This window comes from Aegilops tauschii, chromosome 7 (assembly GCF_002575655.3).
Source record: "Aegilops tauschii subsp. strangulata cultivar AL8/78 chromosome 7, Aet v6.0, whole genome shotgun sequence".
Lineage (NCBI taxonomy): Eukaryota > Viridiplantae > Streptophyta > Magnoliopsida > Poales > Poaceae > Aegilops > Aegilops tauschii.
The window spans coordinates 393,656,859-393,728,947 of NC_053041.3; the positions used below are offsets into that span (position 1 = coordinate 393,656,859).

At 42.8% G+C, this 72,089-nt stretch overlaps 5 protein-coding genes across 5 annotated transcripts; 1 reads left to right on the forward strand and 4 right to left on the reverse strand.

Moving 5' to 3' along the window:
- Positions 1-16,376: 16,376 nt before the first annotated feature.
- LOC109743242 (hydroxyproline O-galactosyltransferase GALT2) lies at positions 16,377-21,377 on the reverse strand. The gene is made up of 7 exons (XM_020302328.4): positions 20,365-21,377; positions 19,145-19,377; positions 18,774-19,064; positions 18,145-18,273; positions 17,537-17,710; positions 17,029-17,136; positions 16,377-16,940 (listed from the first exon to the last, which is right to left on the reverse strand). Exons 1-7 carry the CDS (start codon positions 21,119-21,121, stop codon positions 16,734-16,736), a joined length of 1,899 nt encoding a protein of 632 aa, XP_020157917.1. The 5' UTR covers positions 21,122-21,377; the 3' UTR covers positions 16,377-16,733.
- A 19,546-nt stretch (positions 21,378-40,923) lies between these two features.
- On the reverse strand, positions 40,924-41,844 carry LOC120968930 (uncharacterized). The gene has a single exon (XM_040395952.2). It carries the CDS (start codon positions 41,842-41,844, stop codon positions 40,924-40,926), a length of 921 nt encoding a protein of 306 aa, XP_040251886.1.
- Positions 41,845-41,865: 21 nt separating this feature from the next.
- LOC120968931 (uncharacterized) lies at positions 41,866-44,127 on the reverse strand. Its single transcript, XM_040395953.2, has one exon. It carries the CDS (start codon positions 44,125-44,127, stop codon positions 41,866-41,868), a length of 2,262 nt encoding a protein of 753 aa, XP_040251887.2.
- Positions 44,128-44,239: 112 nt separating this feature from the next.
- LOC120968932 (uncharacterized) lies at positions 44,240-45,572 on the reverse strand. The gene is made up of 3 exons (XM_040395954.3): positions 45,545-45,572; positions 45,355-45,447; positions 44,240-45,255 (listed from the first exon to the last, which is right to left on the reverse strand). Exons 1-3 carry the CDS (start codon positions 45,570-45,572, stop codon positions 44,240-44,242), a joined length of 1,137 nt encoding a protein of 378 aa, XP_040251888.3.
- Positions 45,573-49,337: 3,765 nt separating this feature from the next.
- Positions 49,338-50,774, forward strand: LOC109743241 (ribonuclease TUDOR 1-like). Its single transcript, XM_073505920.1, has 5 exons — positions 49,338-49,502; positions 49,995-50,069; positions 50,192-50,305; positions 50,387-50,491; positions 50,604-50,774. The coding sequence occupies exons 1-5, from the start codon at positions 49,353-49,355 to the stop codon at positions 50,700-50,702; spliced, it is 543 nt and encodes a 180-aa protein (XP_073362021.1). The 5' UTR covers positions 49,338-49,352; the 3' UTR covers positions 50,703-50,774.
- The last annotated feature ends 21,315 nt before the right edge of the window (positions 50,775-72,089 follow it).

Here is a 72,089-nt window from a genome sequence, read left to right on the forward strand (position 1 = left end):
TTCGCGCACCAGGGCGCGGGGGCTGGAGCAGTACTCATCTCGCCCACTCAAGACAAGCTCTACTACGCCGTGCAGCTCTGCTTTCAGCGGGGCGAGAAGGTCTCCAACAACATCGCAGAGTACGAAGGCCTCATAGCTAGCCTGAAAGCTGCGGCAGCTCTGGGGGTGAAGCGCCTCACTGTTAGGGGCGACTCGCAGCTTCTCGTCAACTTCTCCAACAAGGTATACGAGCCGAAGGACGAGCACATTGAGGCATACCTCGCGGAGGTGCGCAAGATGGAGAAGCAGTTCCTGGGCCTAGAGTTGCAGCACGTGCCTCGTGGCACCAACAAGGAGGCTGACGATATTGCCAGGAGGGCGTCCAAGCGACAGCCCCAAGAGCCCGGCATCTTCGAGGAGCGGCTCTTCAAGCCATCAGCGACACCGCCACTTTCAAGGATAGCCCAGCCTCGGGAGGAACTCCCGCAGCCGCCTGCCACAGGGGCCCCAGCCTATGGCCCGACTTCGGGAGCGCGCCTACTCTTGGCACTCGAGCCCCAGGAGGGATGCTGGACCAAGGAGTTCAAGGAATACCTGATGCAAGGGATGCTGCCGGAGAAGGAGGAGGACGCGGAGCGTGTGGCCCGGCAAGCCACGGCATACTGCATCCGGGACGGTGAGTTATACAGGAAGCGACCAAATGACGTTTCATTGCATTGCATCTCCAGAGACCAGGGGAAGGAGTTGCTATCTGACATACACGATGGGGACTGTGAGCACCACTCGTCATCATGGACCCTCGTCGGTAAGGCATTCTACAGCGGATTCTACTGGCCCACGGTGCTCAACGACGCAGCAGAGCTGGTGAAGTCCTGTGAAGCCTGCCAGTTCCACGCCAAGCAGATCCATCAGCCGGCTCAGGGCCTCCAGACCATCCCACTCACATGGCTGTTCGCGGTCTGGGGGCTGGATATCTTGGGCCCGTTCCCTCGAGCGCCTGGGGGCTACCGCTACCTCTACGTCGCCATTGACAAGTTCACCAAGTGGGCGGAAGTGGAAGCCGTCCGCACCATCCCAGCTGGCTCCGCAGTCAAGTTCATCAAGGGTCTTGTGAGCCGCTTCGGGGTCCCCAACCGCATCATCACTAATAATGGCTCGCAGTTCACTAGTAATCTCTTCAAGGCATACTGTGCTAACCTTGGAACGCAGATCTGCTACGCTTCGGTGGCGCACCCCAGGAGCAATGGTCAGGCCGAACGAGCCAACACAGAGGTCCTGAGGGGCCTCAAGACCAGGACCTTCAAGAAGAAGATCGAGGCCTGCGGCAGGGGCTGGTACGACGAGCTCCAGTCCGTGCTATGGTCCATCCGCACCACCGCCACCAAGCCAACGGGCGGGACCCCGTTCTTCCTCGTCTACGGAGCAGAAGCGGTCCTCCCTCACGAGGTCAAGCATCGCTCCGCACGGGTCTTGGCATTTGATGAAGCGCAACAGGACGCCACACGGGGGATGGACCTCGTGCTGGGGGAGGAACGCCGCCGCGAAGCCGCACTGCGGGCGGCAAGGTATCAGCAGGCGCTGCGGCGATACCGCTGCCGCAACATCTGCTCTAGGACGCTCGAGGCGGGTGACCTCGTCCTGAGGCGGGTCCTCTCCAGGGAAGGGCTGCATAAGCTCTCACTGCTACCTCTTGAGCACTGCGTTGGTTTTCCCTTGAAGAGGAAAGGGTGATGCAGCAAAGTAGCGTAAGTATTTCCCTCAGTTTTTGAGAACCAAGGTATCAATTCAGTAGGAGGCCACGCACGAGTCCCTCGCACCTACACAAACAAATAAATCCTCGCAACCAATGCAATAAAGGGGTTGTCAATCCCTTCACGGTCACTTACGAGAGTGAGATCTGATAGATATGATAAGATAATATTTTTGGTATTTTTATGATAAAGATGCAAAGTAAAGAAAGAAAAATAAAAACGGCGCCAGAAATAGCTTGTTGACGGGAGATTAATATGATGGAAAATAGACCCCGGGGCCATAGGTTTCACTAGTGGCTTCTCTCGAGAGCATAAGTATTACGGTGGGTAAACAAATTACTGTTGAGAAATTGATAGAATTGAGCATAGTTATGAGAATATCTAGGTATGATCATGTATATAGGCATCACGTCCGCGACAAGTAGACCGACTCCTGCCTGCATCTACTACTATTACTCCACACATCGACCGCTATCCAGCATGCATCTAGAGTATTAAGTTCAAAAGAACAGAGTAACGCTTTAAGTAAGATGACATGATGTAGAGGGATAAACTCATGCAATATGATATAAACCCCATCTTGTTATCCTCGATGGCAACAATACAATACGTGCCTTGCTGCCCCTACTGTCACTGGGAAAGGACACCGCAAGATTGAACCCAAAGCTAAGCACTTCTCCCATTGCAAGAAAGATCAATCTAGTAGGCCAAACCAAACTGATAATTCGAAGAGACTTGCAAATATAACCAATCATACATAAAAGAATTCAGAGAAGATTCAAATATTGTTCATAGATAAACTTGATCATAAACCCACAATTCATCGGTCTCAACAAACACACCGCAAAAGAAGATTACATCGAATAGATCTCCACAAGAGAGGGGGAGAACATTGTATTGAGATCCAAAAAGAGAGAAGAAGCCATCTAGCTAATAACTATGGACCCGAAGGTCTGAGGTAAACTACTCACACATCATCGGAGAGGCTATGGTGTTGATGTAGAAGCCCTCCGTGATCAATGCCCCTGCGGCGGAGCTCCGGAAAAGGCCCCAAGATGGGATCTCACGTGTACAGAAGGTTACGGCGGTGGAATTAGGTTTTTGGCTCCGTATCTGGTAGTTTGGGGTACGTAGGTATATATAGGAGGAAGAAGTACGTCGGTGGAGCAACATGGGGCCCACGAGGGTGGAGGGCGCGCCCCCCTACCTCGTGCCTTCCTGGTTGATGTCTTGACGTAGGGTCCAAGTCCTCTGGATCACGTTCGTTCCGAAAATCACGTTCCCGAAGGTTTCATTCCGTTTGGACTCCGTTTGATATTCTTTTTCTGCGAAACTCCGAAATAGGCAAAAAACAGCAATTCTGGGCTGGGCCTCCGGTTAATAGGTTAGTCCCAAAAATAATATAAAAGTGTATAATAAAGCCCATTAATGTCCAAAACAGAATATAATATAGCATGGAACAATAAAAAATTATAGATACGTTGGAGACGTATCAAGCATCCCCAAGCTTAATTCCTGCTCGTCCTCGAGTAGGTAAATGATAAAAACAGAATTTTTGATGTGGAATGCTACTTGGCATAATTTCAATGTAATTCTCTTAATTGTGGTATGAATATTCAGATCCGAAAGATTCAAGATAAAAGTTTAATATTGACATAAAAGTAATAATACTTCAAGCATACTAACTAAGCAATTATGTCCTCTCAAAATAACATGGCCAAAGAAAGTTCATCCCTACAAAATCATATAGTTTAGTCATGCTCCATTTTCATCACACAAGAATGCTCTCATCATGCACAACCCCGATGACAAGCCAAGCAATTGTTTCATACTTTAGTAATCGCAAACCTTTTCAACCTTCACGCAATACATGAGCGTGAGCCATGGATATAGCACTATGGGTGGAATAGAATATAATGATGGGGGTTATGTGGAGAAGACAAAAAAAGAAAGTCTCACATCAACGCGGCTATTCAATGAGCTATGGAGATGCCCATCGATTGATGTTAATGCAAGGAATAGGGATTGCCATGCAACGGATGCACTAGAGCTATAAATGCATGAAAGCTCAACAAAAGAAACTAAGTGGGTGTGCATCCAACTTGCTTGCTCACGAAGACCTAGGGCATTTGAGTAAGCCCATTGTTGGAATATACAAGCCAAGTTTTATAATGAAAAATTCCCACTAGTATATGAAAGTGACAAAACAAGAGACTCTCTATAATGAAGATCATGGTGCTAGTTTGAAGCACAAGTGTGGAAAAAGGATAGTAGCATTGTCCCCCTTATCTTTTTTTGGGCCTTTTTTTGGCCTTTATCTTTCTCTTTTTTTATATTGGGACAATGCTCTATGAATGATGATCATCACACTTCTATTTATTTACAACTCAATGATTACAACTCGATACTAGAACAAAGTATGACTCTATATGAATGCCTCCGGCGGTATACCGGGATAGCAATGAATCAAGAGTGACATGTATGAAAAAATTATGAACGGTGGCTTTGCCACAAATACGATGTCAACTACATGATCATGCAAAGCAATATGACAATGATGAACGTGTCATGATAAACGGAATGGTGGAAAGTTGCATGGCAATATATCTCGGAATGGCTATGGAAATGCCATAATAGGTAGGTATGGTGGCTGTTTTGAGGAGGATATAAGGAGGTTTATGTGTGAAAGAGCGTATCATATCACGGGGTTTGGATGCACTGGTGAAGTTTGCACCAACTCTCAATGTGAGAAAGGGCAATGCACGGTACCGAAGAGGCTAGCAATGATGGAAGGGTAAGAGTGCGTATAATCCATGGACTCAACATTAGTCATAAAGAACTCACATACTTATTGCAAAAATCTACAAGTCATCAAAAACCAAGCACTACGCGCATGCTCCTAGGGGGATAGATTGGTAGGAAAAGACCATTGCTCGTCCCCGACCGCCACTCATAAGGAGGACAATCAAAGAACACCTCATGTTTCAAATTTGTTACATAACGTTTACCATACGTGCATGCTATGGGACTTGAAAACTTCAACACAAGTATTTCTCAAATTCACAACTACTCAACTAGCACAACTTTAATATCACTACCTCCATATCTCAAAACAATCATCAAGCATCAAACTTCTCTTAGTATTCAACACACTCATAAGAAAGTTTTTTACTAGTCTTGAATACCTGACCTATTAGGATTAATTTCCCAATTTAAGCAAATTACCATCCTGTTTAAGACTCTCAAAATAATATAAGTCAAGCATGAGGGAATAATAGTTTCTATAAAACAAAACCACCGCCGTGCTCTAAAAGATATAAGTGAAGCACTAGAGCAAAAACTATATAGCTCAAAAGATATAAGTGAAGCGCATAGAGTATTCTAATAAATTCCGAATCATGTGTGTCTCTCTCAAAAGGTGTGTACAGCAAAGATGATTGTGGTAAACTAAAAAGCAAAGACTCAAATCATACAAGACGCTCCAAGCAAAACACATATCATGTGGTGAATAAAAATATAGCTCCAAGTAAAGTTACCGATGGAAGTAGACAAAAGAGGGGATGCCTTCCGGGGCATCCCCAAGCTTTGGCTTTTGGTGTCCTTAGATTATCTTGGGGTGCCATGGGAATCCCCAAGCTTAGGCTCTTGCCACTCCTTGTTCCATAATCCATCAAATCTTTTACCCAAAACTTGAAAACTTCACAACACAAAACTTAACAGAAAATCTCGTGAGCTCCGTTAGCGAAAGAAAAGAAAACACCACTTCAAGGTACTGTAATGAACTCATTATTTATTTATATTGGTGTTAAACCTACTTTATTACAACTTCTATATGGTTTATAAACTATTTTACTAGCCATAGATTCATCAAAATAAGCAAACAACACACGAAAAACAGAATCTGTCAAAAACAGAATAGTCTGTAGTAATCTGTAACTAACGCAAACTTCTGGAACTCAAAAAATGCAGCCAAAATAGGAAGACCTAGATAATTTGTTTATTTATCAGCAGCAGTTGAAATCAATATTTTATCACGTTCTGGTGATTTTTAACAATTATTTTCGTGAACAGAAAGTTTCTGGAATTTTCAGCAAGATCAAATAACTATCATCCAAGAAGATCCTATAGGTTTAACTTGGCACAAACACTAATTAAAACATAAAAACACATCTAACCAGAGGCTAGATCAAAAATTTATTCCTAAACAGAAGAAAAAAGCAAAAAAAGTAAAAAAATAAAATTGGGTTGGCTCCCAACAAGCGCTATCGTTTAACGCCCCTAGCTAGGCATAAAAACAAGGATAGATCTAGGTATTGCCATCTTTGGTAGGAAATCCATAAGTGGCTCTCATAATAGATTCATCAGGTAATTCTGTTTTCTTTCTAGGGAAGTGTTCCATGCCTTTCCTTAACGGAAATTGGAATCTAATATTCCCTTCCTTCATATCAATAATTGCACCAATCGTTCTAAGGAAAGGTCTACCAAGAATAATAGGACATGAAGGATTGCAATCTATATCAAGAACAATAAAATCTACGGGCACATAATTCCTATTTGCAATAATAAGAACATCATTAATTCTTCCCATAGGTTTCTTAATGGTGGAATCCGCAAGGTGCAAGTTTAGAGAGCAATCATCAAAATCACGGAAACCTAGCAAATCACACAAAGTTTTTGGAATCGTGGAAACACTAGCACCCAAATCACACAAAGCATAGCATTCATGATCTTTAATTTTAATTTTAATAGTAGGTTCCCACTCATCATAAAGTTTTCTAGGGATAGAAACTTCCAACTCAAGTTTTTCTTCATAAGATTGCATCAAAGCATCAACGATATGTTTAGTAAAAGCTTTATTTTGACTATAAGCATGTGGAGAATTTAGCACGGATTGCAACAAGGAAATACAATCTATCAGAGAGCAATTATCATAATTAAATTCCTTGAAATCCAAAATAGTGGGTTCATTAATATCTAGAGTTTTGATCTCTTCAATCCCACTTTTACCAATTTTAGCATCAAGATCTAAAGACTCCAAATTTTTGGAACGCCTTCTAGGTAAAGGTGGTTCATATTCAGTCCCATCATTATCAAGATTCATATTGCAAAACAAATATTTAATAGGGGACACATCAATAACTTTTAGATCTTCATCTTTATTTTCACAAAAAAATTCCGGCTTAGCGGCCATCTTATTAACTAAGGTGGCCTGCTTATCCGAAACTTCAGCTATTAACTTCTCAAGATGAGCAATCTGAGATTTCAAACCATCAAATTCTTTAGACATATCATCGAGCTCTTTATTCATATAACCCATAAAGCTTTTTTGTTCCTTAAGTTTGTTTCTAAAAAAATTATTATGCTCAAATTGTAAGACCATAAAACTCCTGACGTTGCTTTCGATCTCCTCTAACCTTTTAAGGTGAAGATCACCAAATCTAGGTAGAGCCATCGTGACAAGCAAGCAATCCAACACACGAGCAAACAAGAAGCGAGCGAAAAAGAGGCGAACGGAAAAGAGAGGGCGAATAAAACGGCAAGGGTGAAGTGGGGGAGAGGAAAACGAGAGGCAAATGGCATATAATGTAATGCGGGAGATAAGGGTTTGTGATGGGTACTTGGTATGTTGACTTTTGCGTAGACTCCCCGACAACGGCGCCAGAAATCCTTCTTGCTACCTCTTGAGCACTGCGTTGGTTTTCCCTTGAAGAGGAAAGGGTGATGCAGCAAAGTAGCGTAAGTAGCGTAAGTATTTTCCTCAGTTTTTGAGAACCAAGGTATCAATCCAGTAGGAGGCCACGCACGAGTCCCTCGCACCTACACAAACAAATAAATCCTCACAACCAACGCAATAAAGGGGTTGTCAATCCCTTCACGGTCACTTACGAGAGTGAGATCTGATAGATATGATAAGATAATATTTTTGGTATTTTTATGACAAAGATGCAAAGTAAAGAAAGAAAAATAAAAACGGCGCCAGAAATAGCTTGTTGACGGGAGATTGATATGATGGAAAATAGACCCGGGGGCCATAGGTTTCACTAGTGGCTTCTCTCGAGAGCATAAGTATTACGATGGGTAAACAAATTACTGTTGAGCAATTGATAGAATTGAGCATAGTTATGAGAATATCTAGGTATGATCATGTATATAGGCATCACGTCCGCGACAAGTAGACCGACTCCTGCCTGCATCTACTACTATTACTCCACACATCGACCGCTATCCAGCATGCATCTAGAGTATTAAGTTCAAAAGAACAGAGTAACACTTTAAGTAAGATGACATGATGTAGAGGGATAAACTCATGGAATATGATATAAACCCCATCTTGTTATCCTCGATGGCAACAATAGAATACGTGCCTTGCTGCCCCTACTGTCACTGGGAAAGGACACCACAAGATTGAACCCAAAGCTAAGCACTTCTCCCATTGCAAGAAAGATCAATCTAGTAGGCCAAACCAAACTGATAATTCGAAGAGACTTGCAAAGATAACCAATCATACATAAAACAATTCAGAGAAGATTCAAATCATGTTCATAGATAAACTTGATCATAAACCCACAATTCATCGGTCTCAACAAACACACCGCAAAAGAAGATTACATCGAATAGATCTCCACAAGAGAGGGGGAGAACATTGTATTGAGATCCAAAAAGAGAGAAGAGGCCATCTAGCTAATAACTATGGACCCGAAGGTCTGAGGTAAACTACTCACACATCATCGGAGAGGCTATGGTGTTGATGTAGAAGCCCTCCGTGATCAATGCCCCCTCCGGCGGAGCTCCGGAAAAGGCCCCAAGATGGGATCTCATGGGTACAGAAGGTTGCGGTGGTGGAATTAGGTTTTTGGCTCCGTATCTGGTAGTTTGGGGGTACGTAGGTATATATAGGAGGAAGAAGTACGTCGGTGGAGCAACGTGGGGCCCACAAGGGTGGAGGGCTACTGTCGGTGTTCTGGGAACGGGGGTCCCCAGACTTGCCTGCCTGCGGCCCACGGCGTGGCTCTGCAAGCGGGCCCGTACGGCCCATCTTCACCAACAGGCATTCAAGACCCTCGCGAGGGGCCAAGCCTCGCGAGGCGGACGGCACAAGATCTCCTCGGGAGCGGCCTCACCAAGTTGGCTCGCGAGGGGCGGAGAGATCAAGGCGAGGCAAACCTCATGAGGTTCTCGTGACGTGAGCCATGACAATCGAGACCAGGCAGGCGCCAGCACGCGCAGTGTCCTTGTTTCCTCTTTGGTGCTAAGGAGGCAAGCACAGGCGCGGAGTACCGAGGCGTCAAGCAAAGGTTTCCATATCGGTGCAACGAGACCAAGACCAGCAGGACAGCAAGACGGAGGTCATCGTGGAGCCCAAGGCGGCGTCACCACCAGAGCCTTTGGCAGGCGAAGACTGCTTTTGTCAGGATAAGCCGTACTAGCTGTCCCCTTTCAAATTGGTCGTTGTTAGCTCCCTTCCCGCTCAATATTTGGGGAGAGGACCAGGGCCTCTATAAATAGGACTAGCCACCACAGTAGGAGGCAACTGGAATTGAGCCTCAGGCATCGAATAGGACCTCGAGCCAACCCTTAGCCACACACCGAGCACAAGAACACCTCAACCTCATGAGGCTGTTCTTCCCCTTGTAACTGTTCATCCTCAGCCCGCGAGGCAATCCACCACCACCACACTGGAGTAGGGTAGTACACCACAACGGTGGCCCGAACCAGTATAAATCTTGTGTTCTTTGTGTTGAGAGTTCGTTGAGTTAGTCCGTGAGATCTTAGCAAAACTAGGACGTGGATCGGTAGGGGGAGATCTTCGTGCGCACCCCAGTGTTCGAACCTTGAGGGTTTTGCCGGAACCCGTGATCCGACAGTATCAACCCCAGAATGGCTACCAAGCAAAAGAAGAAGTCTGCTGACACCCAACCTGAAGCTCAACGGCAGGAACGACCAAGCATAGTCTTCCTTGCCAGTATGACTGGCTCGAAGCCAAAGGTCACATCAGCAACTTCAGAGTTGAAGAAAACCAGACATGCTGAAGCCGAAGCCAGTAAGTGTAAGCTCAAAGATACATCTCATGATGCTCTCTCCAAGAAGAAGTTGAAGACGAAGGCTTCAAAGTCTTCGAAGAAAGAGCGAGCTGCCGCCCCAGAACCCCTCATAGGTGAACCCATCTCTGTTGCTCTCCCTGCCTCAACCAACCAAGATCGTCGCCTTGTGATTCATGAGCCTGCTTCCACAGAGGCTCCAGAAAATGAAGAAGTTCCAGCTGTTGACACCAACGCAGCTGAAGACATTGGTCGTGAAGACAATGTGCATGATGATGAAGTCCTTCCTCAGCTCAAGCCCCAGTCGGTATCATCGCCTGCTCCCACGAGCAGTGAACTCATTAGCATTGGTCGTCCATTGACGCCAATTGCTCAAGATGACTCATGGGCTGAGCGCCAACAACAAGACACCCCAGTGCAAGATGAAACACCACGTACTCCACCTGCTCAAGTCACCTCTTCGGTGCTTGATGATGAATACTACATGGAACAAACCACCCCTTCTTCAAAGGCGTCGCCAGCGTTTCGCAGGCTTCGCAAGGGCCTCAGGCCACAGGTCTCCATGTCGAGCATTCCAGAACAAGAAGAGCAGCACACTAGCTCAATAGCACGTCAAGTGTTTCCTGAAGCCACTCCTTCTGTGTCTGCCTCTGAGTCTGAAGCCAAGACTGCTGAAGACATTTCGGCTGCATCAGCCAAAGACGAAAGAGAAGAAGAAAGAGAAGCCACACCCCGTTCCAGTGATGCAATCATTCTTGAAGAGAATGTGATTGTGCCCGACCCTCCAGTCGTTGAACAGATGGAGGTTGAAAACACTGAGGCTGCCACCAACAACGCCACTGAAGCCAATGACTCCGTCATGGCCGAAGATAATGTGGAGCCCGAAGCCAATGTGAATGCTGACACCACTGTGACGCCAATCACCTCTGATGGCGCCGTTCCTCCTCCAAGGCCACATACTATGGAACGTGTGTTCAATCATGGCGAATTGGTGACTGTCAGATGGCCAATTATGGTTCCACCCACTGCTCCCGGGCCACAGTATGATTATCATGTGGAGCAGAGGCCTCAAGTTCAGAAGCCAAAGCCGCATCTGCCAAGGCTTCCAAGTGCTGTCACAACACAGGGTTCATTCAGCGTGCTCAGCTTCAGAGAGCACAATACTTTCTTCGACAGCGCCAAGAACCCATACAAGAAGCCCAAGATCACCTCTGACATATTTTGGAGCCATCAGCAGCGAAGTTATTACTCTTGCATCCTGTACAACCAAGACCGTATTTTTCCGCACAAGCGTTTGGATTGTGATGCTATGGCTGGGCTGCCATGTCTTTAAGAGGCCCTTGACTACTTTAGGGATGTTGGTCTTCTGCCTTTGTGACTGACAAGGAACATTGGAACGAAGAGCTTCTACTGCAGTTCTATGCTACTCTCCATATTCGAGGCTACAACAGGGATTCAAAGACTTGGATCCTTGAGTGGATGACAGGCGATGTACATCACGAAGCCAAAGCTCAAGATATCATCGAGCTTACTTACCTGCTCACTCCAGGTTAGTTATACGAACCTGGTTGTCAGCTTCATCAGAATGAGCTGCAGAGCATTTTTCAGAAGCCCGAGCCAAATATGAGCCAAATGCTTAGCATGATGAAGCCATTGCCACAAGACGCTGAATACCCAAAGGAGTTATTTGTCAAGGACCTACTTGCCACGCACAGTGCACCACATTCTGAGCGTACTCTCTGGCCCATCAAAGGAAATTCTTTTGAAGCTAAACTTGAAGGCGCCATGAAGACTTTGGTATTCTATGGCATCAGACTCAACACTCAGGATTTCTTTATTCGACAGCTTGCTGCTTCTGGGATTGATCTGTTTGGCCTGAAATATTATGCTCCATGGGTGATGCACTTGATTAAGCTTCATTCAACCATTGACTATCAACCCTCAGCGCGCAACCACATTGTCTTTCTGCCTGATGTTGATATGTCTATTGAAGCCATCTACCCCGAGCCAGCAAAGAAGCCAATCCACCTTCAGAATGCAGAGTTCCAGAGCTTCACGCAACCTATTGAAGGGATTCATGTGCCCAATGATGCAACTCCTACATACCCTCTGGCTGGCAACATGCGCATACCGCACCGAGCCAACACTGAAGCCACTGCAAGCACAATTGCTCAAAGGCCTCAGAAGCATCCTCGTGTACTCAATGACCGAGAGCTTCTGGTGGCTTTGCATCAGAAGCAGGATAAGCATCATGACTGGCTGAAGCACTAGATGTAGAGTCTCTTGGTGGATGTCAATCGTATTCGTAACTTGGCCACCAAGAACACCTTTGTTACACATGAAGCCTGTCGGCGATCCTGGAAGAGCCTCACATTGCTCTGTTCTGAAGATGATCTGCGAGCAGATGGCTTCACAGAGAACTTCAAGTTTGACTCCAGGCCTCCTCAAAATGCAAGTTGGCGTCGCACTCCCTCTATTGAAGATTCTGAGCATTCATCTTCGGCTGCAACTGTTGTTGCGAGAGTCGTCGATGAAGAAGACGACGCCACTTCACCAACCTTGGCTGCACTACATCACGATTTTGCGTCAGGCCCATCAGCACCACCAAACTCCAACGACGACCCTGCTCCATCCTCTACTCCAACTGGGAACGAGTAGATCCTCTATGTCTTCAAACCTTTTTTGGTCATTACTGACAAAAGGGGGAGAAGCATATGAGGTTGATAGTCTTCAAGCGGGTCCCTATGGGTGGTTGCATTATTTTTGCTAAGTTCTTACAACTCTCGTTTTGAAACTATTTAGCTTTTGAGTTGCAACACTTAAACTCGATGGTCGTCTGCTACCTTTTACTGCTACTTTGTGATGCGATGATAAATTCTGCATGAAGTCATTCTGCAGACGCCCATTTTTCATTGTGCATGTCATTACCTTCGTTATTCTTATATATGCATGATGAATTGTCTTCGTAAGTTGAAGAGGATCTCCACAAAGTAAAACCTGCCATGTGCATTTGCATTCAAAACCAAACTATTTATATGCACATCTTCAGTGGGAGCCTTTTGCAACTTATGAAGACAATGCCTCTGTCCTTAACTCTCACATACTTTTATCCCCGTTGAAAACTTCAACCAGTTTGTCATCAATCACCAAAAAGGGGGAGATTGTAAGTGCATCCAGTGCCACCCCTAGTTGGTTTTGGAGTATTGACGGCAAACTTGGTTAAGGGACTAATGTGTTTGTGAGAATTGCAGGATAACACAGGTAGTAGTCCCTTATTGATTCGGTTTACCTACCAGAGATGACCCCTAAAAATGTGTGAAGACATTGAAGACAATGGTGGTTCGTGAAGACATTCACGGTGAAGATTATGACATGAGAAGACATTCATGTGAAGACTAGCTATGGAGTGCGAAGACATAGTTGTTTCGTAGTTTCCTTTTCTTCTTTGTTGAGTCATAGGAACCACCATACTGTTAAGTGAGGTCCAAGTGAACAAAGTCAGAGTGACTGATGTGATGCTCAACCAAAATCATATGTCTTCGAGTGAAGACAATGAGAGTAAATCTTATCCAGAGCTGGATGAGTCGGCTTTACTTGTAGCCCAAGTCAAGCTGTCGCGTGTGTTTGAAATCCGACCGTTGGACAAGTGTCGGTTCCTTAGTGGCCCAGGATCATTTCGGACAAATCAGGTCGGGTTGCCTCCTGGCTATAAATAGCCACCCCCTACACCATAAGTTGGCGGCTGCTCAGAGTTAGTGCACGGCTTTTGTCGTTTGAGAGCAACCCACCTTCGAAGCATTTGAGAGAGAGATCCTTGCGAGGACAAAGCCCAAAACACCCAAATCCAAAGAGTGTTAGGCATCACTGAAGTCTTTCTGTCTGTGTGACCTGAAGACTTGTTACACTTGAGGATTGTGAATCCTCCAGCCGGTTAGGCGTCGCGCTCTGAGCATCCAAGAGCCATTGTGGATCGCCAGTGAACGAAGTCTGTGAAGGTTTGGAAGTCTACCTTGAAGACTTACTAGAGTGATTGGGCGAGGACTGGGTGTCCTTAGCTCAAGGGGAATAAGGTGAAGACGCGGTCTTCTGAGTTAAATCTCAGCCACTCTAACCAGACGTACAGTTGTCACAACAACTGGAACTGGTCTACCAAATCTTTGTCTTCACCAAGCAACTGGTTCTATCCTTCACTTCCCTTTACTTTACAGTTTGTCTTCGTAAAGTCATTGCCTGGTTGTCTGATCTGATTGACTTCACTGAGTGAAGACTATTTACTGTTGGCTTCATACTGTCTTCCATCCTGATCCATACTACCTAGCTGCCAATAGTCTTCATGCTTTCACTTTATTGATTACTTGACTATGGTTTGTCTAGTGTAGTCTACCTTCTGCTGCATATCAATAGGTTCATTTCTACAGTTTGTCTTCAAAGACCTCGTGTTTTGAAGACTCATAAAAATCGCCTATTCACCCCCCCCCCCTCCTCTAGTCGATAACTAGCACTTTCACACAGTTTCTCTATCTTTAGATTGCTTGTACCACTGCTAGGTTGTTAGCTGTTTTGGCATCCTGTATTTTGTCGTTTCGTTATTATTTTCTTTGTATTTGATGTTAGGTGTAATCCTGGTTAGTTGATGGTTTTGTTAATTCAAAACCATGTAGGTTCGAGAATTTTCTCAAGCTCAGCCTTGCCCTTTCTCTAAAAACAAATGTACGAGAATTCTGACATGTTTCCACTAGAACAAAAAACCAGTGATTAAGTGTATCAGTCCTTTCAGGATTGAAGAAACTTGTTATATGAAATAGCTCAGTTTTAGGGGAAGACCCTCGAAATACGAGGGAGATGGGCATTTGTAAAAACATACATTTTCATTGCCTTTTTCCCAATTTTTTGGTAACTTTTTAAAGGAAGAGAACTACTTTTGCCTCTAAACCGAAGAAAGATACCGACAATAAACAAATCAGTGAGTTGAAACCTTCCTTTCGGCCAGGAGATGTAGTGGATCTTAGAATGCCTCAAGTTTCACGTAAGAAAATTTGTAGTGCTCACTTGGAATTGTTGCCATGTTCACTGTAAACAGTAGTTAAAAATTTCGCCAGAAACAACGTGGGAGGGTCGGTTTGGAAAAAGAAGTGGGTTATCTCGTAGTTTGGAAAAAAAGGTGGGAGGGGTCATGTATCGATGGGAGGGGTGGAAGCAATGAAATGGAAACCAACAACCTTTTCTTTAATAGTAGAGACTAGCCAATCAAAAGAGTAGTATAACATAACTAAATCTCCTAAATTTGATAGAGCCTAAACAACCCACTTTGCACATAACCCCCAAATTCAATTTTACATGGCATGTCAGTGACTGTGTACTCCTTAATTTATACATAGCATGGCAGTGATTTGTTTCCCCAAATTGCTTTAGAACCCTAAGCTTAAATCGAAGCAGAAGGGCACATAGGCAGTGGCGGAGCTTCATGGGGGCCAAAGGAGGCCATTGCCCCCTCTACTCTAAGAAAACTCTTTAGTGTATCTCTAATATTATTAGGTTTAATATCAAAGATTTCTCATAGTTCATGCATAACTTATCTCCTTCGCCCCCTCAACTCTGATTAGCCCCCTCGACAATCTTCATCAAGCTTCGCCACTTCATAGAGGGGAAGAACTTACTCAAAACCGCCAAGCGACGAGGCCCAACAGTGGCCCCCTGTCGGAGTTGCCTTGACCGCTCAAGCGGAAGCATGCTACGCCGCATATTCCAACGACGGTGGCGGCCTCCGGGTCTCAGTCAGTTGGCTAGGGTTTGAGCTCCCGCACACCTCCGCCGGCTCATGGTCTACAACGCACCCATTGCTACCTACGTCGTCACGACCTCCACCAAGTTTCATTGTCACCATCACCGGGTGTGAAAGAGAGGGGAGCGGGGAGGGAAAAAGAGAAAAACAAACACGAAAGGGAATGGTCGTCTCCACGACCGCCGTCAAAACACCCTACTCCGTCGATCAGTGATTTATGCAAACCTGGCCCTTAATGCGTGTTTCTGCAAACCTGGCCCTTATTGCGGTGGTTTTTTGTATTTAACTCTGGTCGCAATCCCATTTAACGCCAGACAAGACAATCAAGCGTTGCACCCACATTTAGACCTCCGCACACAATCCGTGAAATCGGAAACTATGGCTTTACCGAAGCGTGTGGCAGAAAAGTAAATTGAGCTATGAAGAGAAACTACCAAACATATTGCTCCCTACATTTCAGAATATAAGATGCATTAGTTTTTTCAAAAGTCAAAAATGGTAATGTATGACCATATTTTTAGAAAAATATCAATATCTACAGTATCAAATTTTATCATTAGATCTATCACAAAAAGTATTTTTCATATTTTATTTTATTTTGTATTGTAGATGTCGATATTTTATTCTATAATCTTGGTCAAACATACACAAGTTTGACTTGCGCGAAAACCGATACACCTTATATTCTGGACTGAAGGGAATAGCATTCCACAAATTTGGAGCCACAACTTGTAAAGGTGACAAGATTGGCACAAATATACAATATACACCGTGAATGGAAAGAAACCACGATGACTTTAACACCATGGGGAGACAAGAGAGACAAGTTGTGATCATTTTCTCTACCATAAGAAGAGGCATACATCTGAACATTTTGATCACATGTTCTACATCAAAATTGGGATTAATCTCCCTGGAAGAAAACTGGCATCAATTACAAGGGCACATGTGGATGCTAAGTAGATGAGAAACGCAAATCAGGCTAATGTATGAAACCAGATGGTTGTAGCTTTCTACCTAATCTTCAAGCTTCAACCTCAGCAATGTAAGCTCAATCAAGCCAATGGAGCAGCAGCCTCTAAGCTAGGTGATTCATGTCAAAAAAGAGAACACCAGCCAGCCAAACTCACCCGCTGGGATAGAAGGAATGCTGACTGCGAGTGAATGAAAGATCGCATTTCACTATCTATAATTGCAGCAGGATGGGCGACCACGAACCAACTTGTCCCACAAGCATAGCATTTGCCTTGGCGACTGATAGTGCGCAGTGTAGTAGTTCTCGAGGCAACCATACTGGCAGAACTTCCAGCTATGAGAATACCTGACAGGCATGGTATAATTGAATTTTTCAACCCATAGCCCCATACTTACATCCTCCATCTTGAATAGCTGCAAGCCAAATAGCCAGAGAAGTACAGTGATTGACATAACATGATTCAAGTTATCAAAATAGAGTGTTGCATCAATGGAGGCTCACCCTTAAACTCTGATTGGCATGCTGAGACACAACGAATTTTGCTATGCTACCAGAAATTACATAACCGGGTCCATTAGCATAAGGCGGATAGATATCTTCAGGCCACTCCTGCATTCATTATGAGCAGGGATTAAGGCGAGCAATGAAGATGGTGGCATGCATATGTTGGCAACACAAAAAAGGGCTGTGATTTCTATAGACAAAAATACAAATTAATGGTGGGCTTTTAGCAAGAACAGTCATTTCCTATGTTTGAATTACCACCCTAAAGTTGGCCGTTCAGCCTTCCTATGTTTGAGTTACCACCCTAAAGTTGGCCATTCAGCCTTTAAGGCCGTAAAACACAGCTCGCAAACTTGTGAGATTAGCTTTCTTGGTTAGAAGAAAGAAGATTCAGATACACGGTGTAACAAAGACTAACTCATGGGATTGCATGGCCTCCAAAATATGGACATTGAATAATCAGCTGCTTAACTTGAGGAATATTGCTTTGTTTTAAGGATAATACCTCCTCTGTAACTGCCCATTTCCCAGTTCTCAGTGGTCTATGCAAGAGGTTAAGGTTCCCCATGTATAATGGTTTGCCAAGGGAGTTCATCTTGATATGTCTGAGAACCACATCTACCCTCACAAATGTATCGTCGTCACATTTCATGACATGGGCCGCTGTCAAGTTCTGGACCTGCAAGGTGACATGACAAACAGGTGTTAGGTTCATTATTTAGTCCACACTGCAAAGTGACTACTACTCCTGTAAATTTCATGATCCCCATAGACTTCAATCCATGTTTGAGGGAGTAACTTCTCCCAGAACCGACTCTCGAAGAGTTACATGAAAGATAATTAAGCCACTCACCCCAAAGTGCATTCCATGCAGTTGTAAAGAATTATTCTAGCAACGACTCTCTTGGTAGGGCTTAAGTTCAAACAGCTCTATCACCTCTGTGGAGATACGCAGTAAGGGCATTGCTAGGACATAAATGCCCAATGATGGACAAAGATTATAAGTGCACGCTTACAACTTCTAGTTGATATTGGCGAACCATAACAAATTACCAATAGGCAAAAAAATTAGCAGAAGTTTAATAGAAGATAGTGACGGCAAGAGTGTCTCACCCCATACTCGCAAATAGCGATTGTCTTAAGAACTACCAGTTCATAACGATCTATAAATGGCAAAATGACAATATCTCCAAAGTATTCAGCTTCTTTCTTCAGCATCACATTGACCTCTTTCCTCGAATTCTGCAACCACAATTTGTAATGAACAACATTATGACATGCATTCGTTTCCTAAAAAACATTTGTTTTTCCTTCCTTTATGAGATGATAAACATGCAAATGATATTTCCCATCGTTGGGTGCATCTGGTTAATGAGTTAATAAGTAGACTCGGTGCTAATAGTGATTTTCACTATTATATACTGTATGTAAGAAAGTATGCAAACAATATAAGTTTGGTGGAGCTATGTCAAATAATTCAAGATACTAGCACTCAAAAAGCATGAAGGTAAACAGTAGATAGCCAACAGAATCCGCTGCATACAAGAAATTTCAGAGACCAAGTTTCTGTTCTTGCATGTGACCCACATAGTACAACTTACATCTTATACTTCCATTATCCCAAACTACACAATGATCATGCATACATATCTACAATACCAGTAAAAGATATAAAGATTCATTTAAGGACAAAGACACATTTGACGAAAATGTCATTTATTTTGGATGCATAATTTGCTTACCAGTGCTACAAAGAATCGTGCGACTACTTTAGAAGACTTAATTTCTGAAGTTTGCATCCAAGTTTTTCTCACAGCCATGCGTTCAGCAAAATGATTTGATGCGGAAAGTATTCCGATAAAAAGGTAAACTGGATCTCTTGGCAGTGGTTGGGACCTCCATTTGTCTGACATTTCAAGGACTTGTTGAAGGGAAAAACTGGGATGAGACATAGGAAGAGCAGTGGCATAAACTGAATGGACATCCACATCACCCTTAACATATAATCCTGTTGCATCTTCAAGAGTGAAACCCTAGAATTGATCACATCAACCCATTAGTGTTTCTTCTAAATATCATTAAAAAAAGCGAGCTGGACATGTCTAGAACATACTGGTCGATAAGGGAAAGATGTCACATGTCGACCACCAACATATATGTGGAAACCTTCAACGCCAGCTTGTATAGTAAGAACAAATAGCCTGTCTTCCACAAAAGGGAATGGCCATGTCATTGCCGGTTTCTTTGCACGCCCTATGAACCTCTTTAGCCATGAAGTTGTCTTGGACTCTTTCGTGTCAACAATATCATCACGTATCCATTTCTCACATTTGGTGAACCCATCGACTGTCCAAAAATATGAAATGATAGGTTTTAGCCAAATATGCTAGCCTGGGGATAAAAGGACATAGTGTTACCATAGAAGAGCTAACACCTTGTGGTTTTCATTTTGCAATAAAAAGTAGATGTTAAAATGAATACTAAAAAAGGCAATTTGAATAAACTTGCATATTAATTCGACATATTAGTCAATAAGATATGATAGGAGTAGCACCTCCAGTGCATATAAGAATATAGCTTGTGATAAAATAAAATAGCAATGTCAATATAAGCTTCAACAATAATCTCACAAATTAGCATTAAACAAATATTACATCAGGTAGAATTCTGACTGATGTGGAAAAAGAACACTTGCCGGAACATGAAACTCACCAATAAAGACAATTGCTATGTGATTCAAGAAATTGTCCATAGAGCTATTCATATATTTTTTTAATTCTGTCATGCAGTTACATATGGTAGACATCAAAGTGTTGATGAACAATCACACAAAATGATAATTATATATGGAAGTGTAATATATTAATTGTACTAATTGAAATGGATATTATCCAGAAGAGTCACACACTGGACAACGTTAAAGCTCTAACAGCACCATGGAACCTACCGTAGCAAAAGGGCCGTGGCATTAATATTATGAAGTCCCCAGGAGCAAATGTATGTATCATGTGTCCGGCACTTGATAGTTTAATCAGCTTTTATGTTGTAAATAGGAAATTCCATGGGTTAGATTTTATAAGGAGTTGTAAACTTGTGATTGTCAGTTGGTAGTGGTACATTATAGCAGCTGTAATGGTTAACTAGTAAGTTGTGAATAGAAACATTGCAATATGGCATCAGGCTGGCAATGCAATCGATTTACCTCTGCACTAATTTGACAATGCAATATAAATTAATCTTAACCACATTACTAGTAACAAATAACAAGAGCTGCTCACTCAGGAAAGAACATAAGGTCCAAGCTAGGATTGCTGAAGAAGGAAAAGGATGTACCCTTGTCGTCGTTGTCCTCGGGCTGCAAGCCGTCACAGCGCTGTGCGGAGCCCCACTGCATCCGGTAGCAGGTATTGTGCTCGATGATGGGGCGCTGGCTCCAGTCCCCCCTCAGCCTGGGGTTAAGGTGCAATATCCTGGGCGGGTCCTCGCCGTCAACGGCGCGCAGGCCCTGCAGCTCGACCATGAACTGCGAGACGTGCACGGTCCCGTCCCCCTGGCGCATCCTGGCGAGCTGCGGCACGTATTCCTTGTGCGCTGGCCTAGGCGTGCCGATGACGGTGACAGCGGAGCCAGCGGCGAGGCCGCAGGGCAGGAAGACGACCCTCCCCCGCGAGCGCACGGAGACGGCGGCGGGGCACTTGTCGGTGGAGGCGGCATCGACGGCGGCGAGCTCCCAGGGGTCCCCGGCGAAGGCTGCGGCGTCCTCCCAGGCGGTGAGCCCGAGCGACCAGGCGTCGTCGGCCATGCGGTCGAGCGCGGAGCGGTTGCGAGCGGCGATGTCGGGGAGGGAGACGCGGTCGTAGCGGTGCCAGAAGGGCTGGACCTGGAACATGGTGGCATTGGAGGAGGACGAGCTGCCTGGGAGGAGAGGGGGCAGGTGGTCGGTGGAGGATGGGGAGGAGAAGGCGGAGTCAACGGCGGCGAGGTCGGCGGTGGCAAGGTCGAGGACGCGGCGGAACTTGAGGGAGATGAGGATGAGATAGGCCACCCCCGCGACGAACACAAGGTGCGACGGCCGCCACCGCCGCGCCATTGCCCTCGCTCAGCGGCCCGTAGCCAACCCCACCTTCGCGCGCTCGGGCCCCGCAGTGGACGGCGACAGCGATCTCTCTGTGGTCAAGCGCGGCGCGAGAGCAGGCCCGCCGCGTCACGCCTGCGCTGGCCGGATCTGGCGCGCGCAGAGGAGGCGTGGAATCGGAGGCGGGGGCGGGGGCGGAGTTGGAGATGCTCGCGCGTGCGTGCGGGGAGGTCGGGCAGTGGGGAGAAATGGAGGGGCGTCGTGGCTGGCTGGCTGGCCGCCCGTGATGTGGACATGTTTTCCTTCTTGTTTGGTTTGGTTCCGGCCGGCCGAGTGGGACTCGACGAGGCGCGTGAGTGGCTGCCCGGTTTAGTCCGGTCGAGCCGTGTTTGCCACGTCGGGTTACAGCATCTACAGCTGCAAATGTGACCCCGCGGACGCGTCCATCCATAGTCATGCCCCTCGTTTCGAAACCACAATATCCATGCAACGTTAAAAACAGCGTAGGTAGTTCATCGACGCACGTGACATGAGAGTTCTTGGAGCAACTCCAACAGGGGATTCAAACGGACGGTCATTTTATCTTTTTTGTTCGTTTGGGTCGGCCGGCCGCCCGGCATCCGTTCTGTTTTGTATTTGGGTCGGTAGTGTGTCTAACACGAGGCCACCCTATTTCAAGAAATAGTCATTTTTGTATTGTTTCACACACAACTTTTGCATTGAAACATATAGTCAAATAACATAGTTTCAACAGAATAAAATAGCATAGTTTTACAAACCGAATAAAAGTAAAAATGTCTCACATAGTTTTGCAAGCCGAATAAAGAAGATGCATCTGTTGGTTGCCAACATGAGCCCACATATGCTCAACCAAATCATTTTGCAGTTGCCGCTCCTCCATGCTCAGGCACAACATTCTCACCTTGAAACTGAAACCCTTGATCGTACAGACGTTCCGGGCGTTCCTCTTCTACGATGACTAGTAGAGTGCCCGTGCGTTGCCACGGGCTCTTGAAAAAGTTTGCAGGAGTTACATGTTAAATTCCACACGTACAAACAATATAACAGAAACATAATTATTTAATAACTGAAGTCCATTTTTGCAATGTAAATTGATAATATAAAAAAATTAACGACATGTCCATACAAAAACTGAGGGATGTTCTAACTAAACATCTATTACAAAACTATTAATATCTAGATGATGCGCTTAAGAAATTCTTTCACAATATCCGGTAAGTTTCCTTTAGCTTCATTCCCACGATGTTTTAGCAAGTATAACAAAAACTGATTCCTCAATTCATACCCATCCTGCATAAACGCATACATGTAGTTAGTATGAAAGTTTCACGCTGAAGGTCTTAAAACATGTAACGGACAATACTCACCGCGCAAATCGGCTTGACCAAATCTTCACCGTTCCACCAGAGCATAAAATGAAAAACAAAATAGCCAGACAAATTCCTGTAAAACTTTAAATTAACAATGTAAAGAATATAGTAATAACAAAAGTAAATGTTTTTGTTATGAATTCATTACCCATCTATACTCGTTGGAACACCGGATGAAAATAAACGTTGCCATTTAGATATATCATAATTCCAACCAGGCAGCTTTATTTCGAGTGCTTCTTTGAAATCCCTTGCAAAACTTTTTAATTTCAGTGCATGCCTCAATTTTTTCTCCTCTAACGATTGTGATGTTTGAATAGGATCCATAATATATAGACGACGTGCCTCTTTGTCGATGACGTACAAGATGTATCGGCCGATGGATGCATAGGGAAGATAAATCTACAAGTGGAGGTATTAGAAACAACAATAAACCATGATAACAATGGACAAAATACTTTACTTACCTTGTTGCACGATGAGATGTCGTTGTCCATCTCAGGCCAGCTATCAAATAATGTTGCCAACCTCTGGATAGTTTCCTTCTCGCAAAACTTCTGACCTCGTGTTGACTCTAGCATCATGAACTAAGTAAAAAAAACAAATATTTTTTCAACATGTTGATAGTAATGACACATAGAATTAAGAGTTAAGATGATTTACACAAAATCGTAGATCCATGTAGTGCACAGGAGGGTCTGTGAACAATACTCCCTCGTCACATGCCAGCATACGCACGGCTGTGTTGAAGCAGTCATTGTCCATGGTCTGCTCCATGTTAAGTATGCACTGAAGTTTCTTAAGACTTAAGCCCATTGGATCGGGTGTCGAGCTCCGGACCCATACCTTCCTATAAATTGGATGATAAGAAGAATACTATTATAAATCCGCACATTAAATATTGATACATGATACTTACTCCAAACACCCGGCATCATCGATAGACATGATGTAGTTGCAGAGGCCGGCAAGTAATTCACGTTGGTCCGTGGGTATTGTAGTGATTGGGGCAGGACGTTTGTCTTTGACTACGTCAGATGGATTCTCCAGGATCTCGATATCAGAATTAGCTAAAGTTTCTTCATCGTCAGGTTGATGGTATATGGGATCTCCTTTTAGCTTATTCAGCTCTGAATCGAGCAAAATGACAGCTAATTTTTTTCGAAAATGTTTCATATCCTCCTACAATATATATATATAATCAATTTATATAATATTTTGAGATAAATTAACGAGATAATGTATAAAAATGGAATACCTGGGTGAACGTGTCTGACAGTCCATGTGATGTCCAGTATTCCATATAATTTAGCATAAACAGTCCACATGATACGCTATAATATTATAAAATAATCATTTACAATACCACACAGATAAATCAAATAAACAAACCATTGTAACAAGTGCTTACCCATCGGTTTGCATTGCCTCATGAAACTGCTCTACAACCGTCCATTTTGTAACATTCAGATCGGGCCACTTATGACCTCTGATAAACTCCGGACTGTGCTCTACAAGTTTTATTCGCTTCTCGAGTCCTAGTAACTATTTTATATATGAGAAATATTAGGGAACAAGGCAAACAAAACATATGTTAAGATGAGTAAAAATATATAGTTACCGTAGTAGCAAGGTCATTGCGTTTGACACGAGAACCAAGTGAGTCCAATACTTGAATCTCACGTTTTTTGGCATTGGCGACTGCTAGATACCAATGGTAGCCCGGCATGTTAATCGGAATGAATAACTGGTGTAAATATCATACAAGTCACGATCGCAATTAGATATAAATATTAATAAATCTTTATAATTATGAATTAAATAAAAACAATCCATAATTATATGCATGGATAACGAGACAAAAAAACTAACCATATCTTGCTGTAGATAAGTATTGACATGATGCACGATGCGGTGATATTTTGATGGGTCTATGTCTCTTTCCCCGTCTTCTTTTATCTGGCCAGATACAAACGTGCTAATAATGTGTACCCTTTCACCCGCCCTGTCTTGTAGATGCTTGTGAGCAAGCATGCAATATATGTAAGCATTTATCACCTGTAAACAACATTTAGATTATATTTATATTTTATGATATTATATATTGTTCATATTATTAATTACAAAGTTTGTGCAATTGGTCTTACACCGTCATGTAAGAACATATCATTTTTTATAAGGCATCTCAAATCGTCGGTTGCTAACAAGGCATCTCCAATGTCCACGAACTGGGTATTCTTGGGGGCAGACTTGATTGATTCGATGACTGTAATATCTCTAGGGGTACAAACATAGTCTGTCAAATTCATAAAAAAGTGAGCCAACTTAGTAAACAAAATGAGGAAAATAAGTTGAATACAAAAGGCAATATCACAAAAATAATATTGATAATAGTATTAAAAATTACCTTGTGGGATAACATGTAAATTAGCATCCTTTTTTGGTTTGTTATGAGATATAACCTCTTCGACGTTATTATGTTGTGAATTTCCGGCCCCTTCCAGCGACATTGCATCTGAACCCTCAATGGATTCTTTCTGTGCATCTCCAAAGTCCATATCCATGTCTCGTATATTCTGAAAAAACAAAAATATAAATACACCTTTCATATTATCATATATAATATACATACAGAGTAAGGTTAGCTATATGCACCTCTTCTCGTGGTGTTTCAGTGCGGTCTGTCATCGTTACATCAGTGCGTATGTCGGAACCCATCACTTTATATATATGCTGAAATATAAATAGTATTTTTTGCTGCATCATATAACGTGAAACTAACACAACTATTTTATCTGTGATAAAAAATGCTTTTGATTATATTAGAAAAATATGCAGCTTAAATCATTTTACTAATACAACAATTCGGGGAAACAACAAACTATAATGTTCATATATAAGTAAGTAGTCATCTGAAATTGCTTAAATGATTTTAAATTAATTATATATGCTATTGAAATTTGACAAACAAAAATAAACATGCTAACTAACCAACATTAACCAAGTATATGTGTTTTTATTTTTATTTTTTGTGATTCCCTTAGTATATGTAATAAGCATAACCGCAGCCCGGCCAGGTTAACATGCGCTAAGCAAAACACAGGAGCCTTCGCTGAAGGCAGGGGGCGACTGGGCCGGCCCATTTGGATGTAACGAACTCCAGCAATGTAGAAAAATGGCCAAAAACTAACAACATGTCTTAAAGAAACCTAGTGATAGTCTTGCGGAGCGACCTATTAAGAATCAAACTTATTTTGAAAAAACTCAAAAAATACATAGTGATATAAGTTATGTAATATAACTTGAGCAATTTTTTAATACAGATTTCAAATTTGTGTAATATACACTTAACAAATTTAAAAAACACAGTTTTGTAATGGATGACGAACTTTTGTAAAAAGCCATGAACATTTCCTTAATATACCGTTGAACACTTTTGTAACATGCATTGAACTTTGAATAGTATAATAAAAACGAAATAATATAAATAAAGAATAAAAATTATAGGAAAAGAAATGTAAACAAAAACAAAAAAAGAAAAGAAAGAGAAAAAGGAAAAGAAACAAAAAACTAAAGAACAGCGAGGCAGCAGCAAAACATGTCTGGGCCGACCCAAACGGGGCTGTTGCGCGGCCCGCCACGACGGCCCACCTGGCACGCAGGCCTCTCGGGCGGCAGGAGCACTGAAGCGACGCGGCGTCGCCCTTTCCCCTCCCCCCGCCGCATTCTACCTACCTTATCCTCTCATCTCACTCGCTCTCTCCTCTCCTCTCATCTCACTCACTCAAACCCTCTCGCCCTTTCCCCTCCCCCCGCCGCATCGCCGCCCGCGTCGACAAGCAGGCAGCCTCACTCTTATGCCCGCCTGCCACCGCATCGGTCTCCTGCATCCACTGACCTTGGGGCTGCCTGCTGTGTGCTGCGCGACCGAGCGGGACGGACGGGGCGCGCTTCCTGGAGCACATGCGGGTGATCGATCCGGTCCCGTTCCGGTCGGATCCGTGGCGGCGCTCCTCTCCGGCAATGTCGAAGGTGGATCCGCAGTGATGCGCCCCGATCTGCAACGCCACAGCTCCGGTACGTCACTCCCCATGCCTCACAAAGCCATTCAACGCGGGCTGCTCAGATCCGCCCCCTCCTCGTCTTCTTCGAATCTTTGCGTCACTGAACTCCTTCTCTGTTCTTTCTGTGCCGCGGCGCCGTGACCAAACCTCACATCCACGGCGAGGACGACAACTTCTTCCCGACGCCGCCGCCCTCGGCAAGGAGGAATGACATGTACAAGCACTCGGTACTACGTGCGCCAACCGACGCGACGCGGGCACACAGCCACCTAAACCAACGGCGCGTCTGACCACCCGTCCACATCCCCACCGCTCCAGCCAGACGGCCACAAGACATCGCTCCGTGCCCGCCTCATGATGCTGCACCAGGCCAAGATACAGGAACGCCCCGCGCCGGTGACCTCGGCATCAACTCCCTCCCAGCAACCGCTAGCTTGCACGGATCCCGCTTATCTGATGGTAAGCAACTGAATCCTTAAGCTGTGGCAGCATCTTTGCATCCTTAGCTCTCTTTTTTAGGGGTTTTGCAGTAGGAGTAGTTGCTAGAACTTTGAGCAATTTTGTTTCCAGATGTTGCACTGAATATCAAACTTTTGGATCTTCTTTACAGTAGATGCACGGCTAATTTCTGAATTTTGTTTGCAGTAGGGGTAGTTCTATCTAAAAACCGATAGTTTGTAAACCTCGATGATAATAGGATAGACCTAAACCTCGATGATCATTTGATGATACCCGTGCCTAGGTTTGGAATGTTTGTAAATTAGCTAGTCATGTTTTATTATCCCGATGAATCAGTCTCGCATAAATTCTAGTTAAGTAAATGCTGCCATTCTTTTATGTGTGCAATTTAGCTGTTTCCTAGCAGCAAGTATTAATGTCAAAGTTACATTCTTTCTGTCAAATTGGCAACTTTAGATAGCAAATGTTATAAAATTTTATAGTTGATGCGTTCTATTCTTAGTTTAAGCTATCTTTTTAATGCCATCTCTTAATTTTTATGTGATTTATTTTACCCTAAAGTTTATAACATCTGACCGCCGTCGTGGCCCGCCTCCCGCTGCAGTAGCTGGCAACATCGACCGTCTCAGCATCTGCTACCTCTTCAGGTGATGGTAAGCCACTCCAAACCTTTTTTTTGTTGCGTGAATAAAGGTCTGTTTTGTTGACTACCAAAGCCAGCCTTACCAATATATTGGTCACGCCCATGAGTTTTGGCACTTGTTTGGATTGAAACCAATTTTGGACCATGAGTAAGATGAACCCACCAACGACGTTTTTTTTGCGGTCATACATGAGTAAGATGACTTCCTCTCTAAAAGCTTCTTTTTAATCTCTTGGACCAAGAAAACAAAACTTGATCTATCTTGCTTTTCACTTGTCAACATACAAATGGCCTCCTCACAATCAGTTTCAACTTGAAGAGGCAGATTGCTCAATTGCATAGATAGTGTGATTCCTTCCGACAGTGCACAAAGTTCAGTTTCTAATGCATCCGTGCATGTTAGTAGGTGACGGCATGCAGCGAGCACTATATATCATTTGTTTTATTACCCTGCTTGCTTGATTGATTTCCCCTCCTAATATTTAAATACATAGTTTGTTTTATTTGTTCCGGCAAGCCAACAAACAGGGAGTGCTGGCAACAGAACTCTAAATCCATCGATCAACTGAAAAAAATCAATGTGAAACAAGCAGTGGCAGGTCTATCTGCTTTCTTTACTCACTCAATTATTCGTGCAGCAGGAGTAGTAGTTAGGAATTTTCTGAATTAGTACATGGACTGAATTTCAAAGAAATGGTACTTTAGGAGTACATGGAGTTGATGCACTGTTGTATTGTTTACAGTAGATATGGTAAAGTTTATTGAATTTTGTATGCGGTTTAAATGGTTGCAGTTATGAACTGCTATGAGGTGTGCTCAGTTTGATATTCTTAGCACAGTGGTTGGCACTGGATGTTTGGTTGTTTATCTGTAGATGGAACTATTGTGGGAACTGGATCATGTTTTTAGTTTCTGACCTAAGTGACTACTACTTTAATTAAGGTAGTTATGGATAATTAGTTCACACAGAGTAAATTGGGTTGATCCAGTGTTTACCAGGGATATTTGTATATATGTTGGCATATGATCCAGTGCATAAATTGATTGATCGATTGCTTAGCACAATGCTGGTTAGACTAAATAATTACTTGATGGAATTATTTGCATCTGACGTGTTGCACACATACATAAGGCAGAACAAGCATACTTGTAAACTACTATTAAGGACAAATTTAATGGGTTAATTATTTCTTGTGGTGGAAGTTGGATGAGGGGCCCATTGTGAATAATTTGAGACCATTCCATCGAAGCATTTTCTCATTATGCAGTTTTTATTACATGAAAGGACTTAATATTATGACTGTCATGACATATTTTTTCAGAAGTGTTTGTTTATTTGTTTATTTTCTGGCATGTTCAGAATTGCATGCTTGCTTTTATTGCCATAAAATGTGTTGCTGTAAATCATGTGTTCAGAGTTGCATGCATACTTTTGTACTTTCTGACATGTTGTATGGAACAGATAAATAAGCTAGGGACACTGTACATTTTTTATATATATTTGTAATTTGGGAATAAGTTCAAAATCTTACTAAAATTATTTCCTAATTTTACAACTTATGCAGAGAGCAAGTGATTAATTGTTATTTATCCCGTCTTTCATAATCGCTAATTCACTGGATTCTTAATGTGCAGACTGATGCAGAAGCAAAGCATTTCAAGAAAAATTTCCTCCAATTGAGGGAAAGAAGGGGCCTACACCACTGACAGCCATTGCCATGCACAAACGGTGAGCTCAGTGCACGGTTTTCACTTTCCTAGGAGTGCTTGTAGCATCTGCAAATAGTGCCAGCTCAAAATAAGCACGTGCATCGTATTACTTGCTCTATCTTGCACAAAATAAGCACGTTCATATATTTGCTCATAGTTGGTATTGGAGTATTACATATCCATTGTGAATAGTTTTAGACTATTCCATCGAAGCATTCTGTCCTCATGCAATTTTAATTACATGAAATGACATAATATTATGACTTAGACGATATATATCTTCAGATTTTTTTTTGATAAAATAGAGCTTGCCTCTCCGATTTCATATAAAGAAATCATCCGTTCACAGACATTTCTTCAGAAGATGATTATATTTGTTTGTTTTCTGGCATGTTGAAACACTTAAAAAGTTATTAGTTTGTTTGAAAGAACTGTTTGTATTCAGTTGCAGCCCACCTAATAGGACTGCTTGATTAGATCTACAATCAATTGTATTGGCTCTGAGCTTTTTATAAGCTGGCACTATCTCCACTGGTGTTCTTCATTTGGAATTTGATGGTATGCCTGACCAAACATGATCCTAATCTAATTATTTTACAAAAGAGAAAGATCCAGAAATTTGATGGTATGCTTTTTTTAAACTACTATTAAGGACAAATTTAATGTATTAATTATATCTAGTGGTGGAAGTTGGATGAGGGGCCCATTCTGAATAATTTTAGAGTATTCCATCGAAGCATTTTCACCTTATGCAGTTTTTATTACATAGAAGGACTTAATATTATGACTGTCATGATATTAAGTTTTTCAGAAGTGTTTGTTTATTTGTTTGTTTTCTGACATGTTCACAATTGCATGCATGCTTTTATTGCTATAAAATGTGCTTTAGAAAATCATGTGTTCATAATTGCATGCATAATTTTGTAGGTGAACATACAGAAAATGCAAGATAAAACATACTTTTGATTGTATACCTCAACCAAACATGATCCTAATATAACAACTATTACACTTTTAGAGAAGATAAAGATCCAGAATTGTTCGTACCTAGAGGAACTCGCCTTCTTGATGCTGTTGTGATTTTCCTCCAGGTATGCTGTTGTGATGGCCGAAGGAAGAGCAAGGAGGGGGAGGAGGGATGGCAGAGGAGGTTAACATCTATAGGTAGGCCATGCGGAGAATAACTGGGTAGCAGATCATGGCTGAATATAGTTGAACCATATATACCATTGTTTTCTACCATATATACCATTGTTGATGGTGCAGATATATTTCCTTTTCCCATCAAATGCACACCTGTTAATAAATTAGAAAAGATGTAAAAAATCAGAACTTACTAAAGAATTAAATTATTGTATCTGTTCTTTATCCCAGTATCAGATAATATATTCCAATTCCATTATTTCAGCCCACTTATTTTGTGAATACAACAGAAAAGGAAATAAAAGAAACTTCCTTTTCCTACTCCCCGTGGTCGTCTGTATGTACAAGCATTATCTCTTTATTAGGAAAATCGTATCTCTAGATTTAATACAATCTTATTTCTCTATCCCAGACAAATGAAATATTTAATTTACTAACTCATATTAATGTATACACCGAAGGATTGCAACGGAGTACGTCTGCTAATAAATCAGAGAAGATGTAAAAGATCCAAACTTGCTTAAAACAATTTTGTTTCTTTACTATTTCTTTAAGTTACTGAATAGTTTTTATGAGGTATAAAATTTTCGCATATAAAAATACAATAGTTACAATATGCGGTTTGTTTATTAAAATATTAAAGTGGTAACGGTGAAATTATAATAATTTTTTTGTTCACTTATTTTCTCACTGAAAAATAATGCTTTGGCCTTTTATGTCACTTGTTTGGTTGACTGTATATTAACTCATTGTATTTATCTTTTGATGTGTTGATTTGGCAGTTTTTATTATGAAGCTAAGCTTCTAGACACACATCTGATCTGGTAGTTATTTGTATGAGTTGACAAGACATTCGATATGAAGCTATTAGAATACACCCCGTTCGACTGGTATGACATATTTTCTTCTGTCTCGAACTCGTCGTGCTCCTGGTAACATGGGATTTCCTTGCTACTAATGTATCGTATTGCATATGTCTGTTTTCAGTGTAAATGTGTTCTTTGATCAACCAAACCTTGGTGAATGTACAATCAGGGGGAGCCTTGATGCCTTCTCATGTAAGAGTAATATCCACAAAATTTTGATAACTTGAGTCCATTACATCATGACAATAGGGTCAAGCTCCACTTTAATTTGCAGGCAAAGCATGCAGGAAATGATTGTTGGCTTTCAATAAGCTTTGAATATGAGGTACATACTTTCCATCAGCCTATGATTTACGACAACTGCTTTTCTTTTAGCGCTGATGTTGATAAGTAGGCATTGACGTGTTAGTTATATATAGTTCGTATTACCAAATATGTACTTCATGACTTGTTCTCATTGACGTGATATTTCGAGTTCTAGTTAACATATCTTGGATACAGTTATACGAAACGAGGAATTATAGGGTGCGTCGCAAAACAAATGTTTAATATATCCAAAACAAACTATGTTGAATAGTGTTTTCTTCAAATGCATTAACACTTCCTGTAAGTTTGTGCCAGCTGTAATATTTTCTTACATTTCCTTGTTCAAACATGAAAGATAAATTCAAAAAATAAACATGAATTAGGGAAATAAAATAAAAAGAAACCTATCGAGATCAGCTTACAACTCTTTCTTGCTTTTCATGTGTAATACCTATTGAGATGCATATGCCTATTTTTTGGTCCTCTGAATCAGTCATTAGTGCCTCCTTTATTTTATTGTTATTTAACGTCATAGGTAGGTATATATGGCTATTCTGTTTAGAGAAAGTTCATACATACAACACATTTTTTTTCAATTATATTATATTTGAACAAGATGTGACTCCATTAGAGTAGCTTTATAGTATTTTTCTTCCTAACCCCCCCCCTCAAATCAGAAAATGTTGGTAACGTATACTGTTTGTCGGAAAATGCTGGCACCGTCTAGTACTTTATGTAGTCAATAAGAAAACACTTTGGCGGGGACTTATTTTGATTACTCTATTCAGGAACACATACAATATAATCAGCTGGTTATCAGAAACATCATGAGCATGACAGAGAAATGTGGATCATGTGCGAACTTGAAGATCAAAGGCAATTGAAGGTACGTGCCTTATATCCACATGTTTTTAATTTGGCTATTCCATAGCTGGCATGTGACGATTGCCGTCAAAGTAAACCTCGTATCGTATAGCAGTGCGTGTATGGATGGAGTTACATGATACGAGTTAGTATATGATGTGAGGCATGACTGAAAACCTCACTTGCCGGCTGAACCTGCCATGGTCCATTACAAAATGCCTCCGGTTCACCTGGAGCAACAAACCTGCTCCTGACCGCACGGGTATTATAGTACAAAATATACATAGAAGCCAAAATATATAGAACCAACATAGCTAGTGGATATCAACAGCAATCACTCTTTAAACTTTAAAAATATAAGAGAAAATGTCATCTGATCATCTGATCAGCACGGGCATTCAAACAGATTAACTCCTAGCAAGCAACTAAACATCACTTTATTTTTAGGTATTTATCGATGCAGCAGTCCTCCTTAGCCACCAATAAATCTCAACGCTGCTCTAACTTGCTCTGGAATGTTATCCTTTGCTTCATTCTCCCTGACCATCAGCATCTGGACCATTAGTCGCTTCCTGAGACTTTGTGGATCCTTCAAATTATGCATAAACAAAGTTAGAAGATATATTTAGCAAATATATGCAAGCTGTAACCTCATTACAAAATCACTTACGTCAGTCCTAGGCATGTTATGAACCATGTCATTCCCGATGGTTTCATACAAATGGGCCATCTCCTGTAAAACTTTGAATCCGGAGTCCATGCTGTCACAAAAGCAAACATATTGTAATAGCTATATTGGAGCACGCACTAATATGCAAGCCAAATTTAGAATAGTACCGCCGAGGTGAAACATGAATGTTCTGTTGTTCAGGCCATTCCACAAGTTGGCTGTTCCTATCAGGGGCCTCCTGTTGCAAGACAAAGCTCAATTCTTGCTTCACTAAAAGGGATTCCCTCTGAAGTTCAGTGCCATGGGGGTCCTCCTCAAAATGAAATACAGTCTGGTTCGAATAATCAATAACGATAGTCCTCTCCATTTCCATGTTCACTGCTAAAAGACCGTAGGACGAATCCACGAGTGACAGTGGTAGAAGATACTGCATTTGGTAGACAAAGGTAAATGGCAAACAAAGTAACCAACTAATTTATAATAATGAGATTACTTACAATTGTAGGGGTGTGAAACACGTCGTATCTTGGAAAAGGCTCAAGCACGACATTGTTAATCAGTGCACTAGTGCGATGTTCTTGGCTTAACCAAGTCTGCCTTAGCGCCCGTGCTTGCACATGGAATCCCAAATTGAAAAAATGTGTCTTTCCAACAGTGCCTGCACTCCTCTCTGCTGTGTCGGTAGTAATCTTACGCACAGCTAGATTGAAGCATAACGGATGGACAAGTCCATCTCCTAGGATGGTGTCTCGGATGATCCGTAGGCTAATCTCGATAGGGAATGGGCGCGAGCTCCTAATCCAGATTGTGCTGTAAAAAAGGAAGATCAAGGTTCATAACAATTATATGACTTCAAGTAATCGTAAACTCAAACGATAAAACTGTGTTGCTGTCTATAAGATATGAATAATTAAACAATAGTATATCTCACATCAAATGACCTAAAAGAGATTGTAATATCTACCAAGTTAAGTATTTATATATTATGTACGGGCAATAAATTAACAGATTGCAGTGTTTTCGTAGTAGTACATGGACCTGCATTAAAAATGTTGTAGATTTTGGATGGATGGGGCAGCATAGTAGTTTATAGCTTGTTCAACATTGTTGTAGAAGGTGTTAGACCCCATAGTTTTGGACCACAGTTTCTTACGTATTTCGTTTGAATAGACAGGAAAGTAACCCATGTTTTATGAAAAACAAGTCCTTATCAGCTATTTATGTTAGACGCCGCAAAACACTGGTTTTAGACACAATTTACCAGTACAATATAATATCTGGTAACAACCATTGAATATGTATTTATATACTGGTTTAAGAAAAATAACTACACAATCAGCCTTTGTAACAGATGTCTGAACTTAGACAAAGACCACGCGATCCTGACCAGTGTATATCTTCTAAACGTAAAGTATATATGTACAGGGCAGAAAGAGTTTTTACAGGGGTATATCTTCTAAACACTAAGTATACATGTACATGGCAGTGGACTTAGACGATGAAGTGCAAAAAAATATTAGATCTATCGGGCCGTGAGAACTTACTCTAGTAGTTCTTCGTCTGAGGAAAGTGCTATGAAATCGTACACGTAGTCGACTGCGTGTCGCACTCCCCCAAAATTCGCCATTGCTTCCATTAACGGGGCAAAAAGTCAGTCGTACAACTGGTAAAGCGAGAGAGGAAGGAGCCCGTAGGATTTTATATTGAGTAGAGATGAGGCCGTAGGGAATTGTGCGACAACAGTTAGGAAGGTGCACCCTATCGTTCCTTATTTGCATGTTTCCATATAAATATACTATCAACAATTAAGGCACGATATTTGTTTTGATTTGTTTTGATTACACTATGCAAATAAATCAGTGAAAGATTAAATGTTTCCTAATATATGTCTCCCTTTCCCCATAACTTTCCCAAACGAAAAAAAGAAAGAAACCGGGTTTACTCTGTCGTGAGGGGGTGCAACGCTCAATGCCCACCCGGAAAGCGTTGTTGGTTGCGTGTGTTGTGGGCCCCAGTGTTTTACCTATAATACATCTCCCCCCCTCTAAATAAATCTGCGCCCCCCTGATTTAAATGGTGGGGCCCCGATTTATTTCCCTACCAAATCTGCCACCCCCTGATTTCAACTGTGGGGGCGGTGCCTTTCCTCTAATAAATCTTTCCCCCACGTTTTTTTACGGGAATCAAGCTTTCCATTAACCAAGCTTTCCATTAAATAAATCAAGCTTTCCACATTTTTTGAATATTATAAGGACGGTACCGTGGAAAATTTATATCATATTGCATCGTGAGCCGTAACCAAAATCAATCCATAATACAACAATATGGTAGTGCACGAAACCTTAATAAATCAAAAACACAATAAAGTTATCAAATGAACATACATAGAAGATAAAATATTATATAATTATTTGAATAAAATCATAGACAATTATTGTTTCCAACCCTAATAGCTATTGCGTAGGAATTTTTTATTGTCCTTTCTGCATGCACCGATCCAACTTCAGTTGCTTATAACCCTCAAGGCCGCCCTGATTTCTTCTGGGATGTTTCCATATGCTTTATTGTCTTTCACCATCAATATCTGGACAGTGAGTTGGCTCCTAAGCAGTACTGGATCCTAGAAAATATGCAACACATCAACCATTATATTAAGTGTTTTTTAAATAAACTTCACACAGAAACTCATCGTATATGCACTTACGGTAGTGTTCATCCATGTCATGCTACGCAAACAACCAAGCTGGTGTGCCATCTCCTGTAGGACAAAGAAACCAGAGTCTTTGCCGTGACACAAAAAAAGTGTTAAATATTACAAGACATGCTAAATTTAATACATCACCGGCGAGCATTATAACGGTGTGCATCTTCTGGACAAGAACAGTTTAGCACATTACCGGCGAGCATTAGAAGACATGCTATCTTGTCGCCAATCCATGAGTGGGGTATCCCAACCCGGGATCCTAGCCTGCAACACATCGTTGAACTCTTGCTTTAACAATGTGATATCCTTCATCATCTCTTTGTTATGAGTGCTCTCTCCAACTTGCCCGACGTCTTGTGATGGATCCAGTACGATAACCCTCCTTCTCATACGGTTTACTACAAGTAGCCCGTATGATGAATCCGGGATAGTCAATGGCAGTAGATACTGCAGCAGGTCGACACATGTTAATTGCTATTATGATATTAAAATAAACATTAAGTAAGTTGGTCTCTTACAACTATAGAGCTGAAAACATCGTATTTAGGGAAGGGCTGGACAACAACATTGTTAATTAGCATCGTGGTGCGCTCTCCTTGAGGCATCCAGGAATACCTAAAAGCCTGTGACTGAGCATGAAACTGCAAGTCAAAATAATGTTTGCTTCCAACCATGTTGGTGCCTGCATGCCTCTCTACTTCCGCGTTCGCAAGCTTACGAACAACAAGATTGAAGCAAGCGGGATGAAGACTTATGTTAGTTAAAAATAGGGTGTCATGTAGCATCCGGAGGCTGACTTCTATCCGGTATGGTGTATCGCTTCTTATCCAGATTGTGCTGCAACACAAAAAATGCAAAACAACCTTTAGCAAAAAAGTGTGCAGCATTGGAACAAGAGTATGTTAAAAATGGTGACTTATTTCATATAGCTTGATTGCTGTTGCCAAACAATAATATTTACAGCAAATTAAGAGCAGCAAAAAGTTGGTACCTACCTTTAACATGTGGTAACTCGCTTCTATTAGGATTGAAATAATAAGTTGTTTCGTTCTAATAATCTGTTAGCTGTGTACACGAATATGGCCATATGTACAACATAGTGGGGGAATAAATTTACAGTACTATATTTCTAGAGCAGAGACTATGAGAAAAAAATATTCAAAAATTAGAGTTGCTGTGCGCTAGAAATATTGATAATCCATTATAAATAATTAAATCCTTCATCATGGCTGCAACGTCTTATGGTCTCTACAAACAAAAGGAGATATAGCAATATACTAATCTTATTATAAGTAGTGTATGAGACGGTTCTAAAAAGTTTTCTATACAGAAAATAAACGTACAATAAGATGACTTACTCCAACATATGCTCCTCATGAACGCCATTCATAAAGCGAAAGATGTATTCGAGTGCATCTTCCACGACATGCATCTGTGGGGGCAGAAGATGCATGGGAGCGGGCACAGCATCATGAGGCTCAGGCACAACCTCTTGGGTCTCGGGGACTGCACCCTCCAGGGACGTGGGCACAACAACCTCTAGGGCCGCAGTGTTTCCAATGATTTCCTCCATCGGTGACCGAAAACTCATGAGTGTTTGGTTATTCCTGATGGAATTAATGCAAACTGGGGTGGGTAGGGAATTAGGAGGTCCAGGACGTGTATATATATACATATATATATGTGCCATATTTATGGAGACTTAATATTGGCTTCCAAAAATCGAAATCCATTTAATTTATGCCAAACGTTTCTAATTAGGGAAAAATGTGGATGTACCAGATCTTAGGGACGCATCAGATCATTATCAGATTTTTTTAAGTGAATAATATCTTCCGATTGGATTTTTTTATCATTCCCAGCGAAAATAAGCAATTCACCATTGTACAAAACCAAATATTTGAGTAGGACTACGTGTATCATACATTGAAGCATAATGCCAAAAGGGCTTCACTATAACTTGACAAGCAAATATGCTGACACTTGATCATACTATTTTATTGATTATAATGCACCATTAAACCAAAAAGAGATATAACGACATTTGGCAACGACATGTTGCATGCACCATGTTGATACACAAGTTACTCTAGCGTCCATTCTTCCTGGCTTGAACGCGGTCATTGACGTAAGAAAGTGTTTCGTCATAAGTCATCAGGCTGACTTCGTGGATATCTTTGACAAAATTTTTTTTTAGAAAAAATTACAGCTTTTTTACATAATTACATAAGAAAGCACAATGACAAAAAGTTAAGAATACTTTATAAACCCTACCATGTAGATAATGATCATCATCATTAATGTCAGGAGAGAAGAAGAATGTGCTCTCCCTCATAGTTTGCAGGCATTGATCCCTCCAATTTAACTGTACGTAAGTAACAACAATCTTCTCGAACAGATTTTCTGTGCGTTGCAAATGGTACAAGTGACGACCAGCATGCTGTTGACTTAGGCGTAGAAAAATTATCTCCCGTCTACATACAAAAACAAATGTTAGGCGTAGGAAATAATAATAAAATTAAAATAGCCATATGAAAATCTCATATACTGAATGGAGCTTACCGGAAATTCATTAGGGCAATCTCAACGAAAGGGACATGCCGTCTATATACTGAATCCCACTGATGTTGTATCTTACCAGCATATACAAGAATAGCAACAACATCTAAAAAAATGTAATCATAATGAGACAATGCTATGTATGGACTAATGTGCAATAGCAAAGCTGAAGGTGTTGCACCAGTGATGGTTTTGTCACGTAGCGACAATATGGCCCCGAATTGTGGGAAGCACGGTGGACAAATTGACGATGATATCCTGTGGGCCGACATGCTAACCTCGGTCCTAGAATGTAGTGCGATGACATAATCCATGCATATATACCAAAAATGTCCATCTAGCATATCCGTGGGGTTGAACCCGACGGAAGTGAGGTCATAAGTCATCCCGGTATGCAGCATGTCGTTGAAACGAAATGCTTGGTTGCTGTAGGCAATTGCTTCCATCTTTGTTCCCTAATAATATTATATAAACAAATAAAAAATCAGGTGGAGAAACTCTTTAACACATCTGCATACCAAAAAAAGTGCTATATGTGGTGATGAGTAATGACTTACGTGCTGATCAAGAAGTATACAACGAAGGTATTGGTTTCCCATAGCATTAACCCTGATCTGGGCCTTCCACAAAACCTTAGCACGAATTATCCAACAATTATGATATATATGTTCCATGTCAACGTTCTGGAAAGTCAAATTCCTGCATAGCATATAATGTATATATGAGGTAAATAAACGAGCGCGATGACAAGTCAACGTACATGATGATATATCTTGCCTGTTCATCGGAGGGATTTCTACACGAGGGATGTTGGGAGCCGGCGGATTTGCCATCACCCTCCTAGTTCTTGTCAAGTTGTAAGAGATCACCATAGTCGTAGAGGATGTAGAGGATATTGCTGAACCTGTGTAGATATATGGAGGCTAATGTATGGTGATGCGTGGCATTTATATATTACCATAGTGGGAGGCGGGAAAAGCATTAACTTTCAAAAATTAGTTTTGGAGCTCTAGGTGTACAATAGAAAGTTTGATCATCCTTTGGTAACCAAATAAAGATTGATCAATCTTTGCCATCTTAATAAACACAATTTATTATATATAGTAATCAAACAAACCAGGATCTGATTGCAATCAAGGAGAGTATCAAAATAATTACTGTTTATTTACTTTTAGTAACACATTAAATGTGGGATCTCAGTATAACGAAGGAGATACCCTGTTACAGTAAGGGTAGTCACGTAATATATCTATTTCCATTAATGCACCAACGTTACGTCTCATGCTTGAATAAGATAACTATAATTTCATTATGTGTGTAACAAAGTATTTATTGCCTTGATTGCGCGCAATATTATGTCTCATGCTTTGTGCTTTTGCAAATAAGTTGTGCTGAACAAAGCATTGAGTTATTATGCAATGCAGAGTTTTTTTAATGAATAACTAAAACTTCAAATGAACTAAAATGAAGCATAAACATAAGTCATGTGTCAACTTTATGCCAATCACGGCTTCATGTCGAGAAATTTAATTTAAAACGTTTACTTAGTCAGCCTTTAGTAATTGCTGTGTTTGGCAGTAAACTTTTTAAAAAACCACAGTTTTTAGACATAGGAGTACATTATTTTGAAGCATAAACAACACACACTAAATATTTTGATAGAACCGTGAGCAGTTCATTCAATATTGCTTCCTAGCTGTACTGCTGTAGGTGTCTCAGCAACGTAATTACTTAAGTTTTCATAGAACCCATTGATAGAACCCATTGATCATTCATATAATTGTGTTCGGGCATACACCTCAAATTTTAGACACTCATACAGCTCAAGGCAGTAAAAGAACTAAAAATACATTACTATATATAATAACAGCAAGCCATGTTAGCTATATATGTTCACGAAAACTGTACAGCAATTACAACTGGGTGGAACAAATCAAACATTACACACTCATACACTCATAAAGCTCAAGTCAGTAAAACAACTTCAGATACATGTATGATTCCACCCTTTTCATGAGCATTTATGCTTTAATCATCTCGAGCATACATAACATATGTAACCCAATACACGCACTGAAATTCAATGTATCAAATGTAACCTTCATGCTAAAATGGTGACAAGACATACATGCTCCATGTTGTAATCAAAATTTACAAAATAAAATTAACATGATCCAGGTCTTCATGAAGCCAATCATTATTTCTGATTCTCATATTACACATAACACAGTACGCTGTGTGACATGTACATTGTCAAATTACACATAACACAGTATAAATTTATTAAAATGCAGTTATTACTTGAACTGATTGGTGTATAGCTCCAACAACCAAGATACCAAATGAAAAGATATGTCATAGAACAGATTACAGCAATTCTTGACCATCGGAAGAGTAAATTGCATCTATAAATCCAGCAGGTCTATTAAGACAATACTTCAGCCTGTAAATACTTCCTTGTAGACGATGTTCTTCATTGAGGTCAGCAAGGACACGGTCGGTCTTTTACGCTTCTTCGGATTGTTATGTTGCTTGTTGGACTTCTCCTTTGGCTTCTCCTTCTGAATGATTATTTTTATGTTTCTCTTCGCGGTGGCTCGAGACAAAGCAACATAGAGTTGACCATGAGAGAACACCGGATTAGGTAGATACACACCAACAATTGGGATGGTCTGCCCTTGAGCCTTGTTAATCGTCATAGCAAAACTAAGCCTAATAGGAAATTGCTTCCTCTTAAACTTGAATGGAAACATGTCGTTGTCAGATGGGCACAGAGGTATTCGAGGAAGGAAGACCCTCCTACCAGCGTGTTGTCCAATCACGATTTCTGCATCAATGGTGTTCCTCTCAAAACCTCTAACGACAAGCCTAGTCCCGTTACACAGCCCATTAGCTGGATCAATGTTTCTTAGAAGTATCACCGGGCAATTCAGCTTTAGTTTGAGTGCATGCGGAGGAAGACCATTGGGAGTCAATCCGTTCAGAAACTCAGGAGCGTAGTAGCCATATGGGTCATCCTCCGCACTGTCAAAGCTATGGTAGATTACTTCATCTCCGTGGAAACGCTCTATCATGCGGATGTTTATCTTGTCGACGTTGTCATTTGTCGTGGAAAGGATTGCGCGAGATGTCATGTAACTCGAATCTGCCATGTTGTCATCTAGACTCGGAAACACGTGGTCAATCAGCTTCTCCAGGTCGTCAACCTCGCCTGTAGATGGCAGACAAATATCATCAGGGAGTAGTATGTTGCCTTGATCGTCGGCTTCCTCTGTGCCATTACCGACCCTGAGCAAGTAATTTGCAAACCACTTGTCATTATGAGCCCTCATGTTGGTGATGAGCTGAAGCTGCCGCATACTCTTCCATAGATGAGAACTTCAGAGGCTTGCATCAATTATCTGGCCCCGTGACCCCCTTCTGACGACCGGAAGCACCTGCCTAAAGTCCCCGCCAAAAACAATAGTCTTTCCTCCAAAGGGTCGGTCGCGTATTCCCATGATGTCGCGCATGCTATTGTCTAATGCCTCAACCGCTTGTCGCTTAGTCATGCTGGCCTCGTCCCATAGTATCAATGAGGCCATCCTTAGCAGCTTGGCAGTCCCACTCTGCTTGGTGAAGCTGCACGAGGCTCCATCATCACAACTCAGTGGGATTTTGAATCTCGAGTGGGCAGTCCTGCCGCCAGGCATGATAGAAGCAGCGACGCCCGACGTCGCGGTAGCGATAGCAATCTTGCCCTCGCGCCTCACCTTGGCGAGCATCGCCCTATAAAGGAAGGTCTTCCCCGTACCTCCAGGGCCATCAACAAAGAATATACCCCCATCACCGCGTTCAACAGCCGCTAGTATCTCGTCGTATGCAGCCCTTTGCTCAAAATTCAGGGAAGATGACAATTTAGTGTCACTTTCGTCAAACTCAATGGTTGATTCCTCGATGATCTCTCTGGCCTCGCCCTCGGTTGGGTCAAATGCATCATCGATCGTTGGAAGAGCAAAATCAATAATGTCTTTACCCATAGACTGCAACATACCCCTAATGTCAAGCAACACCATCTGCTCCACCTCGTTCGGGGACGTGCGTGTCCGACGGTAGTCATCGGACATAGGCTCGAGGTGTCTATCCCATAACCCGCGCACGTCGCCTGGCTCGCAGTGCACCAAGATTGTTGCAAAGAGCCTCCTAAGAGAACATGGCATAGCCCACTGCTCCGCCTCAGTAAGACAGTCGTCGAGCGTGTTGTCTGCCTCGATGAGTCCCAACCTTTCACCGGACTCTCTAAAGCTCCCACATACCACGCCGTTGACGGTGAGCAAGTCCTCAAATGATGTTTTCCCCAGAACATGGTTCAACAACACACGAAGGTAGTATCGCTCCCCCTCGGCAGGATTGGCAGACACGATACGACCTAGTTGAAAACGCTCCACCCGCCTCTTCCATATCTTCTTTTTCTTCTCCCACGTGAAGCTTCCGGGGAAATCCTGGTGTAGTTCGTTTGCCTTGAAATACTCCGTTAACATGGATTTTGAAGCATTCTCGGAGGATACAACATTCTTCAAGTCAGCCTGTGCATTGAATGCAACCCTGTGCATATTCGGGAGATGAAGAGGCAACTGCAAGACAGGTGGGTAATTGGCACACAGTGGGAAGCCAAATATCCTCCACATAGCCTCCGGAGGGGTGACCCATCTTGCGTCAACGTATCTCTTGATCTCATCAATGTTACCATCAGCGTCTGGCTGGTCGATGCTGAAAGAAGCCTTATCATGGCCCTTATAAATGTACTTATAAATGTATTTTACAGCCTTTATGCTAGAGCAGACCTCGACGTTGATGTGGCAATTAAACATCCGCAGAAGGTAAGGGTTATATGGCACAACCCATCGGTTGTCCAACATTTTCCCTCGAACCTTAGCGCGTCTACCATCATCTCTACGCCGATAAACTGGGTATGAGTCCTTGCCTTGTATCGTGTTCTCATTGAACGGCCGCGGGTATCTGCACTTGCATTCATTATCTTGCATGCAAACATTCTTCGGGTTGAGAGCACCGCATGGTCCGTGCATCATATGTTTTACCACCATTGCATACAATTCAGGATACTTTTGCTTGTCTGGGAGCTCTGCGGAAATGAGTCGGTCATACTGCTCTGGGACAAGAAGCTTATACGTTGAATCCATGATCAACAAAAAATGTGCGTGGGGGAGGCCTCTCTTCTGGAACTCAACTACGTAAACATAAGCAACAACAACACCCAGGACCATCTTCTTGAGCAACATATCTTTCATAGCCTCTAGTTTGCCATAGAACACGCGAGCCACAATATCAGGTCGGTCTTGCGCCGTCTGTCCAGGAAGCAACTCATTTGTTATCTCTTCCCATTTAGGGTTGCAAGTCATGGTCAAGAAGATGTCAGGCTTCCCGTATGTATGGACAATTGCCATGGCATCCATATGTCTCTTCTTCATGTCGCGGTCGCCACCAGGGTAAGTTCCAGGGAGCACTATTCTTACCCCAACAGCGCTTGCTCGCGTCTCACCCGATGTGATCGCATCAACAACTCCTTTATACAAATCGGCACGGATCTGCGTCTGGTTCTTCCTGTACCACCTCAACCGACAGCTCTCAATCTTGATGTACATGTCAACCGCCCATTGCTGCAGTAGGCATGCTCCACAAAGTATTGGATTGAAGATCGCAGGCCGTGTTTGCAGCATGTAACAGTAGTAGTCTCTAACGGAGACGCATAACCTGCTATTCCCCTCTGCACATGTTTGAGTACCATCGCTTGAGCATTATTTTTAAAAACAAGAAATTATTTGTAACAAAGTGGGACACAAACAACATACCTGCATCATCTTCGTCATCATGACACAAACGAGGATTTAGTACAACCTCCCAAGAAACATTACGTTTGGGTAGCTTCGGATGCCAACCTAGCTCCCCCATTGGATAGAATAATGGATAAGACAACGGGTCATATGCCCCTGAGGTCACACGTATACTATGCCTTTCGTTGTTGTTACCACAAAGTGTTATCCTGCGGTCAAACCTTTTTGCTAGGTCAGTGCCCTCAACCCAAATTGCAGCGACTTCAGATGACACCGGTTTATTATATCTTCTTTGGTCAAGCCTCTTATCGGTGTTTAGGTCTATCCTATAATCATCGAGGTTGTCCTTGTGTGCACCCAAACTCCTAAATTGCTGGGAGTATGGGTTTTCTTTGAGTATGTCTACTAACCTCTTCACGACATCCTGGTCTAATTGCTTGGTGGCCGCCTTACGATGATTTAGGTTAGGGTCGTCATCATAGAAGTACAACTGCAGATGTTCTGGACGGGAGCTAGGCCCGAACGAATGGACATTGTGGTAGATGGTGCCGTGTGCTCGGAATGTGTACACCCCAGACTTCATGTTAGTGTAGTTTTCATCAAGGCTGACCCCAAGGGTTGTGAAGGCGAAATGCCCGTTGAAGAAACGTATGTTCTCCCGAAAATGTCTAGAATCTGCATCCATGCTGGACCATAGCCTCATAAGCTCTGGGATTGGTTCCGGTTGCTTAAGCTCGATCTGGCCATTGCGACAGCAGAAGCCGTCAGGCTCAGACTCAAACTTTCTGGCCTTGCAGTGTTTGCAATTTTCGTCGACTTTCAGGATGTGAGTGTTGTCTGGAATGTTTGAGTAGACAGTGTCAAATGGATCAATCTCGCTAGGTTTAGCGCTAGACATGCTCGCTTCCTCGTCATCATCCAATATGTCGTTATCGGATCCTGCGGGCATTTGTTGAAAAATCACGTACAAAACAGTAATAAAAAATAAACGACACAACAATAAAGCTCCACAGTGTCATAGTGTAGAGTTGGCAATACCTTCGTTGCAAAACATGTAGTACTCCTCATCAATCAAGTCGTGTGCTTCCTGCTCATCGCCCATGGTGCTGCTTTGGAATACATCGATGTCTTCTGCATTGTCGTCGTACAGAATGCGAGAACAGACAAGATCATGTTAGAACGACATGCTGAGAATGAGCATAAGAAACTGACAATCGCAATTTCATACCATCAGCACCGGCAGAGTATCTCGGCATGTTCGTCCCCGGATCGCCGTCAGATGAATCATCTTTTGCGGCCCTAGAGACGGGTGATGCACGGCTTGGGGAAGTGGGCCATTCAGAGGTTGAGTTTGCAAGGTTTGTAAGGGGGATTGCGATGCATTCTTTGCACGGTGTTTTTTTCCTTCTTTCATAATTGGCCTTCCTCTGTGCACTTGACTCCCCCTTCTCAATCACCGACATGCTTTTGCGGCGCTGCACGCGAGTCACGCGTATTTTTTCATTCTTTATTTCTCTAACCTCCACCGTTAATTCGTCACTTTTCTTCTGATGGCATGCTCTGCTACTTGCGTTTTTCGCCTCCCTTTGCTCGTTTGTTGAATTACGTTTCCGCTCATTGTCACTTTGCCTCCTAGCTAGAATAGTGTCTTGAATGACAGACGCGTGTAAAGTTGAAGGGGGACATGTTGCTCCCTCTTTCATTAATTCTGTAACGCTAGGGCTATTCAGGTCGTCTGGATCAATATTATTTTCAAAACATAGTTAGAACAGTTTGATTTATCGGCACTGGAGGAGTGCCATCTAGAATAGTAGGGCCCGGCTTCCGAAAAGGATATTGAACGTAAGCGTATACCTGAAGTACCAGATGGACGTTTGTTTTGATCTTTGATATGCTTATCCTTGTTCCTCCAATAAGCAGCTCGCCGCAGGGCGTTTCTATGGTCTCTCTTGCGTTCTTCTTCTGTTTTTTCCTCTGTTTCTTGTGTGTCATTCAAAATCACATCTGGATCCATTACACACATTCCCGAAAATTAGATATCATACCACTAAGATGCAAGCAATTGCTGTTTTAGTAGGAAAAAATTTGATTACCTTGTAGCTCGTTGTCATTAACGATCCCACATGAGACCGTAGTTGTATCAGGAAATGTCCGCGCATCACGCGAGAATGATGTATAGTTAGAGCTAGTGGGATTGCCTGGTGAACCTAAGTTGTCCACACATATTAATGCTTAATTATTAAGACGGTTCTGACCATAATGGTTAAATCATTATAAGCTTACCTGATAAATGAAGGGTCTGTGCATGTTCAACTTGAACATTATATTGTTTCTTCCGTCGATAGGAAGCCCTCCTCAGGGCGTTTCTATGGTCTCTCTTGCGTTCTTCTTCCGTTTTATGCTCTGTTTCTTGGGTGTCATACATGATTACCTTTGCATCTGGTGTCATTCAGGGCAAACCCTAAAATTAGAGAATATAACAGAAACATGCCAGCCATTGTTGAATGAGTAGGCAAAATTTGATTACCTTGTAGCTCGTTGTCATTAACGATCCCACATGAGACCGTAGTTGTATCAGGAAATGTCCGCGCATCACGCGAGAATGATGTATAGTTAGAGCTAGTGGGGTTGCCTGGTGAACCAAAGTTGTCCACACAAATTAATGCTTAATTATTAAGACGGTTCTGACCATAATGGTTAAATCATTATAAGCTTACCTGATAAATGAATGGTCTGTGCATGTTCAACTTGAACATTATATTGTTTCTTCCGCCGATAGGAAGCCCTCCTCAGGGCATTTCTATGGTCTCTCTTGCGTTCTTCTTCCGTTTTATGCTCTGTTTCTTGGGTGTCATACATCATTACATTTGCATCTGGTGTCATTCAGGGCAAACCCTAAAATTAGAGAATATAACAGAAACATGCCAGCCATTGTTGAATGAGTAGGCAAAATATGATTACCTTGTATTTCATTTTCATTAATGAGACCAGACGTGACCGTACTTGTAGCAGGAAATGTTGAGCTAGCTGAATTATATGATTCAACAAGATTGGTCAGTACTTATTTAAATTGCGTAATAAGTGACTACCTTCGTGCAAACACAGTGCATATGGGACATGGATTAATTTACCAACCATGATAATCTCGTGTGGGTTTATTTATCTCCCTATCTTCGAGAACATTTGTGATATCACATAGAGACTAGCGACGGGATGACTTCCCATTGACTTGTTGGTTAGCCGAACCATCTGACTTGTTATTGCGATAAGCCACCAGCCTACGAGCGTTGATAAGATCCCTATGATCTAATAAGCAACATAGTATGAGCATCATATCATCTATAATCAGGGATATAGATTAATACAACGAATCATGTGCATACTATACGTATGCACATCAAACTAAGATCAGCCATCAACCTCACCTGATTTTGCAAGTACCAGCTGATTCTCATCTTGTAAGCTGACAATATCCTCATTATTATTCTTCCGATAAGCTGCACGCCTCCTTGCATTGTACTGCTCCCTTGCTTCCTCAGCGTATTTTTTGCATTCATTATTTAGAAAAACAGTTTCAAGCAGTTCGGAAGCTGTGTCGTCTGCATCATGTTATAAGTACAAATCAAAAAACAAATAAAACACACTGAACCACTGCCGAATACCCCGGTTGGGAAGGTGGATATCATGCCTATGGATACCTTCAGTATCATCTCGCAGCTGCATCTTATTAATAGCATGATCTACTGATAGATTAGCCGTAGCCGCAAATGTTTGACCTTCAGCATGGTATCCAGGCCTTACCCATTCTGTAGGGTTCTAGTCAGCATGAATACAAAACCAATGTTTGCCTGGTAGGCTGGCAACCAACAAATACATCTTCAATCAATCATGTACCTGTTTCCGTCGTGTAAATTGGGTCAAGATTTGCAGCTACGGTTAAGATGCTTGAATTATATTCTTTCAGATTTGTCTCGCTCGTAGGGGCTGCAACACATTAAGCATGGTCCATGTCATTGTCAGATATGCACGTCAGGCAATACCTCACAGTAATTTTCACACAGTTATATACCGGGTTCTGTTGCGCAAATAGCTTCATCTTTTTCAGTATCAAAGGTTGCACTGTATTCTTCAACATTTTTACCACTCGCCTGACCTGCAACACATTATGCAAAAAGATTGTTACTGTCAGAAATGCAAGTATTCCTGGTGCAGTGCCTAATACCTGTAGCTACGTCCTCTTCTTGTTGATGTTCACCGGCTTTGCTTTTTGCATTACCCATACGCAAAATGGAATGACCGTTACCTCCGACTTGTGTCTGGCTGTGGTGTTCTTGAGGCCTGGATGAAACATAGTTGATGGCCACACTTGTTGTTCATTGAAAGCAATATAATTCAGGTAATCAATAGCTCCTTTGTAATTAATCATAAACTTAAAGCATAATTAATTATGGACCAACTCATCTGTAGGGTCCATTCTCTTATGCTGGGGCTTGTTGAGAGGCCCTATAGCTCAAGAGTTGCAGTTCAAGTCCATCATTGTTCCTGATTAGAGGTGGTGACATGTTCCTGATTATATTATTTCAATTCCTTACATGATGCTGATAAATCCTTGTTTAAGCATGCTTGCATTCTCAGTTTTGCAAATGTTTGTACATCTAGAAATAGGCCTCAGCCCTAACATGAGGCCCTAACGAAGTAATATATATTTGTAGATCAATATGCCTCAGCCCTGTCCCATTTTCCAGATGGGTGTTGAAAATGAAACAAAGTAACCGAAGTTATTTTCTCATTAAGATATTACTTTCTCATCTTATTTCTAGTTATTAAAACTGGTGCTGTTTTCTTTAATTTCGAAACATGCAGATTTTCGTGTCTTCATCAATGCGAAGTGACATTCTTTCCCAGTAATCTGTGCATGTGAGTAATCTGTGTCAGATTAACAGAAGAATTGTCGATTTATATGGAGGACTGAACTAAATTTGACTTCACAGCTAATGAAGTTCTGTTTCCTTTTGATTGCAAATATAGGTGCTATCATGGCAGCAAGCACAGGGGCTTCAGGATGGCTAAGGGGCAAGGTGAAGGCTGTGACATCTGGAGACTGCCTTCTCATCATGGGGAGCACAAAGGCAGAGATTCCACCAGAGAAGTCCATCACTCTGTCATACCTAATGGCCCCAAGGCTGGTAAGAGTCAGTCTGCACTTTTAGACAAGGGGAATATGGTTTACATTTTTACTTGATGCATGTGTTCATTTCCTCCATTAATTAAGAGTAAGTCACTGGTTTAGTTGGTTGTCAGGGGCAAAGCTATATATAGGCCTGATCATCTAGGGATGTAATATATTAGTCATTTTTTTGTTTTATACGGTAGTTTCTATGGGCTTTTGGATCTAGAGACTGAGTTGAAGCCTTGATTGCGCAGGGTCTGCTTCCACCCTTCTCTATAGTGAATTATGTTTACATGCTACACTTGTGAGCCAATGGAAGTTAGTATTTGGCACAAGAATTTCTCTCCATCATTGCATTTTCATTACCACTGTTTGACTGTGTTCTGTTGGTATAATTTGACACTTAGGAATGCATCTATAATAAATTGTTGATATTATTTGTGCAGTACATTTGTTCTTTTCTCCATCTTTTCTTGTCTATTGAATCCGTATATTTGTGGTGCTCTAGGCTCGTCGTGGTGGAGTGGATGAGCCATTTGCTTGGGAAAGCAGGGAGTATCTGAGGAAACTCTGCGTAGGAAAGGTACATGATGTGTCTTTTTTTATCTATTCCAAATCCTCCTATGCATGTATTATTACTGAATGTAATCACATAAAAACGACTTCTATTTTCTCTTGGAAATGAAAAACTAAAATCTATTGCAGGAGGTCACATTTAGAGTGGATTACACTGCTCCTAACATCGGACGAGAATTTGGCACTGTCTACCTTGGCGACAAGAACGTTGCCTACTTGGTGGTTGCTGCAGGATGGGCAAGGGTGATTACCAAAACAATTTGTCCTCAATTGTTTTGTTGTGCCAAATGTTTTCGTAAATTTTGATCTTATTTATTTGATCAGGTGAAGGAGCAAGGCCCCAAGGGGGGTGAACCACTCCCAAATGTCTCTGAGCTTCTGAGGTTGGAGGAAGTTGCTAAGCAACAGGGTTTAGGCCGTTGGAGCAAGGTTTGCTTTCTTTTGGGGTTACTGCTGTCCTGCAACCATCTTTTGAATTGCATGACACAAATTTCTATAGAATGATGACCTAATTTTGTGTTCTTATTTTCTGCCAACTAAGGAACCTGGTGCTGCTGAAGATTCGATAAGAGATCTTCCACCATCAGCAATTGGCGAACTAAGTGGTTTTGATGCAAAGGGTTTTGCAGTTGCAAATTAAGGCAAGAGTCTGGAAGCCATTGTCGAACAAGTTCGTGATGGCAGTACCATTCGTGTTTACTTGCCTCCAAGTTTCCAAGCACCATTCGTGTTTACTTGCTTCCAAGTTTCCATTGTCCAGATATATGTCGCTGGAGTGCAGGTGTGCTTCTCAATAGCTTCTATTTGATTCCATATATATTTTTTCTGTTAGAAAGTAAATATTGAGAATGATGAAATGCAAGCTCCGTCCATGGGGAGACGACCACCGAATCCTACTGTTGTTGCCGAACCAGAGGGCAGTACTAACGGCACTACAAATGGTGACGATTCTGGGGAAGCTCCTGCACCACTGACAACAGCACAAAGGCTTGCTGCATCGACAGCCTCTACTGAAGTTCCACCAGATAGTTTTGGAAGAGAAGCTAAGCATTTCACAGAGACTCGTGTTCTGAACAGAGATGTAAGCCACCTTTTCTTTTGGTTGTTTTATCCCATCTTTAGAGTCAACATGTATCAGTTTTGATTTGTATTTTTTCTCTAGGTGCGGATTGTGGTGGAGGGGACAGACAGTTTCAGTAATATAATTGATCCAGGAGTCAGTGCTTGCAGAAGCAAGATATGTGTCATCACCCCACGACACGGCAAATCGATTTCTTGGCTGACTATTTCAGCCGCTGATGACATTGAATCTCACATATCGAAAAGTATAGCAGGATTACTACAGCAAAGTGAAGGAAATATTGATACGTGATGCCTGTAATGTATGTGATGGCTGTACATTCTTATACGTGGTGCCTGTGATGGCTGTAGATTTCATGGGGTGTGTGTATGAAATGTGATGGATGTAAATTTCAAATTCGACCTAAATCTCTATTCATAAGATGGCTGGCGGCGGATCTGTGATACCTGGAGTGAGTGTATCTGGCGGCGGATCCTGGACGCCTTCGGCGGTGGCTCGTCACGTCCTGGACGTCTCCGGCGACGGGTACTGCAAGGGATCGGTGCCGGATCCTGGAAGCGATCAGCGGAGGGTCCTGCACGGGACCAGCGCCGGATCTAATGGATGTGCGAGTTACGCGCCGGCGGTTTTGATGTGCCAGGGCGGCAGTGCATGGATGGATGGGTGGCGGTGAAGGACCGAAGGGCGGCGGCGGGCGAAGGAGGGCAGTGTCGGGGCGGCGAAGGAGGGCAGTGTCGGGGCGACTGTTCCTCGCAAGAGGGACACGAGACCTCGCTCGAGGGCAGGAGACCTCGCTCGTGGACGCACTGTCGGGCGTTTTTTGCGGGACTCGATCGCGGGGTTTTCTTCGGTTTTTTTGCGGCTGAGCGGGAGGTGGGAGCAAGTACCAAAGAAGTACCAAAAAAGAACGTATTAGGTGGGACGAAAATAAAACCCGGAACGCGGACTACCAACTGAGACATTAGGAGTAGAGATATTGTGCACGATCACACAAGCAGTCATCACCTCCCACAGTTTCTGTGTGCTCCAAGTATTAGCAGGATACCGAACGGTGCCCCATCGAGATTGCAAAACACCAAAGGCACGCTCGACGTCCTTCCTAGCACTCTCCTACTCTTGGGCAAATCTTTTCCTCTTCTCTCCGACAGGGTTGGGGATTGTCTTCACAATAGTGGTCCACTGAGGATAGATACCGTCACCCATCATTTGTCATAGTTGTGGCCGTTGATAGTAAAGATCACCGGTGGGCTGTTGCCTTCGGCAAGCCTAGCAAACACCGGCGAGCGCTGAAGCACGTTGATATCATTGTGTGATCCGGCCATGCCAAAGAAAGAGTGCCAGATCCAGAGATCTTGAGACGCCACGGCCTCTAGTATGACAATGCAAGCCCTGACATGGCCCTTTATACTGCCCTTGCCAAGCAGAAGGGCAGTTCCTCCACTCCTAGTGCATGCAGTCTATGCTGCCAAGCATCCCTGGGAAGCCCCTGCTGGCATTCATCGCCAACAAACGGGTTGTATCTTCAAGAGTCGGCTCTCTCAAGTACTCAGGGCCAAACACAGCAATAACAGCCTTGCAGAACTTATGCAGGGAGTCTAGGCATGTAGACTCGCTCATACGGACGTACTCGTCAATGAGATCACCTGGCACTCTGTATGCAAGCATTCGGATGGCGGCAGTGCATTTCTGATAAGAGGAGAAACCAATCTTTCCAACGACATCCTCTTTGCACTCGAAATAGTCATCATAGCCGACCACTCCCTCTCTAATACGGTTGAAAAGATGCCTACTCATACGGAAACAGCGGAAGAATTTCTGATGTTTGAACAACGGATTTGTTGTATCAAAGTAGTCCTTCCAAAAAAGGAAATTCCCGCTCTCTCGGTTGCGATTAAACGCCGGAAGGTGGCCCGGAATGGAGCCACGAAACAACGGATGCTAGCTATTGAGGTGGTGATGGACCAACACGGCAACCAATATCTCCTCCTCGTCATCAGACGACGAATCGTCGGAGTCGCAAAGGAAATTGTGAAAAAAGAACTCGTCGGCGGAGTCCATTTTGTACCTTGGCAAACTGTCGAACAACTTGCGGGCATCAACGAAGGAGACGGCCGATGAAGGGAGTCGCGGCGCGCACGGACCAGCTAGGTGCCCTGCCGGCGTCCGACGAGCGTTGATACGTCTCCAACGTATCTACTTTTTCTCATGCTTTTTCTCTTGTTTTGGACTCTAATTTGCATGATTTAAATGAAACTAACCCCGGACTAACGCTGTTTTCAGCAGAACTACCATGGTGTTGTTTTTGTGCAGAAATAAAAGTTCTTGGAATGGAACGAAACTTTGCGAGGATTTTTTATATCAATAATAAGAAATTTCTGGAGCCAAGATCTGCCAGAGAGGGGCACCTGGGTGGGCACAACCCACCAGGGCGCGCCCAGGTGGGTTGTACCCACCTGGTGGCCCTGCAGACGATCCCCCTGATACTATAAAATCACATATTTCCAGGAAAAAAATAGGGAGAAAGAATTATCGCGTTCCACGAGACGGAGCCGCCGCCAAGCCCTGTTCTTCCTCGGGAGGGCAGATCTGGAGTCCGCTTGGGGCTCCGGAGAGGGCGATCTTCGTTCTTTGTCATAACCAACCCATCTCCATCGCTAATTCCATGATGCTCCCCACCGGGAGTGAGTAATTCCTTCATAGGCTCACTGGTCGGTGAGGAGTTGGATGAGATTCATCATGTAATCGAGTTAGTTTTGTTAGGCCTTGATCCGTAGTATCCACTATGTTCTTAGATTGATGTTGTAGCATTTTGCTATGCTAAATGCTTGTCACTTTGGGCCCGGGTGCCATGAACTCAGATCTGAACCGTTTATGAATTCATCATTATATCCATGTTTTAGATCCAGTCTTGCAAGTTATAGTCACCTACTACGTGTTATGATCCGGTAACCCCGGAGTGACAATAACCGGGACTTCTTCCGGTGATTACCGTAGTTTGAGGAGTTCATGTATTCACAATGTGTTAATGCTTTGTTCCGGATCTCTATTAAAAGGAGGCCTTAATATCCCTTAGTTTCCAATATGGACCCCGCTGCCACAGGAGGGTAGGACAAAAGATGTCATGCAAGTTCTTTTAATAAAGCACGTATGACTCTTTACGGAATACATGTCTACATTATATCGATGAACTGGAGCTAGTGCCGTATCGCCCTATGTTATAACTGTCACATGATGAATATCATCCAACAAGTCACCGATCCAATGCCTACGAATTTATCTTATATTATTTCTGCTAAGTTACTACTGCTATCATCACTGTTACACTTGCTACAAAATTACTGCTATCACTGTTACCATTACTGCTACTGTTGTCACTACTATCAAAACTATCATATTACTTTGCTACTGATCACTTGCTGCAGATAATTAATCTCCAGGTGTGGTTGAATTGACAACTCAGCTGCTAATACCTTCAAATATTCTTTGGCTCCCCTTGTGTCGAATCTGTAAATTTGGGTCGAATACTCTACGCTCGAAAACTGTTGCGATCCCCTATACTTGTGGGTTATCAAGACCTTTTTCTGGCGCCGTTGCCGAGGAGCATAGCTATATTCGTTGAGTCACTTGGGATTATTATCAATTTATCACTATGAGGAATCTGAAGAATCCAAAGACTAAGATATTTCCTTCAAAGACGAGGGGAGGTAAGGAACTGCCATCCAGTTCTGCTTTAGATTCACCTTCTGTTTTGAGTAAACTTGCAACACCACCACATGCTATTAATTCTGATATGTCGCAAGTTATTGATGATGCTACTTCTACTATGAATGATGCTTATGATGATGCTAGTACCATGCTTGATAATGATGATGTGTCACTTGGTGAATTTCTTGATAAACAAATTGCTAGAGTTATACAACATGATGTTGTTGAATCTGATGATGAGCTTGAAACGGAATCTCCTGAAACACCTGCTGGAACTAGCCTTCCTAGATATGAATTGCCTAAGGTACCGGAAGGTTATGTTATGAATGAGGAGACGACTAGAGATATTCTTGCTTCTAAGGATAGCGATGATCTAGAGAGATTACTATGCAATATAAGGAAAAATCTCTGAATGCTAGAATGAAATGTGATCCTAAGTTTGCTACTTCACCTATCTTTATTGATGATAAGGATTATGAATTCTCTGTCGACCCAGAGTTAATTACTTTGGTTGAATCTGATCATTTCCATGGTTTTGAAACTGAAACTGTTGTGGCACATCTTACTAACTTGAATGATATAGCCACACTTTTTACTCATGATGAGAAAACTCGCTACTACTTTATTCTCAAATTATTTCCTTTCTCATTAAAGGGTGATGCTAAAGCTTGGTACAATACTCTTGGTCCTGGTTGTGTGCGTAGTCCCCAGGATATGATTTATTACTTCTCTGAAAAATATTTCCCTGCTCATAAGAAACAAGCTGCCTTGCAGGAAATATTTAACTTTGTGCAAACTAAAGAAGAGAGTCTCCCACAAGCTTGGGGGAGGCTTTGCCAGTTACTTAATGCTTTGCCTGATCATCCTCTTAAGAAAAATGAAATACTTGATATCTTCTATAATGGACTAACCGATGCTTCTAGGGACTTCCTAGATAGTTGTGCTGGTTGTGTTTTCAGGGAACGAACTGTTGGACAAGCCGAAGAATTATTGAATAACATATTGAAAAACTATGATGATTTGACTCTTCCTGAACCACCGGCTAAACCCACTCCAAAGAAGAGGGGTATATTATATCTCAGTTTCGAAGATATGCAAGAGGCAAAGAAATCTATGAAGTAAAAAGGTATTAAAGCTGAGGATGTTAAAAATTTACCTCCTATTGAAGAAATACATGGGCTTAATACACCACCACTGCCTAAGGTGGTAGAGGTAAATTCTCTAATGAAGTTCAACGAAAATGATAATCCTCACAATATGCATCCTAGTCAATGCCTTTATGAGTTTGAAAATTATATTAGAAAACAAGATCACTTCAATGCAAATGTTATGAAACAATTGAAATATAATTCTGATATGATTGCTCGCTTGAGTGACTTGCTATTTAGAATCTCCAATGATGTTAGAGGTGTTGGGAAACATGCTTCTATGGTTCAAACTCAATTAGAACAAGTTGCTAAATCACAAAGAGAATTGCTTGATGAAATGAATCATAATATGCATGACTTTGTTGTTAGAGTTGCAACTAGAGGAGGTAAAATGACTCAGGAACCACTTTGTCCTGAGGGACACCCAAAAAGAATTGAACAAGATTCACAAAGAGTTAACATTGATGCACCTAGTCCTTCTAGAAAGAAAAAGAAGAAGAAAGATGATAGGACTTTGCACACTTCTAGTGAACCTGAAATAGAAAACCTCCTGATAATGATAATGATACTTCTATCTCTGATGCTGAAACTCAATCTGGTAATGAACACTCACCTAGTGATAATGAAAAAGCCAATGATGAGGTTCATGAGGACACTCAAACAAATAATGAAAAAGAACCAGACAATGATGTTGAGATAGAACCACATGTTGATCTTGATAACCCACTAAGAATAAAAGATATGATAAAAGAGACTTTGTGGCTAGGAAACATGGTAAAGAAAGAGAACCGTGGGTCCAAAAACCTATGCCTTTTCCACCCAATTCAACTAAAAGAGAAAGATGATGAAGAATTTGAACGCTTTGTTGAAATGTTGAGGCCAGTCTTTTTGCGTACTCGCTTGACTGATATCTTGAAAATGCCTCCTTATGAAAAGTATATGAAAGACACCATCACAAATAAGAGAAAAATACCGGAAGCTGAAATCTCCACTATGCTTGCTAATTACACTTGCAAAGATGGAGTACCTAAAAAACTTGGAGATTCGGGAATACCAACTATATCTTGCTCCATCAAAAAGAATTATGTGAAAACTGCTTTGTGTGATTTGGGAGCTGGTGTTAGTGTTATGCCTTTCTCTTTATATAAAAGACTTGATTTGAATAAACCCACACCTACTGAAATATCTTTGCAAATGGCTGACAAATCAACTGCCATACCTATCGGTATCTGTGAGGATGCGCCCGTTGTTGTTGCTAATGTTACTATTTTGACTGACTTTGTTATACTTGAGATGCCCGAGGACGACAACATGTCGATTATCCTTGGTAGACCCTTCTTGAATACTCCAGGGGCTATTATTGATTGCAATAAAAGCAAGGTCACTTTTCATATCAATGGTAATGAGCATACGGTGCACTTTCCGAAAAAACAATTCCAAGTGAATGGTATTAATGTTATTGAAAAATCTCCGACAATCACTATTGGGAGTTTTCAAATACCTCTACCTACTGTCAAAAAGAAATATGAAATGCTTGTTTTTGGGGACATTCATATCCCCATTGAGGTAACTTAGTGATTTACGAAAGTTCTTCAGTTTCATGCTAATCGAAAGTGGTTGTTAATAAGACCTGATCAACCTTATTAATGGATCATTTTTGAGTGGTATGAAGTTGATGAATTTTCTGTCCCTATCTTTTGTTTTCTGTTTTTACTAGTTAAATAAAATAAAATGCCATGTTTTGTCTGTTTTCTGAATTTCCCGTGCAATAAAAAATGACCGAAAAATAAAAGTTCTCGGAATGCCCTAAATATTGAACATGATTTTTTCTGAATATTTCTGAATTTTTGGTGCAAATAATACCAGAGGGAGGTGCACCAGGTGAGAACAACCCACCTAGGCGCGCCAGGACCCCCAGTCGCGCCCTAGTGGGTTGTGGTCCCCACGTGGGCCCCTCACTTATCTCTTTAGCCCACATCATCACTTACCTCCAGAAAAAAAAACCTCCATTGCTCTCTCTCCCGTGTTCTTGAGCTCAAACCCGCGGATTTCGATCTCTTTGTTCGAAGCTCCGTTTCTGAAACTGTTTCGGGGATTGTTGCTTGGTTTGTGCCTCCACCATTTGTCCAATTAGTTTTTGTTTTAGTGGTTTATACTTTGAATAATTACCTACTCTTGGTGCTGCTGTAGATGTGCTTGCATGTTGAATTCTTAGTGTTCTAAGTAGTTTGAATGCTTGCTATGGCCTCTATGTATGCCTATGAGTAGTTGCTATCAATTTCATAAAGTTTTGTTGACAATTTTTTGTCACCCCAAAATTTTTATTTTTAGAAAATTGTACGCGGACATGAATATCTTCAGGAAGTTTGGCTCTAAGAAGAACTCCAAGGGTGTTATTGGGGAGTCTTCTGACAGCGATCTCCACCCTCGGAGGTTGGCAGAGGTACGGCCGTGCGAATGGCCGCACACCCCGTTCCTAGAAGAGGCTGGAATTCTTCAGGAGTTCACGCAATACATTACCAATGCCGGTCTCACCAACTTCATCGCAGATGAGTGTGACCAGCACCAAATCCTCACAAACATCTTTGTTCAGACTTTTACTTTCCTGCCTAAAAATAATCCTCCTGAAGTGAGCTTTGATTTATATGCTGAAAACCATCAGATACCACTTACTGAATTTTGTGACATATGCATGATCCCTTCTGATGGGAGTTTGGCTGAGCCTAGACCGGCTGGGTTTGAGGCCTTTTATCGTACTTTGACAGTGGGAGATGAGAGAGGGGTGTCAGCCACCACGGCTGTTAGCTTACACTTTCCTGCTGTACATTATTTTGCTTTATTTGTTGCTAAGTGCCTGCTTGCTAGAAAGAAAGTAGGTGCGCTTAGCGCACCCGACTTTGCTGTTTTACGCCGGGCACTGGAGGGTGATAACACTTATAGCCTGGGAGCTATTGTGGCTCGTCGCCTGCATCTTAATAAATCCCAGGGGGAAATACATGGTGGGATTTTTGCTACTCGTCTGGCGGCTCACTTCAATGTTGAGATACGCCCTCATGATTACCCTTTGACCAAGGTTTATCTAGACCGTGCAGCCATGGAACACCATCACTTTCTTACACATGATCGTCCTGATATTGCCATTCCTTATAACCTGGTCTTTAGTGTTAAAACTCGTGATGTTATCCCATTGCCTGCACCTACTTTGTTTGATCCTTTTGCCAGGGGCGGATATAGGATTATGCCTGCGGACATCATCGCCTACCGGAATGCTCAGGCTGCTGCAGAGGCTGAGGAGGAGCCTCAACAATGGGATGAGTGGATGCCAGCCCTCAGGATCCCTACTACCCTCCAGGCTACTAACCGATTACCAACTTAGGCCAAAAGCCTAAGCTTGGGGGAGTACGTGTTTCTCACCGACATTACATTCATGACTACTTATCATTCTATTTGTCGGTGTTCACACTTTTTCATTGTATCATCCATGCTTAGATTTATTTTCTTGCTTTCTTATTGTGTATTTGAAAAACCTTAGAAAAACCAAAAAAAATAGTTGTAGTAATTTACTTTCTATGCATGCTTAGTAGTACTAAAAAGAAAACCCAAAAAGATTTCCTTGTTCTTCTTTTGCTTGTTGGGAGCTTTCCCGTGTAAATAGTTTTTCTCGTTTTTGCTTTTATTTGCTTGTTGAAGTAAACCAAAAACTCCAAAAATATTTCAGTGTGTTTCTCTGAATTTCTTTTCTTTTCATTCGAGTCTTACCGAGGAGAAGACCACGATGAAAATGTTGAGTGGCTCTCATATGAATAACTGTTGATCTAATTAATAAAGAGCACATTTTACCTTGTCTTCTTTTGTTGAATAAAATGTTTTGCAGATTCCAACTTAGTCCACGGCATTCTTGCACTATTATTATTTTCATATCATTTGGTCGTGCAAGTGAAAGGCAATAATGACGACACTCGATGAACTGGCCGTGGCAGAGAGAAACTGGTATAAACTCGACAGCCAATTATGATTAAACATGTTTGCAATGACAATTAGAGGTTATAGTTTCTCATGCCATGCATAAGTAGCTGGGAGTTGATAATGATTTATCTTGGATATCAACATAGCGTTAAAATGATTGTGATGTAGTATGATGATATGGTATCCTCCTCGGAATGTTCGAGTGGCTTGACTTGGCACATGTTTATGCATGTAGTTGAATTAAAACCAACATAGCCTCTATGATAATTTATTCATGGTGATCATATCCTACTCATGCTAGTGTCCAATGTTACTTATGCATAATGCATGGTTATGATCGTTGTTGCTCTCTAGCTGGCCGCTTCTCAATCTAATTTGCTAGCCTTCTCCTGTACTAAGTGGGAATTCTGCTTGTACATCAAAAACCTTGAACCCAAAATTATTCCAGGTGAGTCCACCATACCTACCTATATACGGTATTACCCTGCCGTCCTAAGTAAATTTGCATGTGCCACCTCTAAAAACTTCTAAAAATTATCCTTTTTGTGTGCCTGAATGTTCATGGAACGACAGGAGGTGGTCGGTATCTTCCATGCTAAGCGGGTTATTCTCAGGTCGAGTGTTTATTCACTCGCCATCACACGAGAAAAGGGCGGTAATAGGGATGCCCAATCCCAAACTTCAAACATGAAAAAAAGTTCATCTATGAAATAATCAAACAAAAACTCCCAATGGAGTCAAAACCTTTACTTTATCGCTTGGGAACCACCACTAGCGTGCTTAGCATGGAAGATGTTGATAACTGATGATCGTGAAGTGAATAAGAAGGGTGCATGTCTCAAAATAATCATTTATCTCTATTTTAAAAATTGAGCTCTGGCACCTCTGCAAATCTCTGCTTCCCTCTGCGAAGGGACTGTCTATTTACTTTTATGTTGTGTCACCACCTTCTAAAACAAGCGCCAGAAACTGAGTAGAGCACAACTGTCATGATTTATGTATTGTGTGTAGCTAATGTTGGGTGCATCATGACTGGATCTTTTCTACCATGAATTACAATTTTAGTCGCTGCTTGAACTTTGGAGGTGCTCTACATTTATGTTTTGCGGTCTCAGAAAGGGCTAGCGAGATACCACTATTGTCATATTATATCATGGTTGTTTTGACAACATGTTGCTGTTTGAGATATCTTATTATTGCTCGCTAGCTGATTATGTCATTGATATGAGTCATTATAATCTTTAAGAGTTATTGTCGACATGGTTAGTTATAATGGTTGGTTGAAAACCTGGATGTTGTTTAAGCTTATTTATGCAAACAAGAGCAAAAGAGTTCGTAAAAGTTTTTCTTTCTCACTTTCAGTTTATCAGCTGAATTGCTTGAGGACAAGCAAAGGTTTAAGCTTCGGAGTTGATATGTCTCCAACGTATTTACTTTTTCTCACGCTTTTCCTCTTGTTTTGTACTCTAATTTGCATGATTTGAATGAAACTAACCCTGGACTGACGTTGTTTTCAGCAGAACTACCATGGTGTTGTTTTTGTGCAGAAATAAAAGTTCTCGGAATGGAACGAAACTTTGCGAGGATTTTTTATATCAATAATAAGAATTTCTGGAGCCAAGACCTGCCAGAGAGGGGCACCTGGGTGGGCACAACCCACCAGGGCGCGTCCCCCTCTCCTGGCGCACCCAGGTGGGTTGTACGCACCTGGTGGCCCCGCAGACGATCCCCCTGATACTATAAAATCACATATTTCTAGAAAAAAATCAGGGAGAAAGAATTATCGCGTTCCACGAGACAGAGCCGCCGCCAAGCCCTGTTCTTCCTCGGGAGGGCAGATCTGGAGTCCATTTGGGGCTCCGGAGAGGGGGATCTTCGTTCTTCGTCATCACCAACCCATCTCCATCGCCAATTCCATGATGCTCCCCAACGGGAGTGAGTAATTCCTTCGTAGGCTCGCTGGTCGGTGAGGAGTTGGATGAGATTCATCATGTAATCGAGTTAGTTTTGTTAGGGCTTGATCCCTAGTATCCACTATGTTCTTACATTGATGTTACTATGACTTTGCTATGCTTAATGCTTGTCACTTTAGGCCCGGGTGCCATGAACTCAGATCTGAACCGTTTATGGATTCATCATTATATCCATGTTTTAGATCCGATCTTGCAAGTTATAGTCACCTACTACATGTTATGATCCGGTAACCCCGGAGTGACAATAACCGGGACTTCTTCCGGTGATTACCGTAGTTTGAGGAGTTCATGTATTCACTATGTGTTAACGCTTTGTTCCGGTTCTCTATTAAAAGGAGGCCTTAATATCCCTTAGTTTCCAATATGGACCCCGCTGCCACGGGAGGGTAGGACAAAAGATGTCATGCAAGTTCTTTTAATAAATCACGTATGACTATTTACGGAATACATGCCTACATTATATCGATGAACTGGAGCTAGTGCCGTATCGCCCTATGTTATAACTGTCACATGATGAATATCATCCAACAAGTCACCGATCCAATGCCTACAAATTTATCTTATATTGTTTCTGCTAAGTTACTACTGCTATCATCACTGTTACACTTGCTACAAAATTACTGCTATTACTGTTACCGTTACTGCTACTGTTGTCACTACTATCAAAACTATCATATTACTTTGCTACTGATCACTTGCTGTAGATAATTAATCTCCAGGTGTGGTTGAATTGACAACTCAGCTACTAATACCTTCAAATATTCTTTGGCTCCCCTTGTGTCGAATCTATAAATTTGGGTCGAATACTCTACCCTCGAAAACTGTTGCGATCCCCTATACTTGTGGGTTATAAAGCGTGCCGGTGAGGATCTGGCCGGGGCGGCGACGCGGCTTCTTGGTCGTGGTCGCGGCTATGTCGGGGGGGAGCGGGGGTGGGAAGCTGTCGGTTCCCCGACAGAAAGACGGCGGTGGCGGGCGACGTGGGAGGTGGCGGCGTTGTAGAGCAGATGTTGCGGCGCCGGCAGCTGGCAGAGTCACCGGAAAAAATGGGAGGTGGCATCGGCGGCGAATGAGGCGGGCAAGGGTTTGCTGTTGGATGGGGAGAGGCCAATGTGCCACCGACCAGCGGGCCCGAGGGAAGAAGAAGGCGAGTGCGCGCGTGCGTCTTTCTTGTGTCCGTGCCGACGCAAATCCGGCTAAAAAATGGGCCGGGAATGGGTCGCCCGCGGACGAAAAGCGGACGCGCGTCCATTTGGGTCGGCGCGTTGGGCCGACTTTTGTGTCCACACCGACCCAAACGGACGCCCGCAGACGAAATGGGTCGCCCCGTTGGAGTTGCTCTTATATATCTCACCGGACTATAAAAAATTGATATGTTCTACTTGTTATCTATCGAGAAAGTTCACCCGATGTTGTCCTTGCCCTCGTTCTATCCCTTGCCCTTGTTGTCATCATCGCGGAAGTAGCGGTCGAAATCGCAATATAGGTCAAGTCGGATCCGCTCACTGTCAGAGTTGTCGAATGCGTCACCGGCCTCCTCCTCCTCCTCCTCCTCTTTCATGGGCAGTCCGGCCAGGGCACAGACTGCCTGGGTTTGCTGCAGTGCGAGGGCACGCGTTGTTCAGGCTCTCACTTCGCAGGATGCAGGCACAAAGGACATACGCGCTCTTATCTTACACGGGTTGGTCCGATGCGGCGTGCGACTTGGCCTCCGCGGTGCGGCACAACTTTTTCCTCGCACGGTGGGCTCGCCGCTCCTTGACGCATCTATGGTTGTGCCGTCTGGCAGCGTTGACCTCGGCTTCGGAGCCTGACGTCGCGGGGACAAGGTTCCCGCAAGGGTTGTGTTGCCAGCCTAGGTCCATCCGATTGGGTGCGTTGATACCTCCAGCCGCTACTCACCGCCTCCGGTTCCACCGCCGTCGCGCGCCTCGAGTCATCGGATCCACTGGATCCAAGCCACACTTCTGCACACACAATGAATTCCCGTCGAAGTGACTCCAAATTAAAGGCAAAGCTTTAGATTCCTCACGGGACTGGCGGAGAGCCAGGCAGGCTTCTAAATCATCCTTGTCTACACATGGGAGAAGGTTTATGATGGTGTAATACACCAGAGGTGGCCCCTCGATAGGAAGCCTGGCTACAGGCCCGCCTCGAGGCGCAAGTGGCCTGGCAAAGGTCTGGCGTGAGGGGGGTAGCCCGGAGGCCCGAGATCAAGAGAACATCTTAGCGTGCAAGCCAAGATGGCGGCGGCATGAGATCGTCGAACCCCATGTAAACCCTACCCCACGTCGTCTATATAAGATGGGGATAGGGGTAGCTATTCTGATCTACAACGTAGACTATACTCTCAGTACCCATATACTTTTCTCCATTGTAACCCTCTCGCATGAGGTGCTCCAACACGAATACAAACCAGAAGCAGGATGTAGGGTATTACCTTAGCACGGGGGCCTAAACCTGGGTAACCCCCTTGTGCGAACCCCCTTCTGGTACTTCCGGATGCGCTCGCCACCCTACAGAGCGTACTGGGGGTTTTCTGAACCATCATTTGGCATGCCACGCAGGGGTTGCGCCAGTTGGAGACTGAATCCATATATGATCTCCATCACTCCTTGCGGCCTCGCGCCAGGAGAGAGTCTTACATTTGGCTCCCTCGCCTTCATCATGGATGAGTTCGGTCGGTTTGGCGTAAACCCATCGACCTCTTCGACCCGCAACATCATCTCTGGATCACTGGCTTTCATCATCGACCGCTACAAAGACCTCCACTTATGCGTCCCACCGGCCACAACCTCAACAGACTACCTAAGCGATCCTGTCGGGATCCATGTCGTCTATGCCACCAACGTCTCACTCAGAGGACAAAGATCTAGCACCAATGGATCTGACGTGGGGGCCCCGGATCCTGGCCTCGGGATCGGGTTGCTGCATCGGCTCATAATAACCCACCACCCCCTAACGTCACATCTAGTCACTATGGTGTGCGACAACCGCTTCAACGACCACGTCATAGAAGATTGCATCTGGGACTGATACGTCTCGGGCTGTGGCATCAGCTCTGCTAGCCTCATCTTGCTCCCACAAATGGAGGACAGCAAGGCTGGCGTTGTCTCCATCTCGGAGATAGAATACGACGAGGCCAGTGTCATCTCCATCTCAGAGACCGGGAATAGTGAGGCAACCCTAGCACGAGAGACAACATCTGGCGGCGACGAAGTCCCATGAGCCATCACTCTGGAGCAAGTCCTAACGATGGCCCCATGGGAAACAGCTCCGAAGTACCATGCGTGGCTCTGATCGACATCAACGCCAGCGGAGCCACGGCAACCCATGTTGTCCCTGTTGGGGAACGTTGCATGGAAAAAAATTCTACGCACACAAAAGATCTATCCATGGAGATGCATAGCTACAAGAGGGGGAGAGCATCTACATACCCTTGTAGATTGCTAAGCGGAAGCGTTTATCAACGCGGTTGATGTAGTCATACACCTTTCACGATCCATCCTGACCAAGTACCGAACGCACGGCACCTCCGCGTTCAGCACACGTTCAGCTCGATGACATCCTCGCCTTCTCGATCCAGCAAGAGAGGCAAAGTAGTAGATGAGTTCCTGCAGCACGATGGTGTGGTGACGACGGTGGTGAAGAACAATCTCTGCAGGGCTTCGCCAAGCACAGCGGAAACTATGACGGAGTATAAACTAGAGGGGGCGGGGTTGCCGGCACACGGCTTGGTGAATCTTGATGTGTTCCGGGTGCTAGCCCTGCCCCTCTATTTATATGTTGAGCCCTAGGGTCGTTTCTTGGAGAAAGAGCCTCCTCAAAGTCAGTTTAGTCCGCAAGGCACGAGTCCTTCTCGGACTCCAGGACTAGACGCCAGGGTCCCTGGTGTCTCGCCCCTTGGCCTCCGCAAAACTACCTTTTGCACCTTCCTAAAGCCCCGTGGGCTTTACCCCTTGGCCCAAATAAAGTGTTCTCGTACCCGAACATTTCGGGAAACATTCGAAACCCCTTCCGGTGAATTCCGGAACCCTTCCGGTGACCAAACACTATTATCCCATATATCAATCTTTACCTCCGGACCATTCCGGAGCTCCTCGTCATGTCCGTGATCTGATTCGAGACTCCGAACAACATTCGGTCACCAACATACATAACTCATATAATACTATATCATCAACAAACGTTAAGCGTGCGAACCCTATGGGTTCGAGAATGATGTAGACATGACCGAGACGCTTCTCCGGTCAATAACCAATAGCGGGACCTGGATGCCCATATTGGTTCCTGATACATCTCCGTCGTATCTACTTTTTCTAACGCTTTCCTCCTTTTTTGGACTCTAATTGCATGATTTGAATGAAACTAACCCGGACAGACGTTGTTTTCAGCAGAACTACCATGGTGTTGTTTTTTGTGCAGAAATAAAAGTTCTCGGGAAACTTTACGAGGATTTTTTATATCAATAAAGAGAATTTCTGGAGCCAATATCCACCAGAGGGGGGCACCTGGGTGGGCACAACCCATGAGGGCGCCCCCCCTCCAGGCGCGACCAGGTGGGTTGTCCCCACCTGGTGGCCCCGCAGACCCTGAAACCGACGCTATAAAATCCTATTTTCCAGAAAAATCAGGGAGAAAGAATTATTGCGTTCCACGAGACGGAGCCGCCGTCACCTCCTGTTCTTCATTGGGAGGCCAGAACTGGAGTCCGTGTGGGGCTCCAGAGAGGGGGATCTTCGATCTTAGTCATCACCAACCCTTCTCCATCGCCAATTCCATGATGCTCCCCACCGGGAGTGAGTAATTCCTTCGTAGGCTCGCTGGTCGGTGAGGAGTTGGATGAGATTCATCATGTAATCTAGTTAGTTTTGTTAGGGCTTGATCCCTAGTATCCACTATGTTCTGAGATTGATGTTGCTATGACTTTGCCATGCTTAATGCTTGTCACTTTGGGCCCGGGTGCCATGATTTTAGATCTAAACCATTTATGTTATCACCATTATATCCATGTTCTAGATCCGATCTTGCAAGTTATAGTCACCTACTAGGGGTTATGATCCAGCAACCCTGGAGTGACAATAGTCGGGACCACTCCCGGTGATGAACGTAGTTTGAGGACTTCATGTTTTCACCATGTGTTAATGCTTTGTTCCAGTTCTCTATTAAAAGGAGGCCTTAATATCCCTTAGTTTCCAATAGGATCCCGCTGCCACGGGAGGGTAGGACAAAAGATGTCATGCAAGTTCTTTCCATAAGCATGTATGACTATTTACGGAATACATGCCTACATTATATTTATTAACTGGAGCTAGTCCCGTATCACCCTAGGTTATAACTGTCATACGACGAATATCATCCAACAAATCATGGATCCAATGCCTACGAATTTCTCTTATATTGTTCTTGCTAAGTTACCACTGCCATCGTTACTGTTGCACTTGCTACAAAATTACTGCTATCATCGTTACCGTTACTATTGTTGCTGCTACTATTATCAAAACTATCATACTACTTTGCTACTGATCACTTTGCTGCAGATAATTAATCTCCAGGTGTGGTTGATTGACAACTCAGCTGCTAATATTTTTTGGCTCCCCTTGTGTCGAATCTATAAATTTGGGTTGAATACTCTACCCTCGAAAACTGTTGCGATCCCCTATACTTGTGGGTTATCAAGACCTTTTTCTAGCGCCGTTGCCGGGGAGCGTAGCTATATTTGTTGAGTCACTTGGGATTATTATCAATTTACCACTATGAAGAATTTGAAGGATGCTAAGAGTAAGATTTTTTTCCTCTAAGACGAGGGGAGGTAAGGAACTGCCATCTAGCTCTGCTTTAGATTCACCTTCTGTTATAAGTAAACTTGCAACACCACCACATGCTATTAATCCTGATATGTCGCAAGTTATTGATGATGCTACCTTTGCTATGAATGATGCTTATGATGATGCTAGTACCTTGCTTGATGATAATATGCCACTAGGTGAATTTCTTGATGAACAAATTGCTGGAGTAAGACAGCATGATACTGTTGAAACTGATGATGAGCTTGAAACTGAAAATCTTGAAACACCTACTAGAACTATCCCTCCTAGATATGAATTGCCAAAGGTACCGGAAGGCTATGTTATGGGTGAAGAGGCAATTAGAGATATTCTTGCTTGTAAGGATAGAGATGATCTAGAGAAATTATTATGCAAGTATATGTTCTTACTTCACAGATGATTTGAGTAGATGCTGAGTGTATTTACTTGATGAAACACAAGTCTGAATTATTGAAAGGTTCAAGTAATTTCAGAGTGAAGTGGAAGATCGTCGTGACAAGAGGATAAAATGTCTATGATATGATCATAGAGATATCTGAGTTACGAGTTTGGCACACAACTAAGACATTGTGGAAAGTGTTTCACAATTAATACCGCCTAGAACACCACAGTGTGATGGTGTGTCCGAACATCATAACTGCACCCTATTGGATATGGTGCATGCCATGATGTCTCTTATCGAATTACCAGTATCGTTTATGGGTTAGGCATTAGAGATAACCGCATTCACTTTAAAAGGGGCACCACGCAATTCCGTTGAGACGACACCGTTTAGAGAAACCTAAGTTGTCGTTTCTTAAAAGTTTGGGGCTGCGATGCTTATGTGAAAAGTTTCAGGCTGATAAGCTCGAACCCAAAGCGGATAAATGCATCTTCATAGAATACCCAAAACAGTTGGGTATACCTCCTATTTCAGATCTGGAAGCAAAAGTGATTGTTTCTAGAAACGGGTCCTTTCTCGAGGAAAAGTTTCTCTCGAAACAATTGAGTGGGAGGATGGTGGAAACTTGATGAGGTTATTGAACCATAACTTCAACTAGTGTGTAGCAGGGCACAGGAAGTTGTTCCTGTGACACCTACACCAATTGAAGTGGAAGCTTATGATAGTGATCATGAAACTTCGATCAAGTCACTACCAAACCTCGTAGGTCGACAAGGATATGTACTACTCCTGAGTGGTACGGTAATCCTGTCTTAGATATCATGTTGTTAGACAATACTGAACCTACGAGCTATGGAGAAGCGATGGTGGGCCTATATTCCGACAAATGGTTAGAAGCCATGAAATCCGAGATAGGATCCATGTATCAGAACAAAGCATGGACTTTGGTGAACTTGCCCGATGATCGGCAAGCCATTGAGATAAATGGATCTTTAAGAAGAAGACGGACATGGACGGTAATGTTACCGTCTATGAAGCTCGACTTGTGGCAAAGAGTATTTTCACAAGTTCAAGGATATGACTACGATGAGATTTTCTCATCCGTAGCGATGCTTAAGTCCGTCGGGATCATGTTAGCATTAGCTGCATTTATGAAATCTGGCAGATGGATGTCAAAAACAAGTTTCCTTACCAGTTTTCATAAGGAAAGGTTGTATGTGATACAATCAGAAAGGTTTTGTCGATCCTAAGGATGCTAAAAGGTATGCTAGCTCCAGCGATCCTTCCATGGACTAGAGCAAGCATCTCAGAGTCAGAATATACGCTTTGATGGAGTGATCAAAGTTTTTGGGTTTATACAAAGTTTGTTAGAAACTTGTATTTACAATAAAGTGAGTGGGAGCGCTACAACATTTCTGATAAGTATATGTGAATGACATATTGTTGATCCGAAATGATGTAAAATTTCTGGAAAGCATAAAGGGTTGTTTGAAAGGAGTTTTTCAAAGGAAGACCTGGATAAAGCTGCTTACATATTGGGCATCAAGATCTATAGAGATAGATCAAGACGCCTGATGATACTTTAAAAGAACGCACACCTTGACATGATTTTGAAAGAGTTCAAAATAGATCAGCAAAGAAGGAGTTCTTGGCTATGTTACAAGGTGTGAGTATTGAGTAAGACTCAAGACCTGACCACAGCAGAAGAGAGAGAAAGGACGAAGGTCGTCCCCTATGCTTTAGACGTAGGCTCTACAGTATGCTATGCTGTGTACCGCACATGAAGTGTGCCTTGCCATGAGTTGGTCAAGGGGTACAATAGTGATCCGGGAATGGAACACATGACAGCGGTCGAACTTATCCTTAGTATCTAGTGAACTAAGGAATTTTCTTGATTATGGAGGTGAAAAGGAGTTCATCATAAAGGGTTACGTCGATGCGAAATTTGACACTAATCCGGATGACTCTGAGTAGTAAACCGGATTCATATAGTAGAGCAGTTATTTGAAATGGCTCCAAGTAGCGCGTGGTAGCATCCACAAGATGACATAGATATTCGTAAAGCACACACGGATCTGAAAGGTTCAGACCCGTTGACTAATAACCTCTCTCACAAGCTTAACATGATCAAACCAGAACTCATTGAGTGTTAATCACATAGTGATGTGAACTAGATTGTTGACTCTAGTAAACTCTTTGGATGTTGGTCACATGGTGATGTGACCTGTGAGTGTTAATCACATGGTGATGTGAACTAGATTATTGACTCTAGTGCAAGTGGGAGACTGTTGGAAATATGCCCTAGAGGCAATAATAAATTGGTTATTATTATATTTCCTTGTTCATGATAATCGTTTATTATCCATGCTAGAATTGTATTGATAGGAAACTCAGATACATGTGTGGATACATAGACAACACCATGTCCCTAGTAAGCCTCTAGTTGACTAGCTCGTTGATCAATAGATGGTTACGGTTTCCTGACCATGGACATTGGATGTCGTTGATAACAGATCACATCATTAGGAGAATGATGTGATGGACAAGACCCAATCCTAAGCCTAGCACAAGATCGTGTAGTTCGTTTGCTAAGAGCTTTTCTAATGTCAAGTATCATTTCCTTAGACCATGAGATTGTGCAACTCCCGGATACCGTAGGAATGCTTTGGGTGTACCAAACGTCACAACGTAACTGGGTGGCTATAAAGGTGCACTACAGGTATCTCCGAAAGTGTCTGTTGGGTTGGCACGAATCGAGACTGGGATTTGTCACTCCGTGTAAATGGAGAGGTATCTCTGGGTCCACTCAGTAGGACATCATCATAATGTGCACAATGTGACCAAGGAGTTGATCACGGGATGATGTGTTACGGAACGAGTAAAGAGACTTGCCAGTAACGAGATTGAACAAGGTATTGGGATACCGACGATCGAATCTCGGGCAAGTAACATACCGATTGACAAAGGGAATTGTATACGGGATTGATTGAATCCTCGACATCGTGGTTCATCCGATGAGATCATCGAGGAGCATGTGGGAGCCAACATGGGTATCCAGATCCCGCTGTTAGTTATTGACCGGAGAGTCGTCTCGGTCATGTCTGCATGGTTCCCGAACCCGTAGGGTCTACACACTTAAGGTTCGGAGACGCTAGGGTTATAGAGATATTAGTATGCGGTAACCCAAAAGTTGTTCGGAGTCCCGGATGAGATCCCGGACGTCATGAGGAGTTCCGGAATGGTCCGGAGGTAAAGATTTATATATGGGAAGTCTTATTTTGGTCGCCGGAAAAGTTTCGCGCATTATCGGTATTGTACCGGGAGTGCCGAAAGGGGTCCGGGGGTCCACCAAAAGGGGTCCACCAGCCCCGGGGGGCCACATGGGCTGTAGGGGTGCGCGCCTTGGCCTATATGGGCCAAGGGCACCAGCCCCAAGAGGCCCATGCGCCAAGAGATAAAGGAAAGGGAGAGTCCTAAAGGGGGAAGGCACCTCCGAGGTGCCTTGGGGAGGATGGACTCCTCCCTGGCCGCACCCTTCCTTGGAGGAAGGGCCAAGGCTGCGCCCCCTCTCCTTTGGCCCTATATATAGTGGGGGGGGGAGGGAGGGCAGCCATACCTAAGCCCTGGCGCCTGTAACACCCTGGGAATCATGCTACAGTAACTCCCTGTGATTAAGCTAATCATGTTGCTAAACAGGGCTTGATCACATTTGAATCACCTTCCTTTTCTAACTCCTAGTTCAAACTTCAAATATAATTAAAGTGAAAAATAAAAGTTTTAAAAAACTCAAACAAAAATGTTCTGTGGGTGCTAAATAATACACTGGTAATTATGGTGGAGAAAACACATTTTTATAAAATACCTAAATACTTTTAAATGAAATAAAACAGAAAAGGAAATAAGCAAATAAAAAGAAAACAGAAAACAGAAACAGAGCAGGAAAA

Coding starts and splice junctions, on each gene's coding strand:
- LOC109743242 (XM_020302328.4), bottom strand. CDS start 21,121: ATGGCGCGGCGGTGGCGGCCGTCGCACCTTGTGTTCGTCGCGGGGGTG. Junction 19,378..20,364: donor CGAGGACAACGACGACAAGG/GTACATCCTTTT, acceptor ATTTTTGGACAG/TCGATGGGTTCACCAAATGT. Junction 17,137..17,536: donor AATGGGCAGTTACAGAGGAG/GTATTATCCTTA, acceptor TAATGAATGCAG/GAGTGGCCTGAAGATATCTA.
- LOC120968930 (XM_040395952.2), bottom strand. CDS start 41,844: ATGCGGCAGCTTCAGCTCATCACCAACATGAGGGCTCATAATGACAAG.
- LOC120968931 (XM_040395953.2), bottom strand. CDS start 44,127: ATGTACATCAAGATTGAGAGCTGTCGGTTGAGGTGGTACAGGAAGAAC.
- LOC120968932 (XM_040395954.3), bottom strand. CDS start 45,572: ATGCCGAGATACTCTGCCGGTGCTGATG. Junction 45,448..45,544: donor ATACTCTGCCGGTGCTGATG/GTATGAAATTGC, acceptor ACGACAATGCAG/AAGACATCGATGTATTCCAA. Junction 45,256..45,354: donor CTACATGTTTTGCAACGAAG/GTATTGCCAACT, acceptor AAATGCCCGCAG/GATCCGATAACGACATATTG.
- LOC109743241 (XM_073505920.1), top strand. CDS start 49,353: ATGGCAGCAAGCACAGGGGCTTCAGGATGGCTAAGGGGCAAGGTGAAG. Junction 49,503..49,994: donor ACCTAATGGCCCCAAGGCTG/GTAAGAGTCAGT, acceptor GTGGTGCTCTAG/GCTCGTCGTGGTGGAGTGGA. Junction 50,492..50,603: donor GTTTAGGCCGTTGGAGCAAG/GTTTGCTTTCTT, acceptor CTGCCAACTAAG/GAACCTGGTGCTGCTGAAGA.